Genomic DNA, 53,738 nt, shown 5'->3' on the forward strand with positions numbered 1-53,738 from the left:
ATACTAGGTCTCTTTAGTCTTTACATTTGATACCACTACTTCTATACCAAGTTTGGAAACTTAATAATTTCCGTTGATACTGTCACCTTTATAGCACATCTATATAATATCTAAAAGTTAGAAAATATTTATTGTTATTATGTTTTTATTGAGCCACATTAGCGTAGCATTTTGATTCACTTCGATCTATTTCAATTATAAGATATATTAGTAAATAACTAAATGAGTTTTTTTTTTTTGAGAAAAAAATAACTAAATAAGTTAATTTAATTATTTTGTCAGAATCTATTAGTACATGAATTAATGTAAGCATTTTTAAAAATTAATATTTTTCAAACATAAGATCTTTTAAATAATGCATCTTATGAATGTTTTTATTTAAAATTTTAAATAGTAAAAATAACACATGATATTGTTTATTAACTAGAAAACATAGAAAGTGACATGATTGGTTGGTTTTACATCAACAACATAACAAACAAATTCCTATTTATTATGCAGTGATACTATAGTTAGTTCAAATTTTACTACATATAAGTCTTACAAATCTTTATCATATCTAAAAGTTGAAGCGAAATATTTATTATTGTTACGATCATTTTGAGCTACATCAACGTAGCATTTAGGTTCACTTTAGGCAATTTTAGTCCATTCAGTCCACTTTAGTCTACTTCGATCCATTCTGTCCATTTTGTCCATATCAGTCCAATTAGGTCCCGTTTGGCCTACTTCGGTTTGTATTAGTCCAAAAATTCATTTTCAATTTTGGGCTCAAAAATTCAATTTTGTTTTCTTAAATTTTGGATTGAAAAGTATAAATTTTATTCTTTTTTTGGGCCAAACTCTTTAGTTTTGGATTAAAATATACAAACAAAATTGGCATTAGAAATTAGAGATATGAGCCCTAAAAAAGCAATAAAAATTATAAATATTCAAAATATTACTATAAAATTTAATTTTCAATAATATAGGAATTATAGTTTTATTTGGAAAAAAAATGCTACAATTTTAAATGTATATAATAATTTAAACTTAATATAACACCATTACATATGTTCCATGGAATGAGGGTGTACATTTTTAAAAATTATATTCTTTTATTTGTTCAAATTAGTCATCACTTTATATTGTTGTTGAATGCAAAATACATTATATGTTTCATTATTTAAAATTTATAAAAATATAAAAACCTTTTAAATAACACATGCATTATTTAATCTAAAATTTTACATTGTATTCTTATTAAATAATTATATTTCTTATTCCCATGTATTATGTGGGTTTACAACTAGTAAGAACTAGTCGTCAACCCGTGCGATGCACGGAAAAAATATTAAATATGAGACAAAATTTAATTACAAAATTAGTTGTAGCCTTAAGTTACAAATTTACTTAATATATTTTTATTGGAAATGAATTTTGACAAATCTACATTAGATTATATCTTCTTCTTATCTATATATATTCTAAATTATTACTCTTATTATTCTTCTTTTTTTGTCTCTACGGTAGCCCCAAACGAAGGCCGCCAAGTTCCATACTTGAAATTTCATACAAGTAATGAAGTTTTCCACTAATTTAACAGCAAGAATACAAACCCAATTCCTTAGAGGAAGAGAAGCTGTGAAGCTAGAACATAGAGAGCCAATGCCAGACATGTAGAAATTGTAGTAATCGTGAGTGGCATTCTTCCTTTATCTCTCCTTAAGGCCATGGCTTCATAGATTGGCATGGAATTCACCACTACAAAACCTGCGATAAACATCTGCACAAAGAATCCCTCCGAATTGCTTCCTTTTAAAACTTGCATGAGCCCCATAAAAAATGAAACTAAGTTGATTATTGCTGCTATTGTTATTGGCACAAACATGGGTGATGGGACTCCAAAGTCAAAAACACCTTGGTGATATCTTTTGCTTTGTTCATCATCAACAAATTTGTTGGTCAAACTAAAACCGTATGTGGAAATGCCTAGACACTTGAGAAAGTACTCTAGGGATGCAAACAGGTTGCATGAGAGTACTCTTATCATCCACATTCTTTGATCATTCCACCACCATATCAATTGAGTCAATTCCTTAATTGAAAAATACCAACATGGAGGGGACACTTTTTTTATTCCTTATTACAACTTGCTAAGGTGGCAAGTTGTGGTTGTAGCAATATTACTTTCACATCATCACATGGTCCCAAAAGCGGAATTAGAAATTTAGTTTCGGGTGGCCAACGTATGAACCAAAGAAATTTAGAATTCAAGAATGAAAATTATGCTAAAATGGAAAACAAAGTATACAGTGAAAAATAAAAACCAGTATTTATTCAATATTAACAAAATGTTAATAAAAGAAAATACACAAAATATTTGTTTCTTCATACATTTTAAATCTATCAATTTATCAAAATTGAATTTGATGTTATTTAAATTCTGTGAATAATTTATAATTGATTCTAACTATGTTTTTAGTTATTCTCCTTGCAATTTATAAAATCAAGTAGTTTTTTTTTTAAGACAAAAACCATATTCATTTTTATTTTGTAGTCTTATTTTGTAAGAATTTATTATTGAAAATGCATAATTATAACAGAAATATAGAAAGAGAAGAGTAAATACAAATTATAATCGCTTTATAAATAAATTCGTAGGTTATTGACATTTTAATTCTTGTCAATGATTTGACACAATTCTGAAAGAAATGATGAATAAAAAAAGAACTTTTGTGTGCTTTGAAAACATGAATGCACACATAATAGCATTCCTATCAACTGGGACATTTTTTTATATATTTATTTTAGCATAAGAATTTACATTTTCTTCTTTACATACTCACTTTTTTAAAAAATCCACATTAAATTATTTATTTTACACTACATTTTATTAAAATATCATTTTTTTTTTATTTTTTCACACACAACTACAATCCATTTTCTTATTTCATTCTTAGGAAATGTAAAGAAAGAATAAAAAACTAAATGCAAAATGAATAACGTCATTGTAAATTTACACATTATAAATCACTAATGTGGTCATTTTTAGGCAAAGATGTATAAATTTTACACATTTTTCTATTATACTCCCAATGATGTGAGTGCTCTAAGGCAAGAAACTAATTTAAATAGAAATAAAAAATAAATTTTCTTAAAGAATAGTCTCTCTCTCTCTCTTCAATTTTTTTGTTGAATTAAGAAAAGATTTTTTTTTTTTTTCTAAAGTTCTTTAGTGCTTAAAATACCAAAAAAAGTAGAAAACAATTTTAAAAAACGTTTCAGGTTAAAAAGTTTTTATTTAAGGTCCAGTCACAAGTAACAGACTAACTTAACAAATTTTTAAGCCTTTTTGAACTAATTAAATTTCAAGAAGATAAGTTTTAGGGTGTGTTTGGATAGAACTTATTTTGCTGAAACTGAAAACTAAAAACACTGTAGCAAAATAATTTTTAAATATGTGAATAGTGCTGTGGGCCCATTTTTAATGAAAAAATTGATAAAAAATGAAATTTGTGGATCCGTAAACAGTGCATATATGCACTGTTCACGGCAGAAAGTCAACATTTGCGGTTATTGTTCATTGAACAATAACCGCAATATTCCAAAAAAAAAAAAAAAAAAAAAAAGAAAAAAGAAGAAGAAGAACAAAACACAGACTTGGAATCCAAACACACACTTAAATATCTATTATATAAAAAAAAGATTTTAAAAAGATGGGGGGAGGCGTTGGACTGGGCCACTGGGGGGACTTGGGTCCACTACAATAAAATAAAATAATTTTATGAAATTAAAAGGGCTTGCGTTGGGCAGGAGCCATGGCCCTCTAGTCCCAACGTAGGTTTGTCTTGTGTACTAAGTTTTGACAGTTACAATAAGGAGGGTGATTTGAATTATGGATATTTTGAAGATATCAAGAGGTACCAACCAATTAAATTATGAAGATTTCGACGTATACTAAGTAATAATAGTGAATAATTTTGTGTCCTTTGACTTATTGATATAAAAACAATAAATCCGTTAATATTAATAAATAACATGCACTAACACATCAAAATTTTAACTAATAAAGGTGAAAAAAGAAAAAAGAAAAAAAGAGGAGAGGCCTAGTGAATAATTTCAAGGACTAACATTTATGTAATAACATGAGTCACATGACTAAAAAAAAAAAAAACCCCAAAGTAATGACAAGAAATTTGTAAAATGTTTAGATACATACCTTTGGGAATGCACTAACTCCATTGAGAAGAGCTAATTGGGGGAGGAAGGCATATATGATGAATGGAATAAGCCAAACGAGTAGCGCACAATAATATGCATAAGTAAGGGCCATTATAAGTCCCATGGACCTAGTGCCAAAGCTTACGGGGCTATATTTTGAGAACCCAACTTGCATCATGCCAATGATCCATCTCTGGCCTTGGTTCAACCCATCAATGAGGCTGATTGGTGCATCACCCAAAAAGGCTGGCCCCTTAGGTTTACAAAATATAGTCCTCCATCCCTCACAGTGTTGCCGATAACCCGTGTAGTGGTCCTCGATAAGCGATTCATATTTGAAGCCCATCTACGCATTACACATTAAAATTATAGATCACCTATAAGTTATAATCAGTTTTTTTTTTTTTTTTTAGGAAGTTATAATTAGTTAAATGCATTGCTAGAATGTGGCTTTTTAGGCTTGCTTAATTAAGAATTTAATCCATGTAAGATATTCAACTTTTTCTAGATAAAAATAAGAATTCGATCATAAGGTTTTTTATTTTTATTTTTTATTACATGATACTTGAGTAGGATTAGTTTTTTGTTGAAAACTTTATTTGATTATTTGTTGAAAGTTGGAAAAAAGTATACATATATATATATATTTTTTATAATATAAGAAAGTATTATCTTAGCCTTTAGCCACTCTAATCCATTCCCTACCCATGAGACACTTTAGAAATCCAATAGACTGTTTAATGTGGTGGATTGAACTTAAGACTTCCGCATGTATGTCACATCCCGGACCAATGAGCCCACCACCTAAATACTTCCATAGGATACAAAAATATAGTTATACTTAGGAAAAGTAATGATTGTATAAATTGACCATAAGCAAATGAATAAGCTAACAAAAAATAAGGAAAAAAGTAATTGAAATGCAAACTAAATTGCATAACAGATTCATTACTAACTTTGGTTTTTTATTTTTAGAATCAATACTCACTTTGATGTGCTAGGGGTATAGAAACAAACTAATAGGCTTACCTCGAATCCCCATTCGGTATTGTTCTCATAATTGCATTCTGCAATTTTGTGTGCCAAATCCATAATTTGTTGGGATTGGATGGGCTTGTCCACTACATGGTATGGGCCAATTTCTGTGATTTCTGGTGAAATAAAAGTTGTTGGACCTCCAAAGAAAACCCGCCTATTGAAATAGCATCTAGTTCCAACATGACTTGGGCCCAGTAATCCGTCCATGCCCATTGGATTAATTTGAAAACTTCGTTTATATTCCCTACCATAAGTGTCATTCTTGTTGATCCCATGAAACATTTGAGGAAATTGAACATATCCTATTTTGGACTAAAGTTTAGGATCTAATAGATAACACAATGCACGAAGAGGTGTTTGTGGATCATTGGAGTACATATCACAATCCAGGGTTAGGATTATAGGTGCATTGGTCATGGCAGCCGAGACTCCAAGCTTTAAAACACAGCCAAAAAAAAAACAATAAAAGAAGTAGTAGCATGTGTAACATAGTGCATTTTGGCTCAAATATAAGAAGGCTTACGAGACCATTAAGGGCACCAGCCTTGAAATGGTGGAAGGAAGTTTTGCTCTTTTCTCTAGAGAGATAGATGAGATTTGGCATCAAATGATCCGTGATATCTTTGTTTTTGCTACTCTTTAATAAGACCTGATCATGGTACAAGCCAATAGATTAGATGGCCATTAAAGGTTTAAGTACCTAACGATAAAAAGAATAACTATTTTATCATAGGAATTAGAATCATTAGATGCCCAAAACTAAATTGTTTTACTACTTTTTTAGCACCCTTTGATTAATTTCTTTGGAATGAAGAAAAAGGTCTTGCAATACAAATTTTTTTTCACAACTATTGATCTGACTTCTTGTGAGAGATGTATAATAAAGGTGGTGTTATTGATAAGTTTATCTGAAAATGATATTATTCTAATTACAATTTGTCATCTTAGCAAGTTTTGAAAAGATTATTAAAAAATTTGCATCCCTAACATTGTCAAAGATTTTTTTTTTTTTTTTTTAAATATTGTTAAGAATGAATACTCTTTTTCAACGCAAATAGTTAACCCTTTGATAAAATAAGAGTAACGCTAGGGACACATAAAAATGCACAACTTTGTACTACAACTCGTCATGTGACGAGTTGTGAGTGGTGGAAGTGTGTCCCCACCAAGGGAGTCAATATCGTACCGGAGGTTGTACCAGTTTAGCCAGCGATATGATATATTTCGGATACCGGTCAATACCGGTATACCATTTCGGGTTTACTGCTATTTTTTATATTTATAAATAAATAAATGAATAAATATAAATATATATATATATATATATTTATGTATATGTATATATGTGTGTGTGTGTATTATAATAAATATAAAAGTTTACCATAAAACATTTCCTCAATTTAGAACTAATTATTCATGATTTTAAACTTTAGTATCAATTAAAAGAAAAGAAAAGAAAAAAAAAATATATATATATATATATATATATAAAATAGAAAGCTTAAAAGTTACCATTGCATACTAAGAAAACAAAAATACTAATAAGTTAATGCAAATAAGTTACCATTCTGCCCTAACAAAAATTCAAAAATTACAAAACTTAAAATAAAAAAAATAAAAATAAAAACCTTTTTCTGTACCGGCTGGTATTGCCCGAAATTGGCCGATATGGTCGGTACATGGCCGGTACGGCCGGTATTTAAACCGATACGAAACGTTGATGTTTCAATACCGGTACACATACCGATACGGTACATACCGGCCGGTACGGTATTGACTACCTTGGTCCCCACACAGCCCAGCATCACATATCCACTAATCACAACTCATTATGTGGCGAGTTGTAGCACAAAGTTGTGCATTTTTATGTCTCTATAGCATTACTCATAAAATAAACCTGAATGATAGTGGAATGATCTTGGCGTGTAAATCCATCCGTCCATTTGCTAAAAGCTTTGTGCTCTTGCTCATTAAATCATCCACAACAGTGGATCTAAATTTTTAGCTTTTTAGTTACACAAAAAGTCACTTTATCTATTTTACCTTCTCACACCCTACAGTAGTGGAGCTATTTTACCTTTTAATATAATAAAATAATATAAACACTACAATAAAATAATATTTCATTCAACCACCAACACACCACCACAACAACCATCAAACCCATAAAAATCACTGCACAACCACAACCCCACCATGCCCATCAAAACCAGTGAAGAAGAACAAAACAAAAACCCAGAAAAATCAACACAACCAAACCGAAACCCATGCCTAATACTCTGTTCAATTTGGTACTGGCGGACGAGACCTGCGCCAATCATCAATCAATGATCATAAACAGTGATGATGAGTGCAAAGCGAAACGGAATGCTCCAATTTGAGGTGAGTCGGGTAGTGTGGGACCCAATTGGAGCTAAAAACGGAGAGAGAGAGAGAGAGAGAGAGAGAGAGAGAGAGAGAGAGAGAGAGAGAGAGAGAAAGAGAAGTGATCTGAGGCGATCGGCGGCATGGGTCTAAGGCAGATGGCGATGTGGGTCTGAGGTTAATCGGCAGCTTGGGATGGCTGGTGGGTCGGTGACGTCGAGTTTCGGTGGGATAGAGTGAATTGAGAGACCAAAGTTGAGAAAGTGAATTGAGAGACCGGAGTTTAATCACCGGAGTTGAGAGAGTGAATTGAGAGAGATGAGCTTCAGAGTCAGAGATGAGATGAGAGTGAATGAGAGAGAGAGAGGTTCGAATAAAAGAATGAAAAAAAAAATGTGCAAATGGAATTATTTTAATCACTGGTAGAATAAAATAATATATATATATATATATATTTTTTTTTAGCTCTCATGAATAGTGCACATCTATCTATAGATGTGCACTGTAACAATGGAGTTAAAAAAAAATAGATTTAGCTCCATTGCTGGAGCATCATTTTGGTGTTTCAGAAACTAAAATATAGCAATATAGCAATATAACACCACTGCTGTGAGTGCTCTTAGTGATATACTCTTCGCTAACTTTCCCATGCTTAAGAACATTCTCTACCCTGACTTTCATGCTTTCATACATTATCTGTAACATTGTTAAGAACAAGAATGTAATTAAGTTGATGGGAACAGTAGTATTAGGCAATGTAAAAAAAAATGATAATTTGACACATCAAAAAGTTACATTTTATATTTTAACACACCACTTTACAAAACAACATACATCACATATTCTATTCTTTTACTGTGTTATTTAAATATTTTTTTTCTTTATTCTTTTTAAATATATTTTTAATAGAGGAGAGAGAGAAAGTTTATTAAAAAATACACTAAAAATGAATACAACATCTGCCATACAATGCTATTATTAGAATTGTACTGTAACAAATTTGGAATTTGACACATCTCATGAGGTATGGTTTTTTGTTTTTGGTGTGCTAAATTCTAAAAATTTAGCATTTGGCACACTTAATGCCAATACTCGTCATTGTTTTATAGAACTCTTTCAATGAGGTAATCTCATTAATTTAAAAAATTAAAGATCTATGAATAAATCTTCTCTACCAAAATAATTTTAAAAGGGAATCAATAAGCTTTAGTTCAAATGACATATTCTCTCTTTATATGAGTAAGGTAGAGGTTATGTTTTAGAACTTCCCACTTAATAGTGGAAAAATTAGAATTGAAAGAGTCAAAAAAGAATAGTCATAGTTAGAAAGATTGATTTACTAGAGGTTGAACATTTGTGCAATGACAAGTTCCTTCCTCCAAAAATGATAGGTCGCTAGTTCAAGTTCGGGAATTAGGCTTTTCAAAAATTTGCAAATAAAGTTGCCTACCATGATCTCTCCAACCTTTTCAAAAGTGTGAGTTTTGTGCACTAGGTATAAATAATACTTAATTCTTAGTGCAATTTATGCAATCATTTAATCGAATGAACAAATGTCATGTACATATCCTAGTTGTGATGTATCCTGCCACTAATGTTACAAAAAAAAAGGGCTCGGTAATATTGTAAGTTTTTTTTTTTTTTTTTTTTTTGCTTTTCTTTGGTGTTTAATAACTTAATATATCTTTATGCAATGATTAGAAAGAGAGAAATATGTGTCAACTGGCACTTTATCGTATTTTCAACAAATATGTGAAAGGTTAAAATTTTCCCTCCCAGTGTAACTATCAAATTATATATATTAAAAAAAAAGATTGAGAGGAGAAATATTCATATATAAGTTAAGGGGTTCCATCCCTCTCTCACTCATAGCAAAAAGTGCATTGTTGAGAGAGAGAGAGAGAGAGAGAGAGAGAGAGAGAGAGAGCTCTACACACAATATTATTCATAACAAATTTCAGAATAAATGAGTTGTTAAAGTTGTTATTGATTCTCTTTTGAATCTGATGATACTTGAAAATCAGTAAGCTAGAATGCTTCAGGCTATGGTGATGGCTATGAATCTAAAAAGAAAAAAAGAACTATCAAAGGTGGCTGGTGTGACCCGGCCAAGGACCCTCTGACGGTTAAGTCAGTTTTCTCTCTAGGACACAAGGATGGAAAATAGTGAATGGTTAGAACTTACCTTGGGTGAATGAGATTTATTTCTTTTATAGAGAGTTAGTCGTGGATCTACTTGTTTAGATCCACTATCATCATGGATGATATGAGTAGTTAACGGAGAAAATGGGGTATATGGAGCGAAGTTTGAGAAGTTTCTTCCACATAGAGAGTTAGTTGTAGATTTCACCAAGTGTTGTTTGGTCGTCCTTATGTTTGCACTATGGACGACCTACCTGGACCTATTCCAAAGGGACTTGTATTGTTTCTTAAATACAATGTTTTTGTTATCCTTCTCTTAAGGTTTCTCTGGACATGGTCATATTGTAGATGCAATGACTATGGACGATCATCATGGACGAACATCTTTAAGTTAGTCCCCATCAAAAATCCATTACTAATATTGCTTTATTTTCTCTTTCTTAAAACTTGTGATTGTGAAAAAATTGTTGCTGAAGGATTATTCAGCAAATTGATGGCCCGTCTGGTAGCAATGTTTAGGTATTAGTTTTCAAAGTAATGTGAAAATTATGATCTAAAAACTGTAGTGAAAAAAATGTATTTTGAGTATTCATAATACATAAAAAAAAAAAAAAAAGTGTTTAGTACCATATATCTATAACATTTTTTTCAAAAATGTAAACACACACAATTAAGTGCATGTGTGTGTGTGTTCAATAGTTGGTTTGTTTCTAAAAGAAAGTGTTTTATATATTGTCAAAATTATGTAGGTCCTTCAATTTTCAAAATAATTACAATAATGCTATTTTACTGCTCAAAACTATTACTAAAAAATTGAAAAACACCTATGATGTGTAATTAAAATACAATGTTAAAAACACTTATATGACTCAAATACTCTTTACTAAACACTATTGTCAATTTTTATTTTTTATTATTTTATCTACTATTTCTATTACTTAAACACTGAAATATATATATATATATATATTGAAAAAGGAAAATTGTGAATTAATCTCGTCTACTAAAACGGGTCTAGTAAAATCATGTTGACCATGGTTTTAAAAACCGGACCGAATTGCTCGATCTGATTGGTTCAACTGAGAACGGACCACTAATCCAGTCCGATTATGACTAAAAACCAGAACTAAAAACCGGGAATAATTAGGAACCGACCTGTTCAACTGTAAAAATTGGTAGCGTCAACTTACTGAAATTTTTTATTTTGGAACAAATATACTTTGAGATTGAGAGAGTGAGACTGTAATGTAAGAGACTTCAAAGTTAAAACAAAAGAGAAGAATGACTTTAGCTTTTGGATGGGACAGGTTTGAAAGGAGAAACAAAAGTTTGAAAGAATGGGTAGGTGAAGTATTAATGAAGAGATGGGGGTAAATGAATCATGAATGACTCTTTTTTGTTTTTGTTATTTTCTATGTCTTGTTGGTCCTTTTTTCTGTCAGCCAATTGACATGTTGTCAGGTGGAAAATTATTGTGTACTCCCGGAGTACCATAAATGCGTACTCCCTCCTCTCACATAAATGGTGGGTCCCACTAATTAAATTCATGGTAGGACCTACCATTCATGTGAGAGGAGGGAGTACGCATTTATAATACTCCGAAAGTACCTAATAATTTTCCGTTGTCAGGGACCAAGAAATAGCAGCAAGCCTGTCAATACTTTCTTTTTTATTTTAATTTCTTCTATTTGGTTTTAATACATGGTGCAAATTTCCTTATAAAAAAAAATGTACAAGATGCAATTAGTACTTGGAGTTCTTTTTAAAATTTGAGATTCAATTTATTTTGAAAAACTATCAGGTTTCTCTAGTATATGCACTATATTTCTCTCCTTAAAAGGGAAGACAAATGTTATTTGCACCTGGCTTTTATATAGAAAATGGGGCTATTTAGTTGCAATGGAAAAGTGTGTGAGAAAAAAAATGAGGAGATAAAAGAGATTTTAATTTCCTATATTTGTGTTTAATTGGAAGATAGAAAAGTTAAGATATAGAAAATAAAGTTTGTATCAAATTTCTTTTGTTGAGAAACAAATTAATTGCTAAAAACACACATACACACACTTAAATACACTCTCTCACCAAGCTCAATCTCATTAAGTTTAAGACTATTGAAAATTTAAACTTATACTTTTTCTAGTTTGAAATCAATACTTAAAACTTTTTAAAATTATATCCATTTAAATTATTGTTTGATTGTGAATTTTATATTCATACCATTTTAAATGTCCAAGATTCAATTTGAAATTAAGGAAACTATATGACTTAATTTTAAATATATTTTTTAAAAATTTAATTTGAAACTTTAGAAATTATATGTTAATTATAAACAATTTATAAAGGATTGGATTTTACATATAATTGCTAACATAAAGAGAAATTTCTTTGGGAAGCGCAAATAATCCACTTGGAAATTTGCTCAAAACTTTCACTAGAAATTATGTATGGATATAATTCATGTCGTGTTAATATTAAGCAATGTAACATTTCTATATGATAATAAAAATTTTAGTTATATGAATTTATTTCTTTCGGAGAAACATAAGTAACATGAATCTAATTCATTAAGAAAAGTAGAATTTGGCTAGAGGAAAAAAGGCGAGGCATTAGTAAAATTTAGCTCAATATGAGTGTAGCAAAAAGATTTGGGCTAAACTTAGATACTCTTCTTTGAGTTTTTTAGATTCTATAATTAATTTAAACATTTGATCAATACAATCATATGATTAATTTAAAAATCTTTGGGTAAGATAATACTGACAGTAGAGTCACATAGTTGAATTTAAACATTTAATTGGAAAATAATATTCTGTACTAAATTCATCACACGGGTTTTGTTCATGCAATGAGGTTATTTTTTATTTTTTATTTTGGATTTAGTGAAATAATATTTAAAAGTGAGATAGAAATAATGTCTTAATATTTAGAAGCTTTCTTTACGTGAGAGTTGATAAAATTTTGAAAGCCTAAAACTTAGGAAACTTTTTAAAAAACAGTAAATAAACTTAAGAAATTATAACAAAGTTTTGGGCCTTTTGGCCCAAAGGTTTTACACAATACTATTACCTTTATCTTTTCAGCATCAGATGACCATGAGTGATTTGATGCAAAATAGGCTTCTGGGCTTCTATCTATTATTTTAGTCTTCCTACAAAGTGGTAACCAATGGCTTGCAAACTTTGCAGCTTCCATGCAAGCAAAGAGAGTGAGCTGTGAACCACCATTATCTGATACATAGACTGAAATCTTCTTTATTGGATAGTCATAAGCCATGACTGATAAGGCCATGCTCATCAACCTTATTGGTGGTTCCTTGTACAGATCTGCTATGCATATGAACATGTCTAGTGCTGGGAAATTCGATTTCTTCATAACCATTTCAAGGTTTTCAAAAAATTCACTGCGATAAACAATGGCCACTCGAAAACATTGCTGCATGACCTAAATGATGGCAAGGATAATGTTAGGTTCTAAGACTTTAGGAACTAATGTATTAGAACTTCAATTTGTATTATGTCGGCAAAGCATGATCAAAACATAGAGTCTAGGTTTAGGCTTGCTCAAAGTAAGTTTATTTGTAAAATTGGAATTGAGTGATTGCAGAATTTATTGGACTAAATTTGCAAGGCTCGATCAATCGAAAATTAGACTCGATTGATCGAACCACGTGCAAATTTATTTTTCTACAGAGTTCCCATTCAGCCCAAACTCTACTTAAACGTATATAAAGGAAACCCTAAAACATTTTTATATGTTTTTTAGAGAGAGAAGAGTGTGCCTCTTTTGTAGATTTAGGGTTTTGTACCCAAAAGCTCTCTAAAGGCTTTGTTGCTCTTTATGCTGTGTGTGTGAATCTTCTGTGAGATCTAGAGATGTTTGCCTTCCCATACACTTAGAGTTTCCAATCTCAAGATTGTTGTCAAGAGCTTGGTGATCAATTCAATTGCAGATTCAAGAGCTTAAAGAGATACAAGTGGGAGTGCTTGTACTTGCTGGGAATCCAAGAAAGAAATAGTCTGTGGACTCAGAATTGTCACGTGGTCGTGGTAGTAAGTTTCCTACTCGAGGTAGCAATAGGATGTTAGTGGTCTAAGTCACTATTGTGTAAACTTCAATTCTTTCATAGTGGATTCGTTTTACTTTGAGGATAGTTAGGTTAAATTTTCCCCAGGTTTTTTACCGGTTTGATTTTCCTGGATTATCATATTGTTGTGTTCTTTATTTTCCACACTTTACAATAATATGATATATGTGTGTTAACCTAGATTTGATAATTTGACTAAGTAATCACTTGGCTAATTAACTAGGTTAATTTGGTTGTGTTTTAAGAGGTCTAAAAACAAACAGATAATATCAGAGATAAACAAGGAAAGGGTGATAAAGAAGGAGGCTAAGGTGGTTGATTGGATGAGTTTGTGTGCATGGTGATAAAGATGGGCTAAGATTGCACAAGTGTAAACTGCCATAAACACACGGTTCAAGGTTGTGCGACGTGCGTGTCTAAGTGTGTGAAGGGAAGGGGTAGAGGTTATGGAACTTTTGTTGAACCCTCTCAGCCTCAGATCCTCCATTTTTGTGGTGGTGAAGTATCGTGTGCAGGGATAATATCTAAGATAGGGTACATTCAAGTAACTTCAGTTTAGAAGAAAAGTAGAGCATTTTTATTGACTGTTCTATCAAGGATGATGACATGTATGCCGGTTCATGTGCGATCTACTACTCAATAGTCAAATAGTTCAATAAGATCTCATAAAAATAAGAATAAAAAGTTCAACAAGATTTTATCTTCTTTCTTTTATTTTATTTTTTTTTCTAATTATAAAATTTGATAATTATAGTATTTATTAATAAACATTTATTATAATTGTGTTTATATAAGAAATTATCTTTTTAGTGTCTATATAAAATTATCCATTCTGCGTAACCATCATAGATTTGCAGCCAAAACTCTTAGTTGAAATTAAAGTTAAAGCAGTGAAAGACCGAAGGAGGAGAAATCAAAGTACATAAGAGAGTTTAGAGTTAAAAAGGAGGAAGATGAAGTATTTATTTGACAAATATTATTTTTTCTAACTTATTTTGCTATTCAGTTTATTTTTATTACTATTTATAAGTGTACTTTTTGGTATTATTTATAGGTCTCACTGTACTATTTCAGCTAACTTTTATTTTTATCTACCATAATTTTAGTACAGAGTTTTTAATTTCAGTAAAATAAACGAATCCCAAAGAGTTTTTAGTTTCAACAAAATAAGTGGATCTCAAACGAAAAAGAAGAAATTAAGATGGTAGAAGGTGGGGTAGGTGGGATTGGAGAAGGAGAATATCAAGATTAAAAGTTGTGGACCTGAGAGTGCCACGTTTTAGGTTTTAACCACCTCATCTTTAGAAATTAATGTCATCAATCATAATTTGTTTATTGATATTTTTTATTATTTATATTATGTTATTGTTATTTCTCAATCATAGCTATTATTGCATCAATTTACAAAATGTTACGTTATAAAATTTGTAGTATCTTTAGTATTTTGCAGAACATTTAGTTTAGTATGTATATAATGATTATATTAAAACGTTACACTGGTATTGATCAGTATTGAAATATATCGTTCCCTTAGTCAAATCATATTAGTCTTTATTACAAAATTGACTCCCCACAATATACAACATGTGTCTTACAAAATGTCTTACTTATGCACAGGGATGGAACTAGGATTCAAAGTCGAGGGGGGCAAATATAATTTTCTTAAGAGGGCATATATAAGTTTTCATGAACTTATTTTCTAAAATCTTAAATATATGCCTATTATTTAATATTTTAAAAAAATTTGGAGGGGGGGCCACAGCCCCCCTCTTCTTGTACATGATTCTGTCCCTGCTTATGCATTAGTTTAAGTTAACTTCATGGTCTGTTCCTCTAGGTTTAAATTTCCTCTTGCATTTAGGCATATTGGGCCAGTAAATTAGAAGCTCCATCATACAAACCCAAATTGCAACATTAGAATAGTATTATTCTTGTTTACCAAAAAAAAAAAAAAAAAAGAGAATAGTATTATTCTTTTCTCAAAAAAGTAATACTAGTCTTCTTACAATGGAATTTTTTTATTTATTTTTATTTTATGAATTATATGATTTGTATTAATATGCGTTTGCAAAGACAAAACTAATGATAGAGAAAAATATAAATTTTATAACATTTTAAACCATGACTTTGATAACTACAACTCATTTCTCAACTGAGTCACTTCATTAATTGAAAGAGGACATTCAAATAATGACTAGGACAATTTGCTAAGGTGGCAAGTAATTGTGATCGTAAATAATAATATTACTTTCACTTGACCTCATCTTTGGCACAAATTTTATTATGTACCAATCACAATAAGTCATGTCAACCGTTATGAAAAATTTTGTGTCCTCAGACTTATTGATAAAAAAAATCCATTAACTTGAATAAATGACATAATCTTAACACTAATACCATGGTTTTAAAACCAGATCGGACTAGCTGGTTTGATCGAGAACTGGACTCAATTTCAATCTGGTTATCCAAAATAACTAGAAATTACAGGAAAAGCAAGTTTAATCGGAAACCATAGGTTTGATCGTGAAAACTGATAACCGGTACGGTTAAACCAACTCTGTTAAATATAAGAAAGTTGAGAATCAATGATGTTTTCATTAAGTTGACATCAACTACAATGACAGCAGCACCAAAAAACTAGACTTGGAGCTCGTCGATCTTGACATGGAGGTTAAAGTCACCATCGAGATCTCTAAGTTGCAGGCTTGTAGTTGTTGGCTACACCGTGTTTCCTTCATCGATAATATCTACTTTTCTAATTGTAATGGGTTTCACACTTTCTCTTTCTCTAATGGGTTTTACATATAGAAGTATTTGTATTATAGAAATATGAGTGGTGGTCATGGTTTTAAAAACTGTTACGGTCAAATAACCGATTTGTGCCTTGATTCTCGGTTTAACCTGGCTTTTTACCAATTTTATATCGATTGTGAGGGATTTTAATGAACTGAACTGGTGTCTAGTTCTTAATTGAACCGGTCGGTCAAGTCCTTTTTATTTTATTTTATTTTATACAAGATAAAATTTCTACTCTAGCCTAATCTAAGTGTATATGTGTGTGAAACTCTCTTCCGAAGACTTGAACCCTGGCCCTTGCCCTCCACATCTCACAAGCACTTATACTTGTGGAGTGACCACTGCACTAAGGGTGTGCAGTGGTAAGTTCAATTTTTAAAACAGTGGTGGTTGTTGTTTTGTTTTTTTATTTTAATCTATACTATATAGAAGAGAATTTTCATATTTTAACTGGACTTTTATGTGGTTCAAAAATACCATCATTAATGGAGAGTAACTTTATTTAGAAATAGGGTCATAAATGTTAAATAACAAATTTCATTTTGAATTCAAAATGAGAATTCCTAAAATTTAACATTTTTTCCCCTTACGTTCAAAAAAAAATTACAATTACTGCTTATCTTTAAAATTTATCATTTTTATTTGTTTGAAAAAAAAAATCTAAATTATAATAGATGCAAATTATTAATTTTTACAAAAAGAAATTGAAAAATCTCTAAGCACACACGTAAGCGCATGCTCAAGGGCTAATATATTTTAATGATATACTGTCATTTAGCTGGCAAGCATTAAAGAGAGTAAAAAAATTATAAAATAATAAACTTGTACCACAAATACAATGTCTGCCACACTTTTTTTTTTTTTTTTGCCCTTTTTCTTTTCCTTCTCTCTCAACTATTGTTGTTTGTAACTTACTGACTTTGATTGATGTTATCTAAAAAATTATCAATTATATTAAATATTTATTTACTCTAAAAATAGAATAATTTGTATCTAAACATTAAAATTGCTTGAATTTGTTATTAAAACAAAATAGCTTCAATTTAATCTTGGAGTCCAATTAATTCATTTTGAAAACATATAAAGGCAAAAGTTGCAATAAAAATATATTTTTTTCCTAATGTTAATATGATTATTTATAATCTTTTTAGTATTATAAGGTGTGAAAGCTCGCTTAAAATTATTTATATGCCTTGGATAAATTTTTAATAAATATTTTGAGTTATTTTATTTTTGTTTTATTTTTTAAATTATATAATTATTAATTAAACTATTTATGACATCACCAATCGGACCATCGATTCGACTCCGGTCGGACCAGAAAACCGATAACCACTATCTTTTTCGGTTTTTTGACCGTTCTAATTTTTAAAATCATGACTAATACATCAATATACTTTATTTCAACCATAACAACCTAGCATTTATACTTTATTTCAAATACTAGCATCTAGTAATGAGATTGACATAACTTTGTCATTCTAAAAAAGACAAAAGAAATGCAATGAAATAAAATTTGTAAGCAAAGCCCATAATCTGGCCCATGGACTTGGTGCCGAAGGTTATAAGACTATATTTTGACAACCAAACTTGCATGGATTGTAGGCTTTGAACCAATAATAAAGGAGATCTGGTTGGGGGAGGGATAAGTGAGGAGACCTATGCTTATTGGAGACTGGAACAACTATGTGGTACTAAGGTTAAGTGGCTTGCCAACAAGAAGTAGAACCCCCTCATTCCGATCATCCCTTATCCGAACCGGTCTTGCAAGAAAATAGGATTTCATATTGAGCTCCAAATTAGGTCCAGTTGCTAAAAGCAATTTCACCATGCAATTACACCACTTCCTTCACATTTTTTTAATTTTTTTTTTTTTTTTTTTACATTTTTAATTTTAACTTTTTACTTCTTTTAAATATTTGAATGACCTGCCTTTGACATTGATTCAACCTGAGCAATGAGGTTAATACAACTCAAAAAAAAAAAAAAAAAAAACAAAACAAAAAAACGAAAACAAAAAGCCCGAGCAATGAGGTTGATTGGTCCATCACCAAAAAAAGGCTGGCTTTAAGATCGCAAAATATTGACCACCATCCCTAACATTTTAGGTGAAAACTGTGTAATTCAATAATTGTCCATGCCTCATCCCTCACCATATCTATTCGTATTTTTTTGGATAAATTCTACATATCGTGCATTAGGAGTCTATTTGGATACCGCTTATTGCTGAAAATTGAAAATATTGTAATAAAATAATTTTTAAATGTATAAATAGTGTCGTGAGACTCAGTTTTGAAGTTGTTTTTTTGGGGAAAAAAAGTACTTGTGGGTCCTGTAAACAGTATACGGCACCCACCATTGTTTCAACTAAACACTGGAACACACGTTTTTCGTGCGTTCCAAATGCACACTAGATAATTGGAAATTGTGGATCACTTAATCAAAATCTACTCATGAAAGAGCTGTAGGAATAAGAAGTCGGTTGTTTTAATCGGATATATTCTTGGTGTATAAGTGGGACATGTATTATTAAAAGGTTTCATGAGCATCTCTAGGTTTACCTATGCCTCCCAAAATTGTCATAGAGAGGCTTTTTTATTTAGAAGAAAAAATTATGAGATATTAAGATGATTAAAGTTGAATAACTAATTTATTTGTAAAATATTTCATTAAATAATAAATAACACTTGATTAACACAAAAAATTTAACATGTTTATTAAAGATAATAAAAATGTATAATCTAACATGCGGGTTTGAATATATTAAATTAATTAAAAATATAAAGTAATTTAATATTAATATTTTTAATTAATTTAATATAATCTACACCTAATGTGGGACTAACATATACTTATACAACATACGCTTATATAATCCAATCCAATTAACAAAATTTGGGGTATCATAATAAGGCTTATGTAGTAAATTTTGTAGTAAGTATGTATTATTGTTTTTGTTTTGTTTAAAAGATGACATTATTTTATAAAATTTATGTAATAGAATTTGTATTCTTTCTAATTAATATAATTCAAAACAAAAAGAAATTTATGGCATACTGAAGTTCTAATACTGCAAGCAATCACATGACACAAGTCTCGACGGTTGATAACTGATTTTTATTTCTCCTATCCAAAAGTGGCGAGTCAAATGACGGTAGAGCATAATTTTACTTGAACCTGATCTGTTGATACCTCTACCCTAAATGTACAAAGTTCAAGTAATTAATAATTTAATAATATTCATATATTGACAAGGGTAAGTGTGATTCTACAAACAAACACGGAAATGAAGAAAGCTCTTGTGCTATTTTGTCACTTTGTTACCCTGTCATAAAAATTAATAAATAAGAATTAGAAAATATTGATACTTGAGATATTGTATCAATTTATACTTTATCAATCATAATTTACGAAGTATTTATTTGACCTTCTTACCAAAATAACTAAAGTTTATAAATGAAAAAAAAAAAAAAAAAGTTATGATTGATAAAATATAAAATAAAACACAAAAAATCGAATAAATAATTTACATTCCTAACTTAATTTAATTTAAATGTTGAATTATCTAAAATTGATCCTACCAATATCATATTAATAATTACTTTTCCTTTTTCATTTTCTTTTCATTCTTTTTTTAATTTTTTATAATTTTGAAATCAATCATTACAAGCTAATAGTACAAGATTTGAGTGCTCAATTATTGAGCGCAAAGTCCAAACCCAAACGATTATGAACCTCAGTTACTCACAAAATACCCTCTGGCAGGATTATACATTCTACGACAAATTGCATTGATAGCAATCGCACCCACTTGAAATTAGCAGGATGTTGATATCAATATCACATCAATAATTACTTTTCCTTTTTCTTTTTCTTTTCTTTCTTTCTTTTTTATTTTAACTTTTTATTATTATGAAATCAATCATTACAAGCTAAATAGTACAGATTTGAGTGCTCAATTATTGAGCACAAAGTCCAAACCCAAATGGTTATGAATCTCATTAACTCAAAATAGGGGTGTGCATGGATCGGATTGAGTTGAGTTGAGGGATTTTTTGACTCAATCCATCATGGTAGGTCAAAAAAAATTCAATCCAATCAACCCATTACATAAGTCCAATCCCACATGGGTCAGGTTGGGTCGAGTTGAACCCATGGGGTTGACAAATTTTTTTAATTATTATTATTAAATTGAGTAGAAAAAAATATTAATATTAATATATTAAAAAAACCAAAAGATTAGTATCAATGTAACTCCTTAAAAACAAACAACACTAATGACTAAACAACAATAGTAATTTATTAGGATTTGTATGAACTAATTGGTTTTTATATAGGATAGGAAGAACTAGTTATTTAAAAAAATTTATTAATTATATAATATTATATATATATATATATATAAAGTTAGTATTAGTAGGAGGAATTGAGGAAATGCTGCTCTATTGGTTTTTTTTTTTTAATTATTAAATATAATGTATATATATATATATATATATATGTATATATATAAAAGTTCCCTACAATTGATTTTTTTAAAAAATTATTAAATATAAAATATATTTTAAATATATATTAAATATGGGTGGGTCGGGTCGGGTTTGGTGGGTTTGTAATTTTATGACCCAAACCCAACCCGATCCGTTATAAAAAAATTTTTTGTAACCCAACCCAACCCACCAATCCTTAAAAACTGACCCAACCCAGTGGGTCGGGTTGGGTTGGGTCGGGTTTGGCGGGTCGGTGGGTTTTCTGCACACCCCTAACTCAAAATACCTTCCAGCAGGATTATACATTCTACGACAAATTGCAGTGATAGCAATAGCACCCACTTGAAATTATCTGGATTGGATAAAAGTTTATTTATTTATTTATTTTTTTTATGACCAGAAAATTTTATTAAGAAAAACCCAAACTACAGAGATAGGTCACAACAGAAAGTCAGAAACAAAACAAGGGGGATATTGCCGGCCGACATCTAAGTGGTGCACCATATACTCGAATTTAATTTCATTGATTTGATTAAGGGTTTCATTTTACGGCGTGGGCCAATTGAAGTAACTACAAAGGTGTTTTAACATTGAAAGATTTTTTTTTTTAAAAAAAAAAAATGAGAAAGAGAAATGTAATTTTATTTAACGAAAGGCCGATTCGGCTTAAATTATAGTGGAGAGGTGTGGAGGAACATCCTCCATCCACACCGATAACTTGCTAACATGTTTCGCATGTCTAGCAATGTTGTGAGTTGCACTCTTACCCTCTCTTTTTACATGACTAAACTCCATGGATTCAAACTGTTTCGCTAACCTCTTTGCATCATCTACCTAGTGTCCGTAGTTCGTCAGCAATGATCCCTCACACATTAGGGCATCTATAGTGATCTTAAAATCCCCCTCGGGGACAATAGGTGAGAGATCGACATCTAGAGCCAACCTAAGTGCTCTCTTAGCTGCATTCACTTCCACAGCAATAATCGAGTAGGGTAAAGTGATTTTCTCGTCCATGGATGCTACGACCTAACCCTTATCATCTTGGATTACAACTCCCACACCCACATAATTTTGTTCTAGGAAAATAGCACCATCAAAGTTCACCTTCAAGATCGGCCATGGAGGTGGTTTCCAGATGGCACGATGTGGAGGCTGATTGGATTGATCCAGCTCATGACCCCCTAATTGCTGTTGTTGAGATTTTTTCCTTGTCTGGAATATTGGCCTCATTAAACACTTGCTGTTGGGATTGTTGGGAATTAGAATTAATAGGAGCAATAATCGGTGAGCTATCATGCGTGATTAATGTTGCTTCAATATCACTTATTTTTGCTGCCAATGTATCATTCTTTACTTCCACAACCAAAATAAGAGGTGTATTAAATGGGCTGGACTCTGTAATGATTGGCTGGGATTTCGGACTTTCAGAAATTCCCATAATAGTTGTAGAGTTTGAAACCACTGCCAGCTTTGAATGCGATGTCAGCATTAATGAGGAATCAATTCCACAAAACACGGATTCTATAACTGATGTAATGTCCTCTTGCACCATCTCCACATTTTCTTGCACCATTTCATCACCGCCTCCTTTAGTCGAAGTTGCTACGCGCCGAATTCACTATTGTCGGCAACCTCCTTTTCACTCCATATAGGTTGAGATGCGGTCCTCTCAAACATCCCAAGCACCACGATTACACCTTTCCTTGCTGAGCGGTGTGGAGAAACCTGAAGTGGTGGACCAACTTGTTGTTCTGAAACCAGTAGGGTACCTTTGCTTTGTATCCATAGTTCACAACTCTTGTCATCATGACTCAGCTTGCCACGCCAATAGCAAATATTCAAGATGAACTTTTGAGATCGCTGGTCACTTCGAAGGGTGTTAGGGTACTTTCTTTTTATTACACCTAATTTTATTTAAGTACCATCTATTTACTTTCAAATACACACACCTTATTATTTTTAAAACCCAAGAATGCTTATACTTACCAATATTTGAAAAGCCCATGATTCAAGTCCATGGCTAAACAAATTTTATCAATGGAATTCAAAATCCATAATCGAAGCCCATAATTCAAACCCATGGCGATTCATTCAAAGCCCAATTCTCATTGACAACATCAAAGCCCAATTCTTATTGGTAACAATCAAAACCCAATTTTCATTGGCAACATTGGCAACATCAAAGCCCAATTTTCATTAACACTACTTTATCAAAAAGAAAAGAGCCCAAGATTATCAATGCTTGGCAAAGAAAAAAATATCATGCTACCGTAGCAAGAAAGGCCCATTGCAAGTATTTATGAAGAAACCCAAAAAAATGTTTACTAATAAAAGTCCAGGAGGAATAAAAACCCATGACAATATGCACACACAACTCAGCCCATGTGAGCAAGAAACACTAGTAGAAGGCAAAGGAGAACAGCCCCTGTTCAGTCCTAACCAAAAAGAGCAACTAGGGACTCATACAAGGGAACCAAGCCTTTGAGAATGGACTAAAGGCTGTCCCCTCAATTTTCTGTCACCCCCTACCTAACGTGAATAGTGTTCAAGGGCTGTCACATCAGCTGAAGCCTAAAGAATGATGGAACTCCACCATCTTTCCCAAAACTGCACCTCCAGTGGAAGGGGAGCTGAAACCAAATTGTTCAAACTCCAACAAATTGATGTTAAAAATGCTAAAAATGTTTAAAACGTGATTCATGTGACAAGCCCATGAATCCTAAAGGGGAGAAATTGGGAACATGTGATTTGGAAGGCATAAAGGGATCTTCAGCGAAACCCCCTTGAAGTAGACTAGAACTTGACATCTAGCTTGGGGTGTTAAATCTTACTTCTCAGGAGTCCGAATCTCGATTGCAGCATTAGGATTCATTCATGACACACGCCTCAAATCACAATAATCAAGCTCAGCCCCAACAATCTTGGCATTTAATGCAAAAAGCTCTAAAATCCCATCATTACCCAAAAAAGCAAAGCAACCCCCTAAATGGATTTTCCTACTTCTGAGCAAAAATCCCAGGGAAGCTTGACTCTGATTCATCACCTTTGAGTGGTTACACGTTTTTTGGAGTTTTGTCAATAAATACTTCTCTGAAAACTCCATTATAAAAGCACAAGTAAGCTAACAGAAAAACCAACTAAGCCACCCCTCTGAGACTCTGAAATTCGTTGGCCATTTTTACTAGTGGTTCAACTTTCTTCTAGCTCACCATCCATCACCTTCAACCCATACCCATCTGATCCCAGATATTCTTCTCCTCCCTTTACACTACCACAGCTTACAAGTCTCTTCTAGCTAACCACAAACAGCCCATTACCCATAAAAGACTTCAGTCTTAGCATCAACCCCGTCTCACAAACTCAAAAGCAGCCCACATTCATCTTATTCATGCCTTACAAATTTTCATGGGTTTTCCACTAAAGTCTTAGCTTAAAATTTGCTACACTGAGCTGGGAGTTTTTCTCTCCTTTCACACCATGCCAATTAATCCTCCATTTTTTCTTCCAATGGAACCTTTAATTTTTTACTTTTTACTTTACTGTTGAAGGATATGATGTATTTGTAACGATTGAACTTTTTCCTCACATTGATGTAACAATGGCTGAAAGCACAATAAATTCCTCTTGAATGAGACACATAAGGACCTAAAATTTGCCTAAATCTATCTAATTATTGATGGTTGGACCGTGTAATTCCACCCCTACTATTAGATACCTTTTGGACTTAAGAACAACTTCACCTTTACCGCTGGAGAATTCGTTTTTCCCTTGGACTATCAAAACAGGACCACTAATATACTAATTAAATATTGTAAAGTATTTTTTTTTATTGGGCCTTTGTTGCTGTTTTGTTAAGTGCAGTTCTTGTTTCTTCTTACTTGGATAGGCTTGTCATCACACTGAAAGCCTATGGGTGTCATCTCAAGAGCCCATAGTTGAGTCTCGGTTCGGTTTCCCAACATTTCATTCAGAGGCATCAATTTCTTCCCTCAACAAAGGGTATAACTTGAATCCTCACTCTTTAAGAGAGACATATTTCGCCAAGTGTTTGTGAGTTCCTCCATTAAGACAGGTTGGAAGAAAAAAAGGAAAAGAACTCCACACAAAAGGAGACAAAAAATTGCTTCCCTTACTCCTACAAGAAAAACCCCACAAGCTCTAGAGATAAACTTGTTATCCCTAGAGAGACAAAGTGTGAGTTTGGATAGCATTTTTTCCCTAGTGTTGCACATTTGCATTTCATTTTTGTAGGTCCCATGTACTGTTTACGGGCAAAATTTGGTATTTAGACTGTTTTCAGAAAATTTTTTTGTGAACAGCATGCGCGTCAAACTATTTAGTTAGTTAGACTGATTTTGGAACTCGAGTTTGGCAAACTTGAGTTCCGGCCCAAAATTCAAACTATAGTGGTGTTTTTTTTAGTGGCATTTGTCAAAAACGCCACTATATGTACCCTATAGTGGCGTTTTCTATAAACGCTGCTATAGGAACTAAAAAAACGCCACTATAGAGTTTGCTTTCCAGCCCAAAATCGAGTTTGGCAAACTCGAGTTCCAAAAACAGTCCAACTAACTAATTAGTTTGACGCGCATGCTATTCTCCAAAAAAATTTCTAAATTCAGTCTAAATAGCAAATTTTGCCACTGTTTACGGGATCCGCAAGTATGGAATTCAACAAATTTTTCTTTAAAACTGGGTCTCGTAGCACTATTCACACATTTAAAAATTATTTTGTTATAGTATTTTTAATTTTCAGTTTTCAGTAATAAACGGTATTCAAATAGACCCAAAAACAAAACACTCCTTCGTAAGGAAAGGACAAAGAACTTCTATTGCCTAAGAGAAGAGGTAGTATCCAACTTTCTTAGCAACAGATAGACATTATCACTTGATCAAAGACAAGCTTTGATAACCTGATGGCCCATCAAAATATGTCTTCTAACGTTGAAAGTTGAAACCCACTTTCTTTCTTTTTCTTTTTTTCTTTTTTGGAGAGAAAGTTGAAACCCCACTTAAATGTTTTTTTTTTTTTTTTGGGAGAAGCACTTAAATGGTTACTTTAGCTAGATCTGAGAGAATCAATTCATTAGTGTATGAGTGGTGCCAAATTAATAGTAGGATTTGAGTTTTTAAAGTTAATAATATAAAGTATATATTACATCATTTAAGATTATGTGGTACTATATGCACTTTTATTTTATTTTTTGATACAAGATATATATATATATATATATATATATATATATATATATATTGCTGAATAATATGAAACATATTGCTAAATGACTTGCATGTCATATAAATTAACAAAGGTAAAAATGTTCCATAAATAGACTTGGTAATTAAGATTGTAAAAGAACAAAAATTCTCTCCTTTGTAATTTGCTGATTGTAACACAAAGTTGAAAAGTTTCATTCTTATAAAAAAAAATGGTAAAGCTTTCACCTCATTCAATAGCAATAATTTTTTTTTCCCATTTGCTAAGTTATTTCAATAGCACTAATACATTTGTGCAGAGTAAATAAAACCAGAGATCCCAATTTTAATTAATTCCTAAGAGTAAGAGAAAATATCACATAAAGAGCCAAGGCTAGAAATATTGAAAATGAAGTTGTTTTATTTGGCATCCTTCCTTTATCACTTCTCAAGACCATGGCTTCATAAATTGGTGCGGAGTTCACAACAACAAATCCTGCTATGAACACTTGCACAAACAGCTCCTCCAATTTTCTGCCCACGAAAGCCTCTGTGAGCCCTCGAACTAATGCGGCTAGGTTGATTATTGCTGCCATTACTAGTGGCACAAACATAGGTGATGGTACTCCAAAATCAAAAACCCCTTGTTCATATCTTTTGCTTTGTTCATCATCAACTACTTTGCTAGTCAAGTTGAAACCCGTTGTGGAAATGCCTAAATGCTTGAGTAAGTACTCAAGGGATCCAAACAAAAAGCATGAGAGTCCTCTTATCATCCACATCCTCTGATCATTCCACCACCTTTGAATTGTACCTCCCTCTAAGACAAATTCAAGAAGATGTTGCCCATAAGCTCCAAGGAAAAGAAACCCGTATAAGAAAAACCATGGTTCTGATACCTGCATCTCATGTTCCAAATTTATTAATCATAAAATCAATTCATTAATGTGAGTCTCTAAATCTATAATTTTACATACAACAACAAAAATTTTGTCAGTTGAGTTAACTAGAATCTACATTATAATTGTCAATTAATATTGGTACCTAAATGTCAAAATTTGAGAATTAATGATATGAATATTGTGGGGGCTAATTAATCAGAGGTACTGTTAAGGTTGTGCTAACTGGGCCTATGGCCCGATCCGAGGACATTAGATCATCCGAGGAAGTCCAGATAAGATTATAAGGAGAACATAGTAAAGAGAAGAGTAGAAATAATATGAAATAAGTCCAATGAGTGTCCGAGGATAAAAGCCATCTCGGCAGCAAGTGTCCAAGGTTAGTAAGAGTGCCATATCATCATGGGTTTTCTTCGAAGTTACATCACCACTAAAAGTTAGACGTTGGACAAGGGATAAGAAAGGAGAAGGGTAACAAATATCTTCAAAAAGCTGCTACCTCCGGATTAAATGACTCTCAACCAACTCTCTAGCCGCATTAATATGAAAGTGATGTCTGAACAGTGATCAAGCAGCCTTACAGCTACTAGTTGACGGTTCTGGGAGGTATTGGATGGGACAGGAAGGAGTTCTTTAATCTAATCTACACGTGTGTGGTAGGGATGATACTAAGATCGTAGTATATAACATAGGAAGATGTACTAAAAAGGAGACCGAGAAACAATCAAGTATTTGGATGACAAGACTGCGAACTCTGGTATAATTTTATGGTTCAAGAAGACAATATAATATAAACTCCTCGAGTTACTCCGAGGACAGATTTTCTCATCCTACTTGTGTCTAACAGTCTTAAATTACCAAATTTAATCGTTTTTCTTCTAAAATAGATCTAATTCTTTTATTCACGCTCTACAAATTTATTGTTTTGGCCGCTTGGGCTATAACCCGATCCTATTTTGGGTCTAATCCAATTTCAGTCCTTACAAATATGAATAAAGGTGAAAAAAAGAGAGAGAGAGAGACCTAGTTTTGTGCTTGTTTATTTTTTTTAGTTTTTTGAAAATAAATTGTTTGAAGAAATTGACCTAGATAAAGTAAAATTTTAAAAAGTTATACTTTGAAAAAATTCGGTTTCAAGTTGTCAAACGCAAAAGTTTATGTGAAGCCTAACAAATAAAATAATAATTTAACATAACTGTTCATAACATGTTTAGGTATAAATATACCTTTGGGATTATATATATATATATATATATATATATATACTGTATAAAGAATATACCTTTGGGAAAATACTGACTCCATTGAGGAGAGCAAGCTGGGGGATGAAGGCATATATGGTGGTTGGAATTGACCAACTGGGCCAAAATGAATAATGTGCATAGCCAAGGCCCATAAGAAGGCCTATGTTCCTGGTGCCGAATATCATGGGGTTATATTTCGAGAAGACCACCTCAAGTAGACCAATGGCCCATCGTTTGCATTGATTCAAACCATCCACAAGGCTGATTGGTACGTCTCCCAAAAACGCTGGCCTCTTAGGATTGCAAAATATGGCCTTCCATCCCTCACCTTGTAGCCTATAACCCGTAAAGTAGTCCTCGACCAATGAACCATATTTGAAGCCATTCTATGAATTTCACATGGATTAATTCAGCGTCTCATTGTATATGCTAATGGGTATACCCCCATTTGATTAAGTAATAAGCTTTCACAAAAGAAAACAATATATTAACAAGTTTACCTTATAGCCCCAACTTGTGTTATTCTCATAATTGCACCCTGCTACTTTGTGTGCCAGTTCCAAAATTGGTTGCGACTGGATGTGCTTGTCCACAACATGATGTGGGTTTAATTCAGGGATTTCTGGTGAAATCATAGTTAATGGACCTCCAAATAAGGCACGTCGACGAAAAAAACATCCAGATCCTACATAATTAGGACCAGATAATCCATCCAATCCTGCTGGATTAGCTATAAACAAGTATTTATACTCACAAGCATAAATATCGTTTTCATTGAGTCCATGAAATTTTTGAGGAAATTGAATGTATCCTAGTGTAGACAGAATTTTAGGATCTGATAAGTAACACAACACACGGATAGGTGTTTGTGGATCATTGGAGTACATGTCACAATCCAAGGTCAAAATAATGGGTGCATTGGTCATTATAGCTGACACTCGAACCTTCAATAAAAAATAAATAAATCAACAAAAGTAATAAATGAAAAAATTGCAAGAAACGTAGCATGGTGCAATTTGGATCATGTATAATATAAGAAAGCTCACCAGGGCATTAAGGGCCCCAGCCTTAAAATGGTGGGGTGAAGTCCTGCTCTTTTCTCTAGCGACATAGATGAGGCTTGGCATCAAATGGCCTGAGATGTCTTTGTCTTTACTATTGTCTAACAAGACCTGCCCATACTCCAAACTTTCCTATTAAATACCAGCTTTTTTTTTTTTTTGATAAAACTATTAAATACCAGCTGAAGTTTGATGTACACACCAAATAATAGATGAGAGTTGCTTTTTTAACTTTACAGGGGAGGGAAAAAAAAACAGTAGATCTATCCCTAAAAAATTTGTGTGACTACTTTTTGGCTGCTCGAAAAGTACCTTTTTCTAATTTTAGATGACCCTTATATTACTTTGACATGAAATTTTTAGCTCAAACAATTGATCTCCTAGATCTAGTGTAACTGTATGAGTCAATAAGTAACAAATAACCTGAATGACAGGGGGATGATCTTGGCGAGTAAATTCATTTGTCCATTTGGTGAAAGCAGTGCGCTCTTCTTCTCCAATGATATAATCTTCGTCAACTTTTCCCCTTTCAAGAACATTATCTACCTTGATTTTCATGCTTTCATACATTATCTATAACATGGTCAAGAACAGCAAGTGGTTAGGCAAATAGTTAATTAGGGATATTGGTATAGTCTTCTTTTATGAGACTAGCAATAAGAATATTCCATAAATTCTTCAACAATAAATCTAGAGACTCAATTTTTTTTTTTTTTTTTATAATTATTGATGTGGTCTATTTTAATTAGTATATAATAAAAGTGATGTTAATAAAAGTTACGTCAGTAAAACATGTACAGTGTTTGAACCTTACTCTATGATAAAAATATCACTTATTTCAAAAGTTTAATTAGTTAAGAAATTATGGATTTATTCTAACATGTCCATACCTCGATCTTCTCGGTCTCAGAGCACGGAGTGTGATTTGATGCAAAATAAGCATCTGGGCTCCTGTCTACCAAATTATTTTTTCTACAAAATGGTAACCAGTGGCTTGCAAATTTTGCAGCTTCCATAAGAGCAAAGAGAGTCATCTGAGAGCCCCCATCATCTGAAATATACACCGAGACCTTCTCTGCTGGATATTCATAGGCAATCACAGATAAGGCAGTGTTCACCAAGCTCATTGGTGGCTCCTTGTACGGATCTGCGGTGCATATGAACACGTCCAGTGCAGGAAAGTCAGATTCATTCACGACCTCTTTGAGTTTTTCAGGAAACTCACTTCGATAAACTTGATTCATTCGAAAACTCTGCCGGTTAACCCACATGAAGGCAAGGAAAATATCAGAGATGAACAAGGAGAGGGAGATAAAGAAGGATGCCAAGCTGGTTGAGTGGATGAGTTTGAGTGCATGGTGATAGAGCAAAGCTAAGATGGCACATGAATAAACTGCTGCAAATACTCGGTTCAAGGCAGCGCGACGTGCTTGTCTAAGTGTGTGGAAGGCAGGGGCAGAGGTGGTTGAAGAACTGGTGGTACAGTCTCTTAGGCTTTCCATGGTGTAGTACAACAGGGTAAAATATGAGGTAATAAGGTGGGTTCAAAATAAGTCACTTTGGGGCGGATATATAGTAAGTATTATTGCCCTTGTTGATCCAACATTACGTCCGGGAAGACTTAAAAAATCTAGAGCTCGACTCAATTATTGGTTTTTCCATTTCTTATTATTGAATAATTTGATGTATACATTAACAAGGGACAAAATGGACATTTTTCCCTTTTGCCCAAAATAAGTAGCAAAATACCTCTGTTTTGAAACTATTTAGCAAAATGCCCCTATTCTGAAATTATCTAGCAAAATGCTTATGTTTTGAAACTTGATTTTAAAAAAAATCAAGTTTCAATGAAAAACTCAATTTAATGAAAATCGAGTTACTTGCAAAATGTTACATGGAACTCGAGTTTCATGTAACTTAAAAAAAAAAAAAAAAATTGTCTATAATTCGATTTTCTAAAAATCGAGTTTTTCATTGAAACTCGAGTTTAGAGTAAGTGTACACGGCTAAATAGTTTCAGAATTTGTTTTGAGCGAAATGGGCAAATGTCCATTTTGGCCCATTGACAATATAATGTGACATTCTCTGCCTCCAAATGGCTCCAATGAATATGTGACACAATCGCATATTCTAAAATAATCATATATCAATCCAATATACAGTTAAATGAACAAGAGTATTAGGCAATTCAGCCCAAAAAAAAAGAAAAGAACAAGAGTTCTAGGCAGCTAGGCGCAAGTCTTACCACAATTGTATAATGACAATCTATATAGATCGATGAATGTGTCATATCATGTGAGTAGCTAAAGGTAACAGTAAGATATATATGCACACCTATATTTGCAATAATGATGTAATTTGGTAACGATAGAGTCTAGCACTCATATTTTACCTCATTTAATAAAAAATTATAAATCAGTATTTTACTTAAAACTCAATACATTATACTGCATTTAATAACATCATAACAGTAATTTACTTAAAGAGATTAAATTATATAAGGATATGATGTAAAACCTAAATTTTACCCCTCAAATCCTAACATGTCATATTATCATATTACATATTAAATGATAGATACAACTACACTCAATCAATTCAGACTTTTACTTAAAACCTAAAATATAGTGTATATTGAGATGTTATTATGTGTGATCAGATTTATTTATATTTTAGTAATGTGGGCTACTTTTTTGTTGTCCCAGGGAAACTATTTGCGTACTCCCTGGGAAACTTTTTGCAGTCCCACATCGAAGACAACTCCCCCCACTTGCTGCCTTATAACATTTTGCAGTCCCACACTTGCTGCCTTATAAGCTATGAAGCTGAAGGAGTAGTGTACCATCAGTTATTCAAATGGGGGGAGTTGTCTTCGATGTGGGACTGCAAAAAGTTTCTCAAGGAGTATGTAAATAGTTTCCCTGGGACAACAAAAAAATAGCCCACAAGTAATATAATGATATGACATGTCCTTATTTGAGGATGTAAACTAAAGGGTTTATATCAAGTCCTTATAGAATTTAATCTCTAATATTTATTGAGTTATAAAGTGTTATGTACGAATTTATAATCTATATTTGGAGAAAATTCTATTGTATTTGTTGGGGTCATATGTGAGCTACGATTATAAATTCTATGCATATGTGAGCTGGCTTTACTTCATTAACTAACTAGAGTTCGCTTTCCAAAAATAAAAATAAAATAACTAGAGTTCACTTCAAAAAAAAAAAAACTAGAGTTCACTTCATGTTTAGTTCCTGCAGTATAAACACTAGTTAGGTTGCAGACATTGAGGTAACACGCATTGTAGGAATTTTTTTGAGAGGCAATTATTAAGAAACTTTTAAATTATACAAAATAAAATAAAAATAAAATTTCATATATTGACAAAAACAAACACAAATACATAAAATTTTATAATTTTTTTACAAATTTTCATATTTTGAAATTATTACATGATATTTTTATTATCAATGTTGCAAAGTACACTTCTTTCAAATTTTAGTAAGTGTTATTGCCCTTGTTGGTCCAACATTACGTCCGGGAAGACTTAAAAAATCTAAAGCTTGGCTCAATTATTGGTTTTTCACTTTTTCCATTTCTTATTATTGAATAAGTTGATGTATACATTAACAAGGGACAAAATGGGCATTTGTCCCCATTCATCCAAAATAAGTAGTAAAATGCTCTTGTTTTGAAATTATCTAGTAAAATACCTCTGTTCTGAAACTATTTAGCAAAATGCTCATATTTTGAAACTTGATTATTAAAAAATAGAGTTTTAATGAAAAACTCGATTTAATGAAAATCGAGTTACTTGCAAAATGTTACATGGAACTTGAGTTCCATGTAATTTTTTTGCCTATAATTCTATTTTCTAAAAATCGAGTTTTTCATTAAAACTTGAGTTTAAAACAAGGGCACATAATTAAATAGTTTCAGAACATGGGCATTTTACTACTTGTTTTGAGCGAAATGAACAAATGTGTATTTTGGCGCATTGACAATATAATGTGACATTCTTTGCCTCCAATGAATATGTGATGCAATCGCATATTCTAAAATAATCATATATCAATTCAATATACAATTAAATGAACAAGAGTACTAGGCAATTCAGCCAAAAAAAAGAAAAGGACAAGAGTACTAGGCAGCTAGGCGCAAATCTTACCACAATTGTATGATGACAATCTATAGATCCATGAATGTGTCATATCATGTGAGTAGCTAAAGGTAACAGTCAGATATATATGCACACCTATATTTGCAATAATGATGTACTATACTATTTACAGTCCATCCTAATTTGGTAACGATAGAGCCTAGCACCCATATTTTACCTCATTTAATAAAAATTGTAAATCAGCATTTTACTTAAAACTCAATACATTATACTGCACCTGATAACATCACATCAATCTTTTTCTTAAAAAGATTAAATTAATATGGTGTAAAACTTAAATTTTACTCTTCCAATCTCAACATGTCATATTATCATATTATATATTAAATAATAGACACAACTACACTCAATCAATTCTAATACTTATTTAAAAATTCAACTAAAATTTGAATTTATTAAGATGTTATTATGTGTAGTAAGATGCATTGAATTTTAAGTAAAAAATTATGTGTCAATCTCTTATTGAATGGTGTAAAATATGAGTTTTACATCATATCTTTACCGAATTCAGACTTTTACTTAAAATCTAAAATATAGTGTATATTGAGATGTTATTATGTGTAATAAGATTTATTTATATTTTAGTAATATAATGATATGACATGTCCTTATTAGAGGATGTAAACTAAAGGGTTTATATCAAGTCCTTATAGAATTTAATCTCTAATATTTATTGAGTTAGAAAGTGTTATGTACGAATTTATAGTCTATATTTGGAGAAAAATTCTATTGTATTTGTTGGGGTCATATGTGAGCTACGCTTATAAAGTCTATGCATATGTGAGCTGGCTTTACTTCATTAATTAACTAACTAAAGTTCGCTTTTTTTCTCAAAAAAAAAAAGAAAAAAGAAAAAGAAAACTAGAGTTCACTTCATGTTTAGTTCCTGAAGTATAAACACTAGTTAGGCTTTACACATTGCCGATTGCAGACATTGAGGTAACACGCACTGTAGGAATTTTTTTTGAGAGGCGATTATTAAGAAACTTTTAAATTATAAAAAATAAAATAAAAATAAAACTTCATATATTGACAAAAACACACACAAATACATAAAATTTTATAATTTTTTTTTACGAATTTTTATATTTTGAAATTATTACATGATATTTTTATTATCAATGTTGCAAAGTATACTTCTTTCAAATATTAGTTCAATAAATTTTTATTTTTGTTTGAAAATGCTTAATATATTATTAACGGGACTAAGATTTTAATTTTGTCGAGCTTAAAAAATATTTAAGGTGAACACAATTTTTTTTAAGGGTACACAAATCATAAATTATTATTATTATTATTATTTTGTTTTTTTCGGAGGAGGGTGGTCGTATAGGTCCTGTATAGGACCACCCTGTCTTATACGTGGAGCTTTCCGATGATGGTACATGGTACTGGTTAACCTAGCTACCTTTCCTTCACCACACACACACACACACACACACACACACACACACAAACAAAAACCAAACAAAAAATCTTTAGGTTAGACAGTAGACACCTCCTTATTGGGCCAGACTTTGCATATGTGAGTGTTGTCACTTTGTCACTTTCATCCCCTCCAAAAAAAGATGAAAAAAAAAAAAAGAAAGAAAAAGAAAAAGAAGAAGAAGAAGAAGTAGATATTTTAATTATCACTGTCTTCTTGGCTTCTTCATTTGTTACCACATCTCTAGAAGTTTGTTTTGGCATGATCTTATTTGTAAGTGGATGGAGTGCACCTTTGGATTGCACTGAAAAGGAAAGCAGATGCGCGTCTATATTTTTTGTGTGGATCTAGTAAACAATCGTAAACAAGGCCCCACGACACTATTTACATGTTAAAAAATTATTTTATTACAGTGTTTTCAGTTTTCAACAATAAACAGTATCCAAACAGACCCGAAATATTTTATTTAAAACGGATGTGAGAAATTCTAGAGTACTTTATTAACACAGATTTAGAAAGAGTTTCTGAAAAAAGAAAAAGAAAAAGAAAAAAAAAAGATATTGATACAATTAAAATTTCAAATTTATTAACGATTACCCCTAAAATTTGCGGTATTTTCTATTTACATGAGATTTGGAGTTCTTATTATCCTCCAAATTTTCATGCATATTATATTGCACAAGAATTAAGTTGCATGTGCGCTAAGACATTTCTTTTTACCCAATGTGATTCAAAAAATCATTCTCACATATAAATAATAAATAATAAGACCCTGGATTGTTTTGATACGTTGGGGACTGTAAGAAATCTTGTTGCGAACAAAGTTCAAGTCCCAACGCCAATATTATTAGATAAAGAATACGTTCTTAATCAAAAAATATATATATTGGATTGTTTAGCAAAAATAAAAATAAAATATACATTGGATTAAAAAAGATTCAATTGAATTTAAATTAATTTGTTCCCAGTTCACCAATATAATTTGATTGGGAATGACCTCTAGTGCAGGACCTGCAGGTACAACTACCTCAGAATACACATGCACTACACTAACCAAAAGAAGAATTTGAAATGATCTCTGTTTGATTATAGCATGTTTGGTATATATGTTTAAATATATGTTTTCAGTTTTTAAATAATATTATATATATATTTTTACACACTTTTTCCTCACACTTATTTTTAAAAAAACTGAAGACAATTGTTTAAACACATGTATCAAATGAGCCCACGTGTAGCCAAGGAATGTGGTCCTTTTATGGGCTTTGCAAAATTTGGCTCTTTTCCATAAAAGCACTTATAATGATTCTTAATAAGGTCATCACAAAATGGTCGCTATAAATTAAAATTTTATTAAAAAATAATAAAAAATAAATAATCTCAATAAGTGAGGAGTTGTTTTCTATCCCCCTTAGTCTATTTTGTATCTTTCTTGCATTTATAATATTTTCATTTTCACCAAAAGTAAGTGAAGAGCTGTTTCAGTCAAGATGAAATATGAATAACAATGTAGCATCTTCCTCTTTTCTTGACTAATGTAAAGGGAATGATTGGCTCTAATTTCTTCTCTATGAATCATATTATTTGGCCACTTGAACTTGTTATCTCATAAGGATGGAGTTGGGTATATACCAGTGGTGGAGCCATAACCCCCCAAAGTTGAAAATATCTCTTAATAAAGCTTCTTTGATGGAATTTTAGGCTTTTTAGACCACTAAGGGGCCAAAAGGTTATAGCCAATGAGAGACATTAATTTATAAAGCTAGTTGTTTAGAATTTGGAACTCAAAGATCTCCAAAATATTTCTTAAGTTTTCAGCCAATTAAAATATTATAATAAAATAATACTAATGTAGTTTTTTTTTTTTTTTTTTGAGAAATAATACTAAAGCAGTTTGGTTCTCTTGTGTGACTCCTCAATTAAGGAATTAAAGAAATTCATATTTTTTTTATCTTACCCTTTGCTAAGGACCCTCTAGTCTTGAAATCTCTCATTCTCTCCCATTTTAAAATTGATGAAAGATATGTGGCAAAAATAAAATCCAAAGGTTACAAAGATGCCACGCCAAATAAAATACATGACCTATACTCAAAAAAAAAAAAAAAAAAAATACATGACCATCCTCTTTCTCTTTCTCCCCAACAAGTTCTATTTGGCGTGGCATCTTTGTTATCTTTGTATTTTATTTTTACCACGTATCCTTCATCAGTTTTAAAATGGGAGAGAACAGGAGACTTCAAAACTGGAGGGGAGTCGGACCCAAGAAGATTAAGATGAAACAACCATCCCCTCCATAATTTTTTACACGTCACTTTTGGAAGTCAATTCAAGTCATAGTAAGACTATATGTATGCCTTTTCCCTATGGGTCGACAATGGACCGACAACCCATTTCCACTCAACCCATGGGCTAGGTAGGCTGAGTCGAGCTTGGTGGAAGGGAAAAACTTTGGCCCATAACTAAGCCCATGAGAAATGGGGGTGTACATGGTGCGGTTTGATGGGGTTTTGGACTATATTTAGCACTATACCGCATAATGTTGTTTCCTAAAACTCTCACTACGCGCACCTCACCTTAATGGATTAGTCACTGTGCACTTTTGTCGTTTTCCATATATTAAATATATGTAAAATATATAAGAAATATATTTAATATAAAATGAAACTTATATATTAATAGGTGTGGTGCGACTTTTTTGAAAACAAAATCACAAATCGCATTACACCTGCACCTACATGTGAGATTTTTGCACATCTGTCGCAGTTGGCAATGCGATGCCACATTTTGTGGACGACGATTTAGGTGTGGGCATGCGGTTGAATCGGTTTTTTGTACAACTCTAATGGGCAATGCTCAATGGGCATTTAGCGGGTTGGGTAGATGAGTTAGGTCAAAATGGGTTTTTAATCGACTATCCATAAGTTTAATGAGCCTTTATTGGACTTTTAATGGATTACCCGAGGGTTTTTAATAAAAAAAAGGTTTGATGCCTTTGTATGTGAGAATGGCGTTTTAATTAGAATTTGGCTAAAGGTTTTGTGAGAATGGTGTGATGCACTTACACAATTACTAGCCGCAACACCAAAATTGCATTACAAATGTTAGCTTGTGTTTGGGTGAATTTATTTATATTAACTTAATTTTTAAAAGCATAAATTGAGTAAAAATAAGTTATATTTAAGAAAACTTTAAAAAATTATTCATAAATAGCCAAAGAAATAGTAGTAAGTTGAAAATTTAAATCAAAATACACCGCTTTTTTTTAAAAAAAAAAATTATAAATGATACCACCTTTAATTGGTAAAGCTTGAGAAAACTAATTTACCAATCTTTATACCAAGAAAACAATTAATCATCAAAAAACGACATAAAAGAACTAGTCAATGCTATGGTTATCATGGCCCAAGAGAAACAAGAACCATCGCTGGCGAAGAAAAAAACCATTAAAGATTAAACAGAAGTCAATCACGTGGCTGAATCACAGACAAATAAATTAAATAAACAATCATCTTAGTGCGTATAAAAAATCAAATTTTAACCTTTTCTTTTTGGTGGTTTTGACAAATCAATTGTCTTTTGATGGACCAGACGTTGTTCTATGTAAAATAATATATGATCTTCAATTGTTTATTTGCTATGATAATATTCTTAAAAGAGAATCTTTTCCTCAAAAAAAAAAAAAAAGGGGAGAATCTTTCTTCTAATAATATCATTAGATGCTTGTGAGAATTTGGAAACGTTAAGATTAACCATAAGTATAGAGACACAAATTAAAAATAAAAAAAAAGTTTAGTAGTTAAATTTTTTTCAACTTCATCCATTTAGACATTGCATCTCAGAAAAATAATAGGGTGAGACACGGGTGGCGTTAGCTTTGGTCCAAGGGCTTCAGATGAACTTTTGGATGCCCAAAAACCTTCCCCCATCCTCCAGCTTTTGCTTTAGAGTTCTGGAAGTCATTTTTTCTTTATGGTCGCACGTTAGGTTTTTGGTGACGTGACTTTTTGTGTGCTTGTGATTTTAGGGTGGGGGTGTGTGAATGTGAGTCCCTTTTTCTTATTTTTATTTTAGGAGTCGCCACCAACTATTGGTTTTGTATTAGGTGTGATTGGTCACCTAGGGGTTTAATTTATTTTAGGTTGCCTAATTAACTAAACCAAATTTTAAAGGTTCATTAATTAAGGCAAATCAAAAAGTCTCGAACCAAATATTTTGGACTCAGAAGTTTGGTTACGTGTGAGGAAAGTGGTAGGCATCCCACAACGCCTATTCGAAGATAGTATCCCATTTCAATTTATTTCAATCATATCCTTTTATGAAAAAATTGAATACTTGGCATTTTTATTTTTGAAAAGATTTTGCAAACAACATATAACTTTTTATTTTTGTTTTGACTCCTAAAATAAAAACTTGAACATCTTGAATCCCTAACTATAAATATTTTTTTAAAGTCTAATTGAAATAAACTTGAATATGATCCCCTTAATAATCTATCTTGCAAATAAAGTTACAATTAATTTATAGTTTTGATCGAATCTGCAAGTGGAGTGGCTGAATTTGAATGTTTTTTTAATTTGTTATTTGTTAAGTGGGGATTGGGGCATGAGTCACTCAGTCAATCAATAGTTAGTAAATGTTAATACTAAATGACAATTAAACAATTAGACAAGGGGTGATTCTAAAAAAAATAAAAAATAAAAAATTAGACAAGGGGCTTTGGGCTTTGTGGAGCTTAATTGTGAAATCCCTGCAATTCTGTGAACATAGGCAAATTGCCATACCACGTAAATACTGTCTTGTACGTGTGATTATTTTTCTTTAGCGTGTGTTTTCTCTATTTTGTTTCTCACAGGTTTGGGAATTTCGTGTTAATTCCCTACAGGGGCATAGGACAAGAGAGTGATTGAGTGAAGACAAAAAAAATGTCAACACAATTTTTTTTTTTAATAGAATTACAAAGACCAATAGTTGTCAAAGTTGAGTTTGTTAAATAAAGTTATAATTAATTTATATTTTTGATTGAATCTGCAAGTGGAGTGGTTGAATTTCAATGTATTTTTAATTTGTTATTTGTTTAGTGTGGATTGAGGTATGGGTCAGTCAACCAATCGGTAGTTAGTAAATGTTAACACTAAAAGACAATTAAACAATTAGACAAGAGGTGATTCAAAATAAAAATAAAAAAAGTAGATAAGGAACATGGGGCATGTGAGTGATTGAGTGAAGATAAAAACAAATGATAACACAACAAAAATTTTCTTACTAGAATTACAAAAACCAATAGTTGTCAAAGTTGGGTTGAATTGTTAAATAAAAGAATTGTATAGAGTAAAGACATATACTAATTGATAAAAATATTCTAAGTAATAAAAAATAAAATTCACTTAACAACAACAATTAATATGTTTATTATATATATATATATATATTTTAATCTAAAATAGAAATCTTACACTAGCCTAATCTAAGTGTATATATGTGTGAAACGTCCTCCTCAAGACTTAAACTCTAGTCCTTCCACCCCATTTCATAAAAATTTGTACTTGTGAAGTGACCATCATGCTAAGAGTGTACAGTGGTATTGTATTTATAAACAATAGATTATTTCTAAGATTCAATCTTAGCAATCATAATTAGTATGTTCATTACATGAAGAAACAATATACCAAATGAACTTAAGTTTATCTTTTATTATATTTTTAGTATTATTGACAAATTTGTAATAAAACCATCTAGACCACAAAATTCATCTCCTACTTATTAAAGTTCTAAACTACTATTATTTTAATTAAAATACTTTTCATTTTATTTTCTTCTCATTTTAAATTTTTTTTACTCTTGTTTTTTTCTTAACCACACACCTGTCCTTGTACACTAGCTTTAACATCTTAATAAGTTGTAAACAAATGCATAAAATATATTGTGTATATATTTTGTTTAGATAGAAAGGGAATTGACGTTGATAAATTATAACATAGGTTGATGGATAGAAAAGGGAACTATCTTGGTCTGATATTGGTTTTGTTATTTGCATTGCAATAATTTTGTTGTGATTTCATGAATAAGTAGTGGGCAATAAATTTGTTTGAATTATTTTTGGCTAAGAATATATTCAATGAAATGCCTTGATTTGAATTTGGGCAGAGTCATGTTACTCGGTCCTAGGCCGAATCATTTTCATGTTCAGCAGTAATAGTAAAAAAATAAATTTCTATGCTAACTCAGTACGTGTATGATTTTCTGCAACAGTGCATTACTTTCTAGTTCCTTCTCATTTAAATTTTTTTTTACTCTTGTTTTTTTCTTAACCACACACTCGTCTTTTGTCTAAACTTGTACACTAGCTTTTGTAGACATTTCCTCTTAACCATACACGTGGTGAAGCCTTGGAGCTATTAACTAATTGGATGGTTGACTTAAAACTGCAAGTGTACGTAACACACCACTTGCTTCGTAAATAACAGAAGAATTAAAGAGGAAACAGAGTAAAAAGCAAATTTGAGTTCTCTAGCGGTTCTCAGTTTCAAATTCACAGCAGTTCTATAGCAGTTTTCCAGCAATTCTCACTTTTATATTTCTAAATACAATTTTTTTTTTAGCTGTACAGGTAACAACAGTTTTTTGTTTCTTTTCACTTTCAAGGTTTTTTCGTTTCTTTTCACTTTCAAGGTTTTTAGTTGTACAAAATGTAGTTTGTTTTGGTTTTTAGGTGTACAAAAACACTATATATCATTCTCATGAATCACTAGCAAACAGTTCATAAAAATTAAAAAAAAAAAAAAAAAAAAACAACTGACCAGCGGTAGACAAAAAAAAAAAAGACCAGCGGCAGCAGCAGCTTCACTTTGTAGAGGATGGACAATATTGTGCAAGAATTATAGTTTTATTTTTCTTACGCTTGAATGAGAAAAAAAAGGCTGATATTAAAGGGGTATTTTAGGGATTTTAACAAAAATTTCATTAAACCTAAATTCATTCCCTCCCATTCCTTCCAATTTTGAGGGGAACAAAAATTTGAGATTTGAGGAAAAAGGGAGGAATGAGCATTCACTCCTAACCATTCCATTCCCTCTTACTTAAACTCCCAAACAAGGAAATGGACATTTCATTCCCTTTGTTAAAACTCCCAAACAAGAGGAGGGAAGAATATTCTAAAAATATTCATTTTATTCTATTCCATTTCATTCCATTCCCTCCTTCCAAATGGAGCCTTAATGTTCATCTTCTTATTAAACTCGTTGGAGAAAAAAAATCTTCGAGCCACCCCACTAGGGTGAGATATATGTGACAGTTTCAGAGACAACTGTGCTGACAGCAGCAATACTATAAGCCTTTAAGTGAAAATTAACCAACCAAAATATTTTTGAAGTTTCAGCAAAAGACACCTTACTTGATTGTATTTTGTTAGTTCGATGAGAACAAGATATCATCACATCACTCACTGCCAACATATGCCTTGAAATAGGCAATGCAGGTCATAATAGGCGGCGTAAGGGTCGCTTTAGATAATAATAAAAAATATCAAGATACTACCAATTTTATTCCATAAATATTCTAAACTTATACTACGGCCGCTTTAGGGATATTTTTCAAAGATCATTATCGATAAAAATTTAATAAAAAGATAACTTCATATATTAACCAAAACACATATATAAATACATAAAGTCTTATAATTTTTTTTACAAATTTTTTAATTTTGAAATATTTACATAATAGTTTCATTATCAATGTTATAAGTTACATCTTTTTCAAAATTTTAGTTATATAAAAAATTTATTGAGATTTTTCTTTTTGTTTGTAATGACTTAATATATTATTAAGGGGGCCAAAATTTGAAGACAAAATTTGGCTACAAACTTAGTTGTAGCTTAAGACTACAAACTTAGTTGTACAACTTTCACTAAACAAATTAACATAGTTACATATTTTGAAAATCTAATCATTAAATTGCATGTTCTTTTTGTTATTAAAACACATGTCAAATTTCATGTTAATTGGATGTTATTTATTATTTGATTCATAAACTTAAATTTTATGTAATTTTAGACTGCAAAAACTCAAAATTTAAAGATTTAATTGATGACATAACTATTGATCTTTGATCTTTTTAAAATTTTGCAAACATAGAGAATATAAGAAAAAAATGTAATCCAATGGTGAATTTGTAACAATTCACATCCAAAAAAAAAAAAAATTGAGTGGAGTAGGCCTGTCCACAAGTCGGTCTGGGTCGGGTTTGTGCCCAACCTAGAATCGACCCAACCAGATTGGATGGTCAGAATTTCAACCCGTTGCCGACCGGAGTGGTTGATCATATCGGATGGGTCCGACCTTCGACGGATGGCGGTCGGTTCGATCGAAGTTGGAGATCTCAAAATCGGCCAAAATCCGGTGAGTTAACGACGAAATTGGCAAAATTTCTATGATATTTTTGTCGGATTATCGCCAGAGTTGGCGAAATCTCACCAGATTTGATGAGATCTTGCCAGATCTAGTGAGATCTTGTGAAATCTAGTGGAGATTCTATGGATCTAGCAGAGATCTCGTCGGAAATGGCTGAGATCTCGCCGGATCTAAAAAAATTTGCCGGAAAATGCTCTATATCTCGATTCGGTCAGGTTTCTTTGGGTTTTGGGGAGAAAACTCGCCAATCGACCTGTCGTTTTCGGGTTCTAGAGGCGGAGACCTGTCATCGATCGTCACCAGCGTCGAGTTGGCCGGTTCTCGGGCTGGATTAGACAGGTTGGAGGAATGGGTCGGGTCTCGGTTTCTGTTGGAAACTCTTAGAGTGGAGTTGTAGTCTTAGCCAACAATCAAGTTTATTGCCAAATTTTGTTCAAAAATTAATTATGTTGAGCCTAAAAAATTTTAGGATGGTCACAAATATTTTTTAAGGATAATAAAATCATAAAATTTTTAAAATTTATATATAATAATTAATTTTTTTACCAGGTTAGGGTGGTCTTGTGACCACCTTGAACTCCATGTGGAGCTGCCAGTGAACTTATATGTTAGTTTTTAAATGAAAAAAAAATGACATGTATTCATTGTTTAGTCTGTTTATAAATTTGGATAGTTATAGGGTTAATAAATTGCATGGTTAAATTTAATTTCTAATTGAAATATAACACCTAAAAAATGGGAAATTATTGTATACTCCCGGAGTACCATAAATGCGTACTCCCTCCTCTCACATAAATGGTGGGTTCCACTAATTAAATTCATGGTAGAACCCACCATTCATGTGAGAGGAGGGAGGGTACTCCGGGAGTACCTAATAATTTTCCCTAAAAAATTACACTTAAAATTTTCTCTTTTTATCTTAATCATCAAACATATACAGCTAATACAACCCGCACTAAGAACCTCACAACAAATTGCAAGAACATAAGTCATCTAATAACCATAATGATTCACAAGTTCAAATGCAAATCCCAAAGTCTTCATGATGTGCAGTAATAAAATTTTAAAGGCAAAGAAAAATGATAAAGTTTAGTTACAAAATTTGTTGTAGTCTAAGGCTACAATTTCTTTTTAAAAAAAATTAACATTATTACACATTTTGAAAATCTAACCGTTGAATTGCATATTTTTTACACTCTTAATACACGCGTCAAATTTTGTACTAATCGGATATAATTTACTATATAATCTATAAATTTATATTTTAAACATAATTTTAAACTACAAAAACTTGCAATTTAAACAACTTATTGATGACATTGTTATTGATCTTTAATTTTCTTAAAATTTTGTAAGCATGGAGGATAATTTATCAAAATTCACCTCCAATAAAAATATATTGAATAAGGTTATAGTCTTAGGTTTGTCCAAAGAAAAATTCAAAAAGAAAAGAAAAGAAAAAACAGGTAGTCCATATATCTCAATTCCTTAGGGTAAGACAAAAGTGTTGATATCATAGTAGTTTTAGTAGGAATCCTTCCTTTGTCACTCCTCAAAAACAGTGCTTCATAGATTGGCCAGCAGTTCAAGGTGACAAAACCTGCTATGAACATTTGCACTAACAATCCTTCCCAATTGCTGCCTCTGAAAACTTCTTTGAACCCCTAAAAGATGAAAAAAAAAAAAAAATGAGACCAAGTTGGTTATTGCAGCCGTTTTTAGTGGCACAAACATTGGTGATGCTAGCTACTCTAAACTCAAAGATACCTCGCACATATCTTTTGCTTTGATCATCATCAAGAACTTTGCGCTAGTCACATTGAAACCATGTGTAGAAATGCCAATGGATTTGAGCAAGTACTCAGCTAAACAAAACAAGCAACACTAGGGTCCCCTAATCATCCACATTCTTTAATCATTCCACCAACTTTGCATGGTTCCTCCAGCTAAGAAAAAGTCCAGGAAATCCTGCACATTGGCCCCTAAACCAATCGCTCTAATACCTATAACACATTTTAAGTTCAATTGATTAGGCATTTTATATCTTTATTACATTAACTTAATTATAAATTTCTATGTTATAAATTAATTAGCATTTTAACCGTAACAATATTGGGTATTCATAAATTTTGGGTAACTAAAACGTAGGACTATGTTTCATGTTTATTTTGGATTAGTTTTTTTATTTTTTATTTTTTTTTACCGATTTGTAGATTTGTTGAAAATGGAAAAAAGTATGTTGTATTGAGAGTGAAAAAAAAAAAAAAAAACTTTAAAAAACTGTATATAAATAAATACGTTAATAGTTTTTTATTTTACTTAAAAAAAATTATTACAAATGCAACTGGTGGGAGATATTGTAATAGGAATGATTGAATGAACCACATGGCCCAAAATTATTACAAATGCAACTGGTGGATGATGTTGTAATAAGAAAGAACCACATGGCCCAATATTTGGAGTATCGTAAGCAAGGCCAATTAAAGGCCCATTAACTGTGATGTAATTAGAAATTTTTTTTTTAAGAAACAAACACAGAAATAAGGGAGAAAGAAAGAAGTTTTTATTCAAAGATGCACCATAAATTCCAATCAAAAGTGATGGTATAGTTAGAAATTGATTCTATATTAAACTTAAAAAAATAATAATAATTGAGCATCAACTGCGGCAAATTTGAATGCCAAATTTGATCTCTCGACAATTTACCAATGATTATCTACTAATATTCAACCGACAGACACCTATTTATAGTCTCTACCATAACTCAAAATATCGTCCAACAAGGAAGATCATAGACTTTAGGACAATTTGCAATCATAGCATAGCACTCACTTGAAACCATCTTGATTGGATAAAAGTATCTATGTGGCCCCGCATAGTCATATTTAATTCCATTGATTTGATTAAGTATCTATGTGGGCCAATTGAAGTAATTACAAGGATGTTGTTTCTCGAACATCTACTAAATTTTTTTGATTAGATAGGTTTGAGCCACATTTAGATCTCAGTGCGTTATGGTTACTTTAGCTTAAAATCACATCATTAGTGTTTAAGTGATTATTGTCTGTTTCTCAACCAAAAAAAAAAAGTTATTGTTTAATTGGTACCAAATTAAATTAAAAAAATGATAAAATTTAGTTTTAATATTGATTATAGTTTAAGACTACAACCTTACTCAATATTATTAACATTACTACATATTTTGAAAATCTAACTATTGAATTGCATGTTCTTTACGTTCTTAATATATATGTCAAATTTTGTGACAATCGGATATTATTTACTATATGATCTATAAGATTATATTTTATGAATAATTTTAAACTACAAAAACTTGTCATTTAAACAATTTATTGATGACATATCTGTTAATCTTTAATTCTCTAGAAATTTTGCAAGCATGGAAGATCTAAGAAGAAGATGTAATTCAATAGTGGATTTGTTAACATTCATCTCCAATAAAAAGATATTGAGTAAAGTTGTATCTAATTTTCGTCCATTTAAAAACAAAATTGTCTTTTATTTTTACAAACTATTGATCAAAGGAGTTAATTTCGTACCGGAGGCTGTTTCAGTTTAATCAAAGGAACGATATATTTCAGTATTGGTCAATACCGGTGTACCGTTTCGGAATTACTACTATATATATATATATATTATTTTCCAAAAAAATATTTAGTTTTATATATATTTTATTAGTAATACTTTAATTTTAATAGTTATACAATAAAATTTGTAATATTTTTAACATTAATTTTTTTTAGAAGTGTTACATTCATAATATTTTCTCAACATTTTTACAATAAATCATAGGTGACTATTTTTTATTGGTTCTAATTTGTTTTTACCACTAAAATGACTTTTTTGCCCTACCAATAAAAATCCGTAACAATATGAAACTTAAAATGAGGTGTGAAAATGTTATAAAAAAAATTGCATTTTATTTTTGTTTTGGTACACGTATCTCAATTTTTAACAACCGTCCGCCAACAAATAGTTATTAATAGGGTAAAACTTAGGTACAGTACCTTGGATACAGTTCCTTAGATTCCCCATTTAAATTTCAGCCATCTGTCAAATAAAAAATATTCAATAAAGGCGTCAAAAGCCACAAACAGCTTAAACACTATCGTTAACTCTATTTGTCATTAAAAAAATAATAATAATAAAAGAAAAGAAAACCCAGCCACCAGAACTCCTGTGCAACATCTCCAACATCAACCCACTCCTCCTCGTCACTCACAATCTGCTTTACTACATTGCCGATGACTATTCCCTCTCACCCAAAATGTCTACTTTTGGTCTTAAATTGTAGGCAAAACCCAAAAACATATCATCCCTTAAAACCAAAATTTCCAAACAATCCAAACACAAAACCAAAACCCCAATAAAATTCAATTCATAAAAGGTAAAACCTAAAAAAAAGATCCACACAAAAAACCAAAATTTTACTAAGAGAATCTCTGTGATCTTGCCAGAAAAGTTTCCAATCATTCATTGGTCAACAAAAGAAAAGACAAGATTCACTGCTGGATTCACCGGCTTCATAACCAAACTCCGCCGTGTGTCTTCTTTGCCGCCGCAAACTTCTTCAAATCTGGGAGTATTTGATGTGTAGGGAAGGACACATGAAGAGCTTGCATGTGTTTGGACAGAGGCGGTGGAGGCAACAGGTCTGTGACAGAGAGGACTGGAGTGGTTAGGGTGTTGAAGTAAGGTGGGGCTGGGAAAAAAATTTAAACAGAAGTCACCTGGCCTTTGACATCGTTAGTGAATTTTTTTTATTTGACAGGTGGCTGAAATTTAAACGAGGAATCTAAGAAACTGTACCTAAGGTACTGTACCTAAGTTTTGCCCTTATTAATAACTCACTTTTTTTTCACCTCCACTCATTCGCTTTTACTTGGAGAAACAATAAAGACATAAAAAAGTGAAGAAAAGCGAAGAAGAAGATGATTAGAGGAACACAGACGTACAAACCATGAAGAAAAATGGAATGCTAAGCAGAAAAGAAACCGAGATACGAGAGAGATGCATCAGATTGTGGAATTTGTTGAAAAATTATCTTAGGTGAGTGAAAAATTACAAAGAAATCTATGTTTTTGTTTCGGGCCGATATCCATTTACGGCCAAAATCCGGTATTTCTTCCGGTACAGCCGAAACACTCCTGGTATTATCGGTATAAAATGAGGATGTTTCTGTACCGTTTCAGGTACCGGTATAAAAAATATCGACTGTAACAGTCGGTACGGTACGATACAAAACTCACTACCTTGCCATTGATGCAACAAATTTTTATTAATTTTCGTTTGAGTTCACTAATAACATAATTTTTTTTACTTACTAATAACTATTCATCACATTAGCAATTTGTAAAAAAAAAAATTATAAATTTGTTGATGGCTTTACCATTTTCATTGGTCAAAACTTCATATAAATTAAAAAATGTTAGATTACATAAATGAGCTTGGTAACTAAGACAATAAAAGGCCATAAATTTCTCCTTTGTAATTTTCCAATTGCAACATATAAATGGCAAGGTTTTCCCTCCTTCCATGGCAATAATAAATTTGGAGAAAGTCAATGGATACAAAACATTTGACACATGTTGATGAGGTAGTTAGTGGGGTTAGTGGTGTACGCAAATAAGAACTATTAAAAACATACCAACTGGACTGGTATGAAAAATGTGTTTAGATTTTTTTTTTTTTTTTTTGGTATATAGTATTACTCACAAATTTGGGCAGATTTATAAGAAGCAAAGCTCCCAATTTCAATTCCTAACAGTAAAAGGAAATAGCACATAAAGAGCCAAGGCCAGAAATATTGAAACTACAGTAGTTTTTATTGGCATCCTTCCTTTATCGCTTCTCAAGACCATGGCTTCATAAATTGGTGCAGAGTTCACAACAACAAATCCTGCTATGAACATTTGCACAAACATCTCCTCCATTTTTCTGCCCATGAAAGCCTCTGTGAGCCCTCGAACTAATGCGGCTAGGTTGATTATCGCTGACATTGTTAGTGAGACAAGCATAGGTGATGGTACACCAAAATCAAAAACCCCTTGTTCATAATTTTTGCTTTGTTCATCATCGACTACTTTGTTAGTCACGTTGAAACTTGTTGTGGAAATGCCTAAACACTTGAGAAAGTACTCAAGGGATCCAAACAAGAAGCATGAGAGTCCTCTTATCATCCACATTCTTTGATCATTCCACCACCTTTGAATCGTTCCTCCCTCAAAGATAAACTCAAGAAGATGTTGCCCATAAGCTCCAAGGAAAAGAAACACGTACAAGAAAAACCATGGCTCTGATACCTGCATCTCATGTTCCAAATATATTAATCATAAAATCAATTCATTAATGTGAGTTTCTAAATCTATTATTTTACATGTATGATGCAACGAAAAAAATTTATCACTTAGCTAAAATCCACATTATAATTGTCAATATGTCAAATATTTTGGGAATTGATGCATATGAATAAAGGTGAATAAAAAGCGAAAGGTCTAAGTTTTTTGCCTGTTTGATGCAACTTATTTTTCAGTTTTATAAAAATATATTGTTTGAAAAAAAAAAAAAAAAAAAAAAAAACTCAGAGAAAGTGAATTTTAAAAAGCTATACTTAAAAGAAAATTGCGGTTTTACACTCCTAAAGTTGCAAAAGTTTATGTGAAGCCTAACCATTAAACAATAATTTATCATAACAATTTGTAACATGCTTATGTATACCTTTTGGGATTATATAAAAGAAAAATACCTTTGGGAAAATACTGACTCCATTAAGGAGAGCAAGCTGGGGGATGAAGGCATATATGGTGATTGGAATTGACCAACTAGGCCAAAAAGAATAATGTGCATAGGCAAGGCCCATAAGAAGGCCTATGGTCTTGGTGCCGAATGTTATAGGGTTATACTTCGAGAAAACCACCTCAATTAGGCCAACGGTCCATCGTTTGCATTGAACCAAAACTTCCACAAGGCTAATTGGTACGTCTCCCAAAAAGGCTGGCCTCTTAGGGTTGCAAAATATGGCCTTCCATCCCTCACCTTTTAGCCGATAGCCCGTAAAGAAGTCCTCGACCAATGAACCATATTTGAACCCAATCTATGCATTTCAAATTGATTAATTCGGTTACTCATTATATATATGTTAATTGGAAAACCCATTTGATTAAGTAAAAAGCTTTGTTCCATCAAAAAAAAAAAAAAAAAAAAAAAAGGTAAAAAGCTTTGATTAAAAGAAAGAAAAGAAAAAAGACAATATAATTAATAAGCTTACCTCTTTTATTATTATTTTTCTCTTAAAATTAATAAGCTTACCTTATAGCCCCATCTTGTGCTATTCTCGAAATTGCACCCTGCTACCTTGTGTGCCAGTTCCAAAATTGGTTGGGACTGGATGTGCTTGGCCACAACATGATGCGGGTTTAATTCGGGAATTTCTGGTGAAATCATACTTGATGGACCTCCAAAGAAGGCACGTCGACAAAAAAAACATCCACTTCCTTCATAATCAGGACCGGATAATCCATCCATCCCCAATGGATTAACTATATACATGTATTTATGCTCACAAGCATAAATATCATTTTCATTGAGTCCATGAAATTTTTGAGGGAATTGAATGTATCCTAGTGTAGACCGAATTTTAGGATCTGTTAAATAACACAACACACGAATAGGTGTTTGTGGATCATTAGAGTACATGTCACAATCCAATGTCAAAATCATGGGTGCATTGGTCATTACAGCTGATACTCGTAGCTTCAATACAAAGAAAAACAAATTCATGAACAAAAAGTGTAAGTGAAAAATTGCAAGAATTGTAGCATGGTACAATTTGGCTAATACATAATCTAGGAAAGCTCACCAGGGCATTAAGGGCTCCTGCCTTAAAATGGTGGGGTGAAGTCCTACTCTTTTCTCTAGAGACATAGATGAGGCTTGGCATCAAATGGCCTGAGATGTCTTTGTCTTTGCTATTGTCTAACAAGACCTGCTCATACTCCAACTTTTCATATTAAATGCCAGCTGAGATTTATTGTAAATACCAAACAATAGATGGGAATTGCTTTTTTAACTCTGGGAATAAACTTAGATCTATCCCTAAAAAATAATTGTGACTACTTTTTGGCTGCTTAGAAAGAATTACTTTGCAATGAAAATTTAAATTTTTTCAACTCAAAATTGATCCCCCAGGTCTAATGTAAGTCATTAAGTAACAAATAACCTGAATGACAGCCGGATGATCTTGGCGAGTAAACCCATTTGTCCATTTGGTGAAAGCCGTGAGTTCCTCTTCTCCAGTAATATAATCATCAGCAACTTTTCCCCTTTCAAGAACATTATCTACCTTGACCTTCATGCTTTCATACATTTCCTATATAACATGGTCAAGAACAAGTGGTTAGGCAAATAGTCATTAGGGGTCATTGGTATAGATTGTATAGTCTCATATATATCATGAAAATAGCAATAAGAATTTTTCCTTTCTTCAACAATAAATCTAGAGATGCACGAATTATAATTTTTTTTTTTTTTTTACAACAATGTGGACTAGCTTAATAGGTGTACAATAAAAATTGTCAATATTGTGTCTCTTACATGTGAGCTTAACTCTCACTTATTCACTAATAAGTGAGAGTTAGCGTGTGTTTGGCATTGGCTTAGAAAGTCAGTTTTTTTTATTATTCAGCTTATTTTTGTTTTTATTCATAGGTCTCATTGCACTTTTTAGTACTATTCATGGGTTCACTGTATTATTTTAGCTATATTTTAACTTTATTTACAGTACTTTCAGCAAAAAATTTTCAGTTTCAGCTAAATAAGCTATTTCCAAACAAACAATTAAGCTCAAATGTGAGGGCCACATTACTCAGCCAAAAAAAAAAAAAAAAAACTTCTCACTTATAAGTGAGATTCAACACAGTTTTTAACTTTTCCAATGAGAATTAAAGCAGTGTTCAAACTTTACCTACTATATTATGATAAATTATTACTTGTCATAAATATTTAAACAATTAGAAAATTATAGATTTAATCATTTAATCCTTATTCTATCATGTTGTCCATACCTTGATCTTCTGAGTCTCAGAGCACCGAGGTTGATTTGATGCAAAATAAGCATCTGGGCTCCTGTCTACTATATTATTCTTCCTACAAAATGGTAACCAGTGGCTTGCAAATTTAGCAGCTTCCATAAAAGCAAAGAGAGTGATCTGAGAGCCCCCATCATCTGAAATATACACCGAGACCTTCTCTGCTGGATAGTCATAGGCCATAACAGATAAGGCAGTGTTCACCACGCTAATTGGTGGCTCCTTGTACGGATCTGCAGTGCATATGAACACGTCCAGTGCTGGAAAATCAGATTCATTCACAACCTGTTTGAGTTGTTCAGGGAATTCACTTCGGTAAACTGGAGTCATTCGAAAACTCTGCTGGGTAACCCACATGAAGGCAAGGAAAATATCAGAGATGAACAAGGAGAGGGAGATAAAGAAGGCGGCCAAACTGTTTGAGTGGGTGAGTTTGAGTGCATGGTGATAGAGCAAAGCTAAGATTGCACATGAATAAATTGCTGCAAATACTCGGTTCAAGGCAATGCGACGTGCTTGTCTAACTGTGTGGAAGGTAGGGGTAGAGGCGGTGGAAGAACTGGTTGTGCAGTCTCGTAGGCCCTCCATGCTTCTTGTGGTGTAGTAGAAAAGAAAAAGTATGTGATAAATTGGGTTCAATTTATAAGCCAATTTGGGAGGATATGTGCAAGTGTTATTGCCTTATTGGTCCACAGTTACACGCGAGGAGACTCGAGAAGAAATATATATATATATATATATATAGAACTGGACTCTATTATTGATTGTTGTTCTATATGTAATTAGGATGATGTTTATGTGGATGAATGTGACATGCCCCTTATAATTTGTAGGGTTTGGTTTGCTTCCAAATCAGGTTAATTTAAAAATATTATCCGTTATATGAACAAAAGTAGTAGACGGAAGCCTTAACTACAATTGAATTAAGATAATGTATAGATTGAATGTAACCTGTCACATGTGTAGTTAAAGGTAACCGTAAAATACACATCTACACATATATTTTAAATAATTACCATATTATATTATTTATTGGGTTATATATAGTGTCATTGGTGCAATATTCATATCTATATATATATATATATATATATATATT

The 53,738-nt window shown here is 31.8% G+C and overlaps 2 protein-coding genes and 1 pseudogene across 2 annotated transcripts; all 3 read right to left on the minus strand.

Moving 5' to 3' along the window:
• Positions 1 to 1,606: 1,606 nt before the first annotated feature.
• Positions 1,607 to 14,391, minus strand: LOC115962702 (annotated as a pseudogene).
• Positions 14,392 to 26,508: 12,117 nt separating this feature from the next.
• LOC115975249 (cellulose synthase-like protein G3) lies at positions 26,509 to 31,109 on the minus strand. The gene is made up of 6 exons (XM_031095960.1): positions 30,408 to 31,109; positions 29,941 to 30,090; positions 29,503 to 29,628; positions 28,957 to 29,400; positions 28,495 to 28,842; positions 26,509 to 27,212 (listed from the first exon to the last, which is right to left on the minus strand). The coding sequence occupies exons 1-6, from the start codon at positions 31,017 to 31,019 to the stop codon at positions 26,664 to 26,666; spliced, it is 2,229 nt and encodes a 742-aa protein (XP_030951820.1). The 5' UTR covers positions 31,020 to 31,109; the 3' UTR covers positions 26,509 to 26,663.
• An 18,100-nt stretch (positions 31,110 to 49,209) lies between these two features.
• On the minus strand, positions 49,210 to 53,323 carry LOC115975250 (cellulose synthase-like protein G3). The gene is made up of 6 exons (XM_031095961.1): positions 52,616 to 53,323; positions 51,772 to 51,921; positions 51,412 to 51,537; positions 50,862 to 51,305; positions 50,299 to 50,646; positions 49,210 to 49,855 (listed from the first exon to the last, which is right to left on the minus strand). The coding sequence occupies exons 1-6, from the start codon at positions 53,225 to 53,227 to the stop codon at positions 49,307 to 49,309; spliced, it is 2,229 nt and encodes a 742-aa protein (XP_030951821.1). The 5' UTR covers positions 53,228 to 53,323; the 3' UTR covers positions 49,210 to 49,306.
• Between the last annotated feature and the right edge of the window lie 415 nt (positions 53,324 to 53,738).

The sequence above is a fragment of the Quercus lobata genome, chromosome 2, assembly GCF_001633185.2.
Source record: "Quercus lobata isolate SW786 chromosome 2, ValleyOak3.0 Primary Assembly, whole genome shotgun sequence".
NCBI classification, from domain to species: Eukaryota; Viridiplantae; Streptophyta; class Magnoliopsida; order Fagales; family Fagaceae; genus Quercus; species Quercus lobata.

Coding starts and splice junctions, on each gene's coding strand:
- LOC115975249 (XM_031095960.1), bottom strand. CDS start 31,019: ATGGAAAGCCTAAGAGACTGTACCACCAGTTCTTCAACCACCTCTGCC. Junction 29,629..29,940: donor ATCATCCCCCTGTCATTCAG/GTTATTTGTTAC, acceptor GAGTATGGGCAG/GTCTTGTTAGACAATAGTAA. Junction 27,213..28,494: donor GAGTCAGTATTTTCCCAAAG/GTATATTCTTTA, acceptor CATGAGATGCAG/GTATCAGAACCATGGTTTTT.
- LOC115975250 (XM_031095961.1), bottom strand. CDS start 53,227: ATGGAGGGCCTACGAGACTGCACAACCAGTTCTTCCACCGCCTCTACC. Junction 51,538..51,771: donor ATCATCCGGCTGTCATTCAG/GTTATTTGTTAC, acceptor GAGTATGAGCAG/GTCTTGTTAGACAATAGCAA. Junction 51,306..51,411: donor CAGGAGCCCTTAATGCCCTG/GTGAGCTTTCCT, acceptor TTTGTATTGAAG/CTACGAGTATCAGCTGTAAT.